Genomic DNA, 72,089 nt, shown 5'->3' on the forward strand with positions numbered 1-72,089 from the left:
GAGCTCCGATACCACTTGTAGGATCGTGTTCTGACCCGAACGAGTCGTTCAGAGGAGTTTTACTGCGTTTCAGGTGCAAAATAACAAGAAACGAAGGTAGATACAACTGATTCTTCACTAAAACTGCTAATTGTATTGATTAACACTCGATTACACGCAGTTCTTCACACCGGCAGCACTTCGGTATGGAATACAAGGCAACAATAATGATTTCGCTCATGCAACACCTATATATAGTTGCTGAGATTTCGCTTATACGTACATGCACACATGAGCGAAACCTCTACATGTCCAAATAAGCGAAACCTATGACTAAGACCATATGAGCGAAATCCCTATTGACCATATGAGCGAAATCATCTTTCTAATAACATACACTCTCCTATTTTCTCGTAAAACGCGCCTTAATCTATACAATACAATGTAAGACTCGATACAAGACGAAGTCGACAGATGTAGTGCACCAACAAATAGTAACGAGGGTCAAGTAATGTATAAAACCTCCCATACCGACAATTATTATAGAATATAAAATTTTAATCACTGTAAGTATAACTGGTAAACATTTAGGATTTTGGAAAGCATAATTGTATCACAAAAAGGTGATAAAACTGTGAGAAAAGAGAATTGACTCACTTTGTAACTTTAGGGTTCAACTAGAAAGCCTCCTGGTAGAATCTTTGGTATAACTTCTGAGCTATTTTAAATATATATATATATATATATATATATATATATATATATATATGCACTCGTGTTAAGTATAGTAACCCTAATTCAACCTTATCCCGACATCACGAGACAGAATCCCAACGAACTTAGTCGGGCAGAGCCTTGACATGCGTTATGGGGCTCCAGGTCAATCGGAAAGGGTGTCAGTGATCGGGGGTTAAAACACTTAAAACGGGGCAGAGCGTTTTTATTATTATTGATGATAATTAAAAAAATAGAAATAGAAGAACAGTGATGGAAAGTTGGCGAGAGACCAGAGGGTAGGAAGAAAGGAAAGAAAATAGCAATTGTGAATGACCCTTTGTGTCCCTATTTATAGTGTGCCAAAACCTTGGAAAACAAGCTCACTAAGATTCATTTTTGATACAATATATACACGTATACATTCACCTCCACCACATCCCCATAATTCTATTTTGTAGGACACGTCCCCATGTATCCATCCATTTAGTTTTTAATTTTAATATATTTTATTATTATAATTAATTCAACTGCTTTACTTATTTGGCGCTTATAACTTATAAAATATGACGTGTTATAAAACTATGAATATACCATTTAGAACGAGAATAATCTTGTCTACATTTTGAACCAAGTTTCATTAAAAAATGAAGTATGTCCAAATACAATGTATTTTATAATTTAATTATTAAACGGTTCCTAATCCCGTCTAGGTACTTTATATTTCTAACAGTCAACTTACCCGTAATCTACCTGTCTAATAATATAAGTTTTTATACACTTTTATTTTAATAGAAAGGTCACCCATATACAAGCCAATTAATTAGTATAACATTCCAACCAACTATATATAAAATAGTTTTAAAACTATTTGGGTCGAATAATTATATTAAAAATAAAACTAGTTACTAGTGGTTAAAAAATTAAACAATCTATAATTCTTATATGATAAAAAAATGGATATGTTACACGACGCCCTCAGCAGACGAAGCTATCTGCTCAGCATTCGAGATATCCAAGCCCAATACGATCTCGAAACCCTCATCCGCGAAGCCCAGCATGCTTGTTTTAATGAGCGCACTTTGAAGAAGGAAAGAATCTATCACGATGGAGCCCAACTTGTGAATAAGTCGAATGGGATATTCCACTTTCTGGACCAAATTTGGATCCCTAAGCGGACCAATTTGCGACAAATTTTGATGGACGAAGCCCACAAATCTCGGTACTCTATTCATCCCGGTGCTGATAAAATGTACCATGACCTTCGCTACAAGTACTGGTGGCCGGGCATGAAAAGGGATATCGCTCTCTATGTTGGAAAGTGCCTGACTTGCTCGAAGGTCAAGGCTGAACACCAAAGACCCTCTGGCTTACTCGAACAACCCCCGATCCCTATGTGGAAGTGGGAGAGTATAGCTATGGACTTCATAACGAAACTTCCGCGTACGCCATCAAGTCACGATAGCATCTGGGTTGTCGTCGACCGTTTGACCAAATCTGCTCATTTTCTGCCAATACGAGAAGACTACAAGGTAGAAAGATTAGCCCGAATCTACACCGATGAGATCATTTGTCGACATGGGACGCCTCGCGACATCATCTCTGACCGTGATGCTCGGTTTACCTCGCGATTGTGGGAAACGTTTCAAACGGCTCTCGGTACTACGCTTAATCTAAGTACCGCATTCCACCCTCAAACCGACGGTCAGACTGAAAGGACGATCCGTACCCTTGAAGACATGCTCCGTTCGTGTGTCATAGATTTCGGTGGTAATTGGGACACTTACCTGCCTCTAGTCGAATTCTCGTATAATAATAGTTATCATTCCAGCATTCAAATGGCACCGTTTGAGGCTCTATACGTAAGAAAATATCGATCGCCTATTGTATGGCACGAGATCGGGCACTCGCAATTAACCGGTCCTGAGCTATTGCAAGAAACGACTGACAAAGTCCTCCAAATTCGAGACAATCTGCTGAAAGCTCGGAGTCGTCAGAAAAGTTACGCCGATAGACGACGCAAGCCCCTTGAATTTGATGTTGGCGACTACGTACTCTTAAAGGTATCACCTTGGAAGGGTGTGGTCAGATTCGGCAAGAAAGGGAAACTAGCGCCTCGATATGTTGGACCTTTTTAAGATTCTGGAAAGGATCGGAAAAGTCGCCTACAGACTCGAACTACCAGAGGAACTTAGTAACGTCCACCCGACTTTCCATGTTTCGAACCTCCGAAAGTGTCTGGCTGAGCATGATTTAATTGTACCTCTAGAAGATCTTCAAGTAAACAAAACACTACACTTCGTGGAGAAACCTGTCGAAATCATGGACCGCCAAACCGAGCAGCTCAGACGCTCGCGCATTTCTATTGTGAAAGTCCGATGGGAAGGCAAACAAGGCGCAGAGTTCACTTGGGAACTCGAAAGCGACATGAAGGCGAAGTACCCGCAGTTGTTTGTTACGGCTTCGGCCTAATTTCAGGACTCAACTAGGGGAGGCTGTAACACCCCGTGTTTCGAAAGTCAAAGTCAAAGTCAAGATTGAAGTCAAAGAGAGATAAGATTGCTAATTGCGATCTGTCACTCCTTGCTCAATTCCTGTTTAGACTTCTTTGACTTGTAGTTAGTCTTTTATGCTTTTACGTTAGTTGTATTATGTGGAGTACTTATTAATAATCGAGGTTTATTCGATATTTATCGCTTGTTTTATCGCTCATCGCAATCGCACTCGCAACTCAAATTACGCGTACTGGATATTGTTCTATGTGTGTGTGCCTTACGTGTTACTTGTGCATGTTTAATTATGTTTATGTGTGGTGATTAATCGAAACGAAATCGAAACTCAATCACAATCGAATCGCAAACGCTAAACGTAAGTCAAATAAGGATGATTGTATGTTGATATAGTAGTTGGGATTAAAAGTAATTTGACTAGGAAACTCTATCGCATCGCAACGCTCGCAATCGCAATCAAACCAACAAAACTCGTCGCGTCGTGCACTCCAATCGAGTGGCCAGCCGATCGAGCTGCCACCTGATCGAGGTGCCACTCGATCGAGCAGCCACCCGATCGGGTTACCACCCGATCGACCAGCCTCTTTTCCCCCTTTCCTTTTATAGAAAGCCTATAAATACCCCATATGTCAACATCATTTGATGTTGACAGCTCTCTTCCTCTCCGCTCAAACCAGCCGCTATTTTTTCAGATTTCTCGCGATTCTTGTAAGATTTCCACCTAAATCTTGTACTTTCATAATCTACACGCACTCCTACACCTTTCTATCTTTTGAATCTTAACTTTTAACCGTGAAATCACTAGATTTGAGGTGTTCTAGGATGATGTCATCATGGTGTTCTTATGAACTTCATGTTTTGGCTTCAATCCTTCAAGAACAACTTAGATCTGAATGATTTCCACATAAACAAACAAAGATCTTTCATAGATCTAAACATGTTCGTGGTGAAAAGGATTGAAAGATGGTTTTCCAACTTTCTTTCAACTCTTTTACACTCAATGCACTCAAAACCGATAGAATCGAAGCCTGTTCTAACCTTCTACTCTTTCGTGTTGACGTGTTGGTTCAAGATCTGGATCCTATCCACGAGAATACCGATTTCGGGTTAAACATGAAACACCGTCTAAAACAGTTGAACTGGTCGGACTAGGGTGATTCCTGTCTGATCGGGTTACTAAGTATTGACGAGGTTTCAGTTGTTCAGCACGTTATCAGATCATCTTGATAAAATGACAAACTATTAAAACAACCAAGGAGGAAGACGACCGTGACATCTGGGACGAATTGCCGTCCGATCGGATTGCCACCCGACCGGACTGCTACCCGATCGACTTGCACTGTGGGACCCACACTCCACACTTAACTTTTATTTCAATACTTGAGGTCTTGAACATTGAACGAATTAACGTCCGATCGGATTGCCACCCGATCGGATTGCCATTCAACCATGAGATGTTCTAACTTCAAACACTTAAACAATTTTCAACATGTTCAGTACGTATGGATTGCCACCCGATCGGATAGCCATCCGATCGAGTGACCACCCTGCTGTGAATTTGTTCTCAACCTGAGAAGCCTCGCCAATCGGATTGATGTCCGATCGAACAGCCGTTCGATCGACCGACCTGAAAGGTAGAGATACTTCTCTGTTTTTAAAATGCTACAACAAAAACTTCAAAAGACAAGCCATCATACACAAACACATCCTTTCCAAACGAGATGACTATCCAATCGAGTGGCCACCCGATCGGGCGACCACCCGAACAGATTGTCATCCGATCGACCGGCCACCCGATCGGATTGCTGTTCGACCCACTGACACTTTGCTTCGTTTTACGTGCTGCTTATCGTTTATGCTATCGTTCTGATCAGGCTAACCTTACTCTCTAGCGCTCCCTTCAATCCATCATCGCTGTGAATATACTCGATCCCTTTTTGCTTTACGCACTTTTGGGTGTTACATATGTTACTTATTCTAAATCACATCAAATACACTACGCTATACTTTAAACGCTAACCGTTACCGCATGTTATACGTGACTTAATGAATGCTTGTTTGTTATGTTTACACACGGAATGCTGTCTACCTGCCTTAGCAACGATAGTACTATAGTTTGGACTCAGCACCTGTTCACTCAGGGGTTGTTAAGGACAATTTGTTACATGGTTCACAGTGGTGAGTGTGTATTACGAACTGCCTTGGGCAGTCAACCCGCAGTCATTGGTATCGATAAGTTCATGTCGATAACTAACATGCCTCATTTTACACTGTGTACGTGCTGGTTATGCGTAACGATTTCGGACTCTCTTATATCTATTAAACTTGTATGCTCACCTTTACACTATGTGTATTGACTTTTACTTTAACGTATGTGACAGGTGCTTAGGATGTTTATATGTTTGGCTTGCTGTGAATCGAGGCTAGGAAAGGTCTAGAAACAAATAAATGAATTGTCTGTATTTGAAAATCTGAGTTGTCGAAACAAAACAATTTGACTGGATCTTGTCTGTAATAATTATGTTATCTTTTATGACATGGTATGGGACATGTTGCTTTAAATAATTGGTAATTATAGTTGTTATGGAAACTTCTGGACAATCTGTTTCGCTCAGTGCCACGCCTCGATGTTTCCGCCGTCGGTTGGGGTGTGACAGTTACATACCTCTGTTGCTATCCAACAGAGGTTTCGTAACAACTGTCATCCATTATGTCCAGCAGAGGTTGCAACATGGACAGATCTTAAATATCAGATGTTAGTCAACTGAGGTTAAAAGACTTAGTCAACAGAAGTTAAAAAGGTTAGTCAACAGGCGTTAAGATTATAAGGAAACAGACGTTAAAATGGCAAACAAAACTTAGCAAGTTGTTGAGCTAGCAAAAAATGTTTACAATAAGTGACAAAATAATATATCGTTACTTACAGTCATTCCAAGTTCAGGTCTAATATTTGCTAAAATATGGCGTTTGGTGTGTTTGATGTTTTGAGTTTTTTGGCGTTTCTAAGATGAATGGTATATAGCAGTAAATATAACGTTTGCGGTTCGGGGTGTGTTTAATGAATGTCTGAGATGTTTTGTTTATATACGATGTGTTTTGGCTCGTAATGGTGTTTTATTCATGAGTTTGGCGTTTTTGGTAGAGAAGTCTAAAGACCCTTTTACCCTTAATGAAACGCGTCCACTTAATAGAATTGGTGTTATTTACGAAAATGCCATCGCGCCAATCTAATCCATAGATTGTTTTGATCAGACAATCCATAACCGTTTTCACTGTTATCACACTTTTCACCGTTTTCTCTAAATCCTGACCATATATATATCGTTATTGTGTTGCTTAAAAAAGTCTTTGTTTTCTTGCGCCTCTCTTGAAATCGTTTTTTTTTTTTTTTTTTTTTTTTTTTTTTTTGCGCCTTGCGATTAGGCTCAGGCCTTTGCACATTACAATATCTTTTTGTGGATAGGTAGGCTTTGGTTTTCCCCGAGCCATTTTGACCCAACTTGTTTTAACCCAATCAATATGTGCCCCCGTAAAAAAAGATCTGGATCCGCCCTGGACCCTCCTGAAACCCCCTGTGGTTCTGCCCCTGTTTGAGAGGAACACCGAAACACGAGCACATCAACTGAAACTATATGAGTACTAATCTCAATGATTAGACAAGAAAAGAAAATACTACGAGCACATACTATGAATTCGAAATTCACTTCAAGCGTACAACTTTGACAATGGTTTGTCCACAAATCTGAAAATACAAACATAGTTTCATTATGCATTTGTACCATTATGGATGGGCACACAACACAAACAAAAGCTATCTTTCACACGAGAAGGTTTGTCCACAAATCTAAAAGAAGTCAAAATGTGGATTTCGGAATCAATCAAAATAGTTCTCAGCACAACAAAGATACTTGCAGCAACATCCTTCAAACAAACTGGCATGTCAGTCACTGCGGAAAAGCATGTGAAAATGATTAAAACTGGACTTCTGTAATTTGAAGCTGGTGTATATTAAAAGAATAAACACAACTGGATTTGTTGGTGATTTTTTAAATTTGAAAGTAAAACTACGGAACTTGCCTGGGTGAAGCAATTTTAACCAAAGACTTTCATTTTTTATATAATTTTTAATAACTTGTAATATTTAAATGTTTTAAAATTTCACAATTTTGTTTATCTGTTTGTCTATAATATTCCAATTTAAATTTTGTTAATAACCATGTTATATTCAATATAAAGTAATTTTCAAGTTGGCAAGACTAAAATAAACATTATTTTGAATATAACTCGGTTTTTAGTAATATTTATGTCGGAATGTAGACAACATTTTTCTAAAATAAAGTCATGTATTTAGATTTTCTAAAGCGTAAATAAGTTAATGAAGAAAAATTAAATTATATGATAAATGGATTTAAAAAAAAATCAAAATTAACTTTTGCAAAGTCGCACGCCTCTAAAGCGACTTTCGTTAGATTATTTCCACCCTTCTGCGAGTAACCTACCTACTAATGCAAAAAAGTCACATTTCTAGTTCCAGTTGATTCTTTAGCCTACCTACTAATGCAAAAAAAATAACGTTTCGAGTTATAATACTTTGCTTATAGAGTGACAAGTGTCCAAGAACCTAAAACCTAAACCCACTACACCACCACCCAAATCCTAAACACCCACCCCACCCCACCACCACCCAAAAACCTAAACCCCCACCCTCACAACCCCCCCCCCCACACACACACACACACACAAAAAAAAAAAAAAAAAAACCCTAAACACCCACCACCACCCAAAAACCTAAACCCCCACCCCAATCCCTCCTCGGCAATTTTTTATTTTTTATTTTTTATTTTTTTTTTGGGGGGGGGGGGTGGTTATGGGGGTGTTTAGGTTTTTTGGTGGTGGTGGTGGGTTTATTTTTAGGAGTCTTTGTAGGGGGCTTTGTATTTGATCCTAATCCTAAGAGTAAAAGGGCCCGCTACAACCTGTTTCAGAAGAAATCTAAACATATGGATCATTTTACTCTAGTTCCCAGATGCTATTCATGTTAAAAAAAAATATTTAATCATATTATAAAGATATTACCAAAAAATTACGGATTCCCTGACGTTTAAGTTCCTGCTTTATCTGATCAGCCACTCTCAAGTTCTCCCACCACTGCCTCTCTACACTGATGTTACGCAACATTGTGAGATCTCTGTTGAGAGATAGTTCTTTCAGCTCATCACACTTACGTATTTCCAAGGTGCTCAATGAAGGCCAGTTCATATCTGAGCAGATCCTCTTCAGCCTTGGAAGATTGTCAAGTACAAGAGTTATCAGTGTTGGTAAAATATCACCACCACTAGTTGATAACATATTGATCTCTTCAATAGCTGAGCATTCTCTTATCTCAAGGTGCTTGATACGCATAGCTTTTTGAACCACATTTTTTGAGAATAGTACTTCTAATTGAGAACATTCACTAAGAACCAAAGTCTCAAGGTTCGAGAAGCCATGGTTGTTCAGAATAAGGGTTTTGATGTTGTTGCATCTTTGAACCAAACAATTGTGAATGTTGCGACTTAAGAGCCCGATTTGATCTAGATGCTTTACGGAATCATCTTTCATCATGATGATAGCTTTTACATGATCCAAAACCCGTTCAATTACAGAGTCGTGGACAATCTGATCACAAGATAGTACAAAGCTACTAAAAACTTTGATTGACATTTGAATTTCACTTTTTGACGTCATTCGAGAACCAATATAAACTTGTAGTGCATTATAGAGGTTCACTCTTTCATTTAAAATGTGTTGAAGGCTACCTTGTTTTGGAATGAAGATTTTTAATGTATATCCAGATAGTTGAATGACATCTATACTTTCATCTTTGAAGTGAACTTGAAGTGTGGTTAATTCTTTCAAAGAGTCAATATTCTTTATGATATCTTCTATCACCTCATTGCAGCATGTATTGTTTGAAGCCATATCATTTTGTTTCACATCTATTATCAACTCTTTCAATGATGATAATTCAGATATCATAAGACGACTCAAAGGACCTTCTCTGTTGATAGAGACTAACAATCGCCTTAAACGCTTCAAACTTTTGATATCATGTGGTATCTCATTGATTAAACAACCGCGTATATCAAGAACTTCAAGCATATTATTTGGGCCTTCTATTTTGAAAGGAAGCTTGTTTAAGATAGCACAACCATTCACATAAAGAACTTTAAGCTTTCGCAAGCTACTCATAGGGAGCTCGAGTTCAAGTTTTGTCTTGTAGAGGTCTAAAACAATTAACTCTTTCGTATGATCAAAAAAGGAGCTCCAAATGTTTTCCAACTTTGATTGTTTTCGTAGAAATAGTGTGGTGAGCTTTAGACAACGTACGTCAGTAGATAAAACATTAACTCCACTATCAACCAAAGAGATCCAGTGCATATCTTCCCAATTGTAACTTTGTATATTTTCTCGCTCTTCTTCTACTACTAAACATTTGATTTCATGATGTTCTTGCAAGAGATTTATTGTTGCCGCCCTACATATTTTGTTAATGGTAACATATTGCCCATTGGAACCTTTGGTAAGTAAAGCCAGTTCTAAAAGACGCCCTAATATATCTTCCCCAATCAAATCATTTCCAAGAAAACCATTAGCTGCCCAACAATCAAATAAGCAATCTACAGGAATTTTGTGTTCTTTAGGATATAAAAGGCTAAAAAGAAAGCATTTTTTTTGGTTTTCATCTAGGCCATCATGATAACTGAAGTGCAAGAATTTCTCCATTTGTTTCATATATATGTCCCGCTTCTCTGCAGGTCTCTTTAGTATTTCTAAACCATTTCTCCAACTGTTGGGAGTTTTATTTGATGCAAACTTCCGTGCAACTATTTCAATGAGGGCGAAATAACCACCGCATAGTTTAGCTACATCACGAGCAATGGTTGTAATCTCATCATTGTCAGTTATATCGTCCATATCTTTGAAAAAGTTTTCAAACAACTCCCATGAGTCAGCATCACTTAACATTCCCATTTCTACACCAACAGCTTTACCAAATGGAGAGACAGGTAAGTATGTTGTGTAGATTATTTTGCTACCATTTGTGTTATTTGGTATACCAATAGCACCAAGATCAATCTTCTCTTTCTTGACATCATCCAATAACAACAGATATTTTGCATCAGTCAACTCTCGACGTATCTTGGTACTTATCGTGCCAATATCATCTTCGATACCAATACACAATCCTAGTCTTTTAGAAATTATACGTTGGATGCCAGCTACAGTACTCTGATATTTGTTCCGATTTTCAAATTCCGAAGCAGGTAGCCAAATGACTATATGAAACTTTTTATGATTAGCAATTGCTTCATGATTGTTCAGATGTTGGAGTAGAACTGTTTTCCCTGTCCCTGAAATGCCATGCACTTTGATTGTGTCGTGAGCATCATCATTCACATACTGTATTAGCCGATCCAATTTTTCTTTGAGTGCTGGAACATTTTCAATGGTTATTGGTTTAGGCAACTGAGCAACAACACGATTTATGTTTTTCATCTTCAAGTCATGTTCCATTTTTTCTCCTTTTTGTATAACATCTTTTATGTTAGCACTCATTGTGTTAATCTCTTGAATCAAACCATGTCGACTAACATGTTTCCAAATAACCTTCTCTAAATTTGAAAACTTAGTTGACAGTTCGCGCACATTACCATCAGTTTGATCTACTTCACTTAACCACTGCTCAATGGCATTGCCTGGAAACCAATATATCGCGTGTGTTTTTTCTACACTTTCTCTTAGTGTACGTAGTCTACTCATATTTTCTTGCAAATGTGAATGACTGTTTGTCAATGTTATTTTAGTCTCACCACACTTGATACACAAACTTAACGCACCCGTACAAGTTTGGATTGCCCCAAACCCTACATCAGGGCACGCCATTTTGATGTTCCAAACCTGTACATATGGAACACAATAATCAATAAACCACTGATGATGACTGATTTGCTATAAACAATATATTCATAGAAAACTGCAACTACTCTGTGAAATTTGTTTCATAGTAAAAAAAAAGGGAAATTGGGCTGTAATAATCCCACCTAGACCTTATTGGCCATTAATAATCCCACCTCAGAATATTCCCCCACAACAGTCCCACCTTTCACCTATTTTTCCTACAATGGTCCCCCGTTAAAAAAACTTAACGGGGTTAAGCTTTTTTTCCAAATTACAAACAGATTTTTAGGGATTTTGATTAGAATGATGATACGAGTCCATTAATGTAAAATTTGCCTCGAAACGGTGCTCCAAACGATGAAAACGACGCTTCAATTCGGGTGTTTAAATTTCCAATTAACCAAAATCAAGTCACTTTGAGCACCATTTCGAGGCAAGTTTTACATCAATGGACTCGTATCGTCGTTCTGATCCAAAGCCCTAAAAAATCTGTTTGTAATTTGGAAAAAAGCTTAACTCCGTTAAGTTTTTTTAACGGGGGACCATTGTAAGAAAAATAGGTGAAAGGTGGGACTGGTGGGGGGAATATTCTGAGGTGGGATTATTAATGGCCAATAAGGTCTAGATGGGATTATTACAGGCCAATTCCCCAAAAAAAAAAAAAGGTTTTCACTTGAAGAGTAAAAGTGGAGAAAACAGCGTGGAAAGATCTCTGAAAGAACACAAATTATATTTTTCCATAACTCAGATCCAACAAAATAAGTGAATCCTTGTTTGTGTATGTAGTAAAGAAGAACAATGGGTTCTTTGTAAAGACGAAAAGCATAAACAAAAGAAAAACCGACGACTGCAACTACATATTGAAAACAGCAAAGAAATTAAACCACTACGACCAATAATTTGGCCCGTGCAAGGTGCCCAACCCGTATGGTTTATGGCCGGGCAGTGTAACTCTAATATCAAGTGGGTTTTAGGTAGGGATGTAAACGAGCCGTCCTACATGTGAGCTACTCAAGATTGGCTTGAAAAAAAACATGAATAAGTCGAGCTTAAACGAGTCAGCCCGAGCCTAAAAATAAACTTGTTTAGTAACGAACATGATTTTGACGTTCACTTATCGAGCTCGAGTCGGCTCACGTGCCTAAATGAACATGTGATTTATATAACTTTTATTTAATGTATTAAATATATATTTGTATAATAATAATTACTATTTATCAAATTTGATAAAAATAAATAATTAAATATGATGGATGAATATAATTTATGAGATAAATAAAATGGTAGATGGTATATATTATTTATTAGATGAATGATATATATGTTGGATCTGAGAGTGTGTGTTTGTGTGTGTTTTTAATAAAAGTTGTTTAATAATACAAAGAAAATCAATACATTTAAATAAGAAACAGATCATTCAATACACAACTGGATTTGGAAAATGATTGTCTAATGATTCATATATTGTTGGGTTATGTAAGATCTGCTAATGATGAAAGCCAAAACCCAAGGGCATAAGTTAGAATACTTTCAATGTTCAGAAGTTTCTCCCTTGAAAGCTTCTCAAACAACCACCTAAACTACTGGAACAGAACTGTTGTCTTAAAGAAATAAGAGAACAAGTACAAAGTGCTGGAATGAAAAGTGTTGGGTCAACTAGTCAAAGTCAACAAACTGAAGACTAGAAGACCAAGTCAACAAGTCAAAGAAAGACCAGAAGTACTGGATTTCAAAAGTGTTGGAATCCACCAGCAGTTTTGGAATCCTAGTTATTTTGTTTGTAATTTACAACAGTTTTCTTTTAGTGTTTATTTACTATTTGTCCATCAATTTTGCAAAACTGTTGGCCGTTACAACATTTAATAGTTTGTTTAGAGTCGTTTTCATGATGATGTCACCAACAGTTCTCTCCTCTATAAATAGTTCTCTCTGGAATTCGTAAATGTAACTCTAAGAGCTGAAAAGCAGAAGAACTTAGAGAGAGAGTTCGCCTGGTGAGGGGATTGATTGTATTAAGACATGAATAATATAAGAATATTTTGACAATCATTCCCAAATCAAGTAGTGTCTATGATTAAATAAAAGCCTCGAGCAATATTTACAGAACAACATCTAATTTTCAAATGCTAGAGTTGTTTAATATACTTAATGATTAAATAAAAAAATCTAGTTTGCACCTTCTTCGCACACAGTAAATATACAACCCATGCATGTTGCTCGCAGTATATACATGTAGACAAAAGATCAAATACAAATAAAATTAACGTACAAAACGTACGAACTGAAGGTTTTACTAAAAAAACGTGGTGGCATTTTTGTAATTATTAGTAATTATCAAAATTACTCTACAAATGATCCTGTAGAGTAATTTTTATCTTTGTAGAGTAATTTTGTAAAATGTTCTTGTAGAGTAATTTTGATATTGTAGGGTAATTATCAAAATTACTCTACAAGTGCATCAAAATTACTCTGCATCAAAATTACTTTACAAGTGAATCAAAATTACTCTGCAAGTTTATCAAACAACATATAATTCAAAATTACTCTACAAATGATCCTGTAGAGTAATTTTGATATTGTAGAGTAATTTTTTAAAATGACCCTGTAGAGTAATTTTGATCTTGTAGAGTAATTTTGTAAATTTTTTTTAGCATTTAGTTATAGGGTTTAGCTTTATGGTTTAGTTTTCAGCATTTAGTTTGGGTGGGGGAGGGGGGGGAGGTTTTTTGGGGTTTTTTTTTTTTTTTTTTTTTTTTGCTGATGTATAGTTTTTTTGATCAAAATTACTCTACAAGAACATTTTACAAAATTACTCTACAAGATCAAAATTACTCTACAGTATCATTTGTAGAGTAATTTTGATAATTACCCTACAAGCAGATAATTACAAAAATGCCACCGCTTGCTTTTGCCTTTTTCATGCTATTCATACGTTTAGTACGTTAAAGTTATTTGTACATGAACTTTATTCTATACATGTAAGAAGGTCGCATAACTAAAATTCCATGGTGTCTTAAAACCCTATTGAACGGGTACATCGTACACCAGTGGAAAAATTATTGATATGGAAAAGGACCACCGAAGTAATCTGGGTAACAATTCTACAACAAAGTCCGTCATTTTTGGACATGATTCCATAAACCCCATCGACCACGTCTTGTCGACGAACGATCGGCCTTGCCAACTCAAACCGCTTCATGACGAAATAATTATGGGAAAAGATGTTAGATTCATATGTTTAGGGGAATCATCAAATGAACTATTAAGTACAGAAGGCAGAGATAGGAATATTAATGGAGGTAGTTGGAGAAGGTGAAGGAGTCAGTCTAAGACTAGGAGAGATTTGACCTGCTAGAACTACAAAGAGGTGGGGCACTAAAGGAATAAGTGACAGATTGGAAAAAAAGAAGAATTGAACGTTTCAATAGACGACGTAGAAAGGAAACAATGAAAAATTTGAGGAGCAACTTGGATTCCTGGGTGATGGATTCTAGTGCATCGTTTCATGCCACCCATATAAGTGAAACAATGAAGAATCTGAAAGTTGGTGACTTTGGAAAGGTACAAATGGCGAATGATGATATTCAAGAGGTTACGCGTATGGGTGACTTTAACTTTAAGACTTTAGCCGTAACCACATGGACCTTCATGGGCATGATGCCGAGTTTAAAGATGGATTAAGGAAGGTAATCAAGGGGAACCTAGTTGTTGCTTCTGGCAAGAACAGGTGTTCGATGTATCTAGTCAAGATACCGTCAAAAGGAATGGTTATTCCAGTTCTGAATCAAAATAAATTCTAGTTTACAAAATCTTATTGGAAGAAAAATGGTTAGCTTTGCAAGTGATAAACCTAGAGTCAAGCGTTGTAGACGGCGTTGTCATGTGGGCTTGAGATTTCCCACCGGCATTGAGAGTAAATGAGTGTCGACTGGCGTGGTTTGATTGGGGGTCCCACCTCCCCAATAGCCGTTGGACCCCAACGGCATAATTTAAAAAAAAAAGATTTTTCATTTAAAAAAAATATTTCACCTCCTCTATATATAAAACTACCATTTTCACCATTTTCATTCTACCCAACTCCTTCTCAACTCTCTTTTTTTATAAAATATCTACCACTTTTATAAAAAATAATGCATTAACCACAACTTTGATCCGAACAACCCATATGGTTTGGGTAAAATGCCGAAAAAAGCTTCGCCGCCTCAAAGGTCTAAGCCGATGTAACCACTTTTTAATGATGTGCACTTATTAGCATACGTTCATCTTCTTGCCAACCTACCTTTTAGGTTTCCACAACAACCACTAACTCCTCTATCACAAACTCCACCTACATCCGAATCCGTACCAAAAACTCAACCTACACCACCCGAATCCTCTAGGCGAAGAAAACGAAACCATAAAAACAACTAAGTTCGAAAAGGAAAAAGCAAAAGAGGATCGTCGTGTACATCCGTGGACAAACGAAGAAGAGTTGGTGTTGACGATTTGCTTTCGATTTCAGAGAATTCGGTTATAGGTATATTTTTATTTTTTTTATTGTAAAAATGCATTTCATAACTATAACATATTTTTTTAAAATGTATATTTTTCTGATAGGTATCAACCAACATAGTGACGATTTTTGGAACCGAATTAATGACCTTTTTCACAATACTTTGGGATGAGATTTCTATCGGAAAAATGATAGTTTCTCGTCTAAGTGGCGTGAAATAAACTCCGCCATGACCGCCTTCAACGACAACTACAACAATCTAAAGTACAACCCAAAAAATGGCAAAACGGACACCAACTTGTTGACGCATGCGATGTCCTTCTATAATTTTTTTATGTTTCGGTTTTTTATGTTTTGTTTTTTAGTTTAAATTAAGTAATGGTTTATGTAATCGTTTTTTAGTTATGTAATCTCTTTTTATTTAAATTATATAATTTTTTTATTATTGTAAATTATTATATTATTAATAATGTTATTTTGTAACAAAATTAATAGAAAATATATATATTTTTAATAGAAAATAATAATATTAAATAGGTGCCACGTGCCGAATAACGCCCCTCTTCCACGCCCCTTCCCACATCCCCTTTTTTTCCACCACACCAGTACTCTGACATGCGCTGACGTGGCGTCCACATGTCGAATAGCACTCATTCTTCAAGCCCCTCCACACCGTGTGGTCTACTTATGTAATTATTCAAATTAACAAAAACCAAACCACAATCTTATTCTTTATTCTCTACAAAATAAGTTTTTTTATTCGTATATATTAAGAAAATATTTTTGTTTTTAGTTTTTAAACCTTTTGTTGTTATTTTGTTTTTATTATTTTTGTATTTTTTACGATTATTACTTAATAAAACTCATTTTAAATACATAAGTAAATATGTATTTTTTCAAAAGCGCTTTTTATTAACATCTTTTTATTATCGACCGTTTTTCAAACTTCTTTTTAAGCCATTCTATCTTTTTTAATATATCGTATATTTAATCGTTGATTTGTTTAAAACTATAAATCTGTTCAAAACTCGTTAATTTTTGTTTAGTAAAATCGATCGCTTTTTTTAAATTGATCATGTTTTACTTCTTTTTAAACCTTTCATTTTTTATAGATGTCTTTCTTAAAATGTTCATATTTCAAACAGTTTGTTTAAAATTGTTTATTTTTAAATTTCTTTGATTTTTAAAATCATACATTTTTTTGTTATAGTTTTTCTCATTAATTGTTTTTGGTTCCTGTTTCAATTTTTTAAAATGATAATAAGAAAAGCTATAATAAAAAATGAGTGATTTTAGAAATCAAATGAATTTAAAAATGAACATTTGTAAACAAATGAACGGTTTAAAAAAAAAAATCAACATTTTAAGAAAGACATTTATATGAAAAAAGGTTTATAAAGAAGTAAGAAAATTATGGATTTAAAAAGGCGATCAATTTACTAAACAAAATGTTTAAAAATTAAGGAGTTTTAAACAAATGAATGCTTTTAAACAGACTAGTCATAATAACCGTCGCCGCGTTGCGGCAAACTTATTTTGTTATTTAGTCTATGTTTATATGTGTTTGAAATCGCTATGGGCGCGTTGCACACGGAATCGCTGACAAGAAAAAAAATGTAGAAAAAAACACTAAAAAATAACCAAAAGAAAATCAACTAAAAAAGTTGTATGGTAATGATGTTGTTCGGTAGAAACCCGTAGTCAGAGATGAGCAAATAGTAACGGGTACCGGTACCAAATTTGCTAAACCGAAAGATCTTAAGTACCAGTACGGTATTGACGTTTGGCGTTCCTGGTACCGGTTCGCTACCGGCTTTTACCTTCATATACCGATACCGTAACCGGTATTTTCTGTACCAATATCGATTCGGTATCAGTTGGCACAAAGCTCATCACTACCCCTGAAACTAAAAAAAAAAAAGTTGTACGATACCGTTGTTGTTCGTACGGTACTCGTGATCAGGGATGAGCAAATGGTAGTAGATAGCAGTACCAAATTTCTCGAACTAAAAGATTATCAAACTCAATCCGGTACCGACTTTGGCGTTTTATGTACCAGGCTGGTGCTCTTTTTTTTTACCTTCATATACCGATAACGAACCGGTATTTTCGATACAAGTACCGGTTAACACCAAACTTATCAAACTTAAAAAGTAAAGAAGATAACAATTATTATAATATTAAAATAATAAACTATAAAAAATTGTATATAATATTTTATTATATTATAATTTACTGTTCATTTCATTCATTTATTAATATATAGGAGAATGATCGATTTCGTATTTACTCCTGTATATTTAAATGAGTTTAATTAAGTAACAATCGTAGAAAAAAATAATAATAAAAACAAAATAACTATAAAATGTAAAAAAACATTTTTAAATATATACAAATAAAAAACTTATTTTATAGAGAATAAAGAACTAGACTGTGGTTTGGTTTTTGTTAATTTGAGTAATTACATAAGTAGCCCCTCAAATATTAAAAGAAACTTTATAATTTACCTAAATATCCCCTGAGGCATAAAAGTACTCAAATACCCTTACATTTAACAGGAAAAAAAGTAATAAAATTAGTATGAGGGGACATAACCGTTACAAAATCCAACCTCATGGTCTCATATGTTAAACGATTCCTTTTTAAGTAGTAAGGGTTAAACTGACTAAATCTCAAAGACTAAAATAGTAATTTACTAAAAAAAACTATCAAACATTTTTAGTGGTTGAGTCAGCCATTTCTACTATGGGCCTAGCCAATATGTTTGTGTACATCACTTAAATCTGTTTTCTTTAATAAGTTTAAAGTAACTTTAATATCATGGTTGTAATTAAATTGTAACTTTGATATCATGGTTGTAACTTGTAAGTTCAGTTACTAAATAAATATAAGTGCCTTTTCTTTTCAGGACATTGTAAGAATTTAGATTTTAATTTTAATATTATGGTATTTGTTTTTATTAAATAATAAATAACTAGTAATAAGACCCGCGCACATTGCGGTGCGAGTACTTCGCAAATATCGAACGGATTAGTCCAAGCGTTATGTGATGTGTTAACCATATGAAAACGCACGTTTTGACGTATTCGATTGAACTCAATGTATCCTATAGTTGTATTGCGATTGGATCAAAACGTAACGTAAATCGAATTTATATCGTACAATCATAACGTATTATACGCGACCAACTAACTCGAATTTATATCGTCAAGCAAAAAACTCTCGAGGGGGGCAAAGTGGCATTTACAAAGTTCATAAAAAGTTAAGTGGTTAAAAATTGCATTCCTAAACTTAAGGGCTAAGAAAGGGTAAAGATAAAAATTGAAAAAGGTTTGGGGTAAGAAGGAAACTATAACAAAGTTGGGGCTGAAAAGGAAACTACCATAAAGTTGGGTGTCAAAAGCAAACTATTTGTAAAATGGAGTAGTAGTTTAGGGACTAAATTTGCCATTTTATAAAACTTTGAAGGTACCAAAGTCAAGGGGCTAAAGTTGTAACATCGTGAAAGTATGGGGGAGGGGGAGGCAAAGCCGATGGGGTTTCCACCGACTTTGTCTTTTAAGATAAGAAGGAAACTATAACAAAGTTGGGGCTGAAAAGAAAACTGCCACAAAGTTAGGGTGTCAAAAGCAAGTTATTTGTAAAATGGAGTAGTAGTTTAGGGACTAAATTTGCCATTTTATGAAACTTTGAAGATATCAAAGTCAAGGGGCTAAAGTTGTAACATCGTGAAAGTATGGGAAAGGGGGAGGTAAAGCCGGTGGGGTTTCCACCGAATTTGTGAGTCATAGGAATGTTTCTGATTTACTGTATATCCAAACTTGAGTTTCGCTAATAACGCCATTTGGTAAGAATTTTCACTGCCGTCTGTGATCATCCTTTATGGATATCCGAAATAATCAAACAGAGATGAAAGAAAAGTTATTTGATTACTTAAGTATCCCTGATTAATCAAAATCAGAAAAGGAATTTGCAGTCAAATGTGGGGATCAGTTCATCTAACAATCTGATGCACCACGAAAGCTGAAGCAATTCATCTTGAATCAATTAGATACAAAATCCCAAATGAACAACTAAGGGGCTGTTTGTTTACCTCTTAATGAGCCTCTTAATAGTTCAGACCTCTTACTGGTTCAGCACTTAATGGTTCAGACTGTTTGTTTCACGAGCAGATGTCTGAATGGTTCAGACATTTGCCTCTGAATGGTTAAGATTTATACAGAGTCTGAATGGTTAAGACATCTAATCTGAATTGGTCAGACATTTGCCTCTGAACGGTTAAGCATTATACAGGCTCTTAATGGTTCAGACCTCTTCTTACTGGTTCAGCACTTAATGATTCAGACCTCTTACTGTTTCAGCACTTAACCATTCAGATGTTGCCAAACAACCAACCTGCTACCATCTATTTAATGGAAATAAAAAAAAAGAGTAAATTGCCATTTTAGTCCCTGAGGTTTGGTCCAAATTGTCATTTTAGTCCAAATAGTTTTTTTTTTCTCTTCTGGGTCCTGACTTTTTCATTTTCTTGCCATTTTGATTACATTGCCTAACTCAGTCTAAAAATATGGTTATAACCAGGGGTATTTTTGGCATAATTGTTGTGTAGTTATAACCAGAGGTAGTTTACAACATAATTTATAAACCTCATAATAATTTAATGTCAAAAATACCCCTGATTATAACCTGGTTTTTAGACTAAGTTAGGCAATGCGATCAAAATGGCAAGAAAAAGGAAAAAGGAAAAGTCAGGGGACCCAGAGGAGAAAAAAAAAACTATTTGGACTAAAATGATAATTTGGACAAAAACTCAGGGACTAAAATGACAATTTACTCTATAAAAAACTGCCTAAACCAACTAAGTCAATGACTCCCACGTTCTGCTATAGTTCAGCTAACCATATTCCCACTCTTCGATTTCCATGTTAACTTTATCAAGCCACATTAACCAACACTGAGCTCTAAGCTAATTATCTGACACTCTAATGGTATGTCTGGTAAAACTAGCTGGTGGCTGGTAGCTGGAAGCTGGTGGCTAGTAGCTAGTAGCTGAAAGCTGATAGCTGGTAGTTAGAAGCTGGTAGCTGTAGCTTTTTAGATATTAACATGTTTGGCAGAGTAGCTGGAGCTTTTAATAAAATGTATAAAATGACCAAAATGGGCATAAATAAAAAAACATAATACTAAACATAATCACACACACCATTTCTTTTGGCCAAATTTCTCTTTTCCCTTTCTCTTTTTTTAGAATTCATCTAGCAACCATGCATACATACCAGAGCCGTCTCCGATAACTCTAAAAATAATTTAGGCCTCGGGCGAAATAAAAAATTGGGCCCAAAATTATGCTATGGGAAAATGAATTTACAAAAAAAAAATAAGACATTGGTGCTAGAGCCAAGTCTTGAACTTGAGACCTTAATGTTATCTTTAGATGGGTTTTCCACTTTACCACATTCACTTTTATGTATAATAAATGAATGCATATATTAAATATATAATTTACTATACATATAAAAGCTTATAAAAACTTTTCGGGCCCTTTAAAAATTTGGGCCTCGAGCGACGGCACGGATTGGCCGGCCCAAGAGCCGGCCCTGATACATACCAGTGTTAACCAACCTATGATTCTGATATCACTTACAACAATGCTACATCAAAACCAGACATAAATAAAATAAATGATTTAAAACAATGTTAACTAGTACTAATAGAACAAGTGAACAACTAGACCTGGCAAACGGGTCGGGTTGGGTCATGGGTCAAAACGGGTCAATTAAAAAACGGGTTGTTTTGGTTCGGGTCGGAACGGGTTTCGGGTCGGGTTGGTTAAAAATGTTTTTTTAAAGAGACTGTACATCAAGGGGCAATTTTGTTCGGTGCGAAACGGTACGGGTCGAAACGGTACGCGTCGAAACGGTTCGCGTCGAAACGGTACGAAACTCGTCTCTTTTCCGTCGCATGCACTCATATTTTCCTGTACTAATTTTCAATGTATCAACGGTTGTTGAATTGAAATCCATAAATCTGTAGTAGCGTATTTGCTTGGATTTATAAACTGAGCCGCATAATGTCTGAAATTGATTGGTTTCTGAGGAGATGATATTGATAAGGACTCTAAATTTGAATGAGTGGAGCTGTTCAGTGGTTGACAGTGATTGTTTTTGTGGATTGTTCATAACCCTGGTGGTATCGAGCTACGGCGGTTATCAGTTGAAACTAACGTTATTGTTTGGATTCTGGTGGAAGCTAAATAGATATTGTATGAGAAACAGCCATGTTATCAGTTCATGTCGAAACGGTTCGCGTCGAAAAGGTTCGATTCGAAACGGTATTGGTCGAAACGGTTCGCGTCTAAACGGTTCGATTCGAAACGGTTCGCGTCGAAACGGTCCGATTCGAAACGGTACGGGTCGAAATGGTTCGCGTCGAAATGGTTCGCGTCGAAACGGTACAGGTCGAAATTATTAGTATTTAGTTGTTATTAAGCAAGTGGGCTGTTGTAATCAGAAGAATGAAGAGGTACCGGAAAAGGTAGTTAAATTCTCTAAGTATGACAGCTGGTGGTTTTAGCCACAAAATGTGAACTACGGAGCTGCTGATATCACCTGGATATCCCATTTTTTTACAGAACATCTAAGGCGTCTGAGCCCAGACGCCTCAAATGTTCATTTTCGTGATTTTCCCTTATTTACGGCTATTAATCGCCATCATCTTTATTCTTTAGAAACAAGAACAAAATGATTTAGAATCCACTTTGAAAAAATTCACGCTCAGAAGCTAGAAGAAATGCCAGAGAAAGTTCTTTGCTGTTTGAGATAAAACAAGATTGACTTGTGAATCGCGGTCAAATACCGACGCTAGTAGCAGAGTAGCAGTTGATGAGTATTCAAGTGGGATGCTTCTGTAAAATCGGTTTTCATCTAGGATGACGGACCTGAGGAAGCTGAAGTTTCCAACAAAAGGAGATAAAGGACCTTCTAAACCCTTGCCTGTTAGATTCAAGCTTGTGACTATTTGGTGCCGGCGACCACATGTCACTCCACTACTATATATGTGGAGATAAAGCGTCATCATTATTCAAAGTATCTAAAAGTAAATTGTATTTAGTAGTTATATATATTTGCAAACGACTCATACGTCATAAGCACGGTGTTTTAGTCTTCCACTACTATATATGTGGTCTGTCCACACTTATTCTACTATATCTTACTGTAAGCTGTACAAACATTGGCATCTTCATTACACTGGTTTTGTAAATGCAGTATCATTTTTTTTCAAGACAGGACATGTTTTGCTGCAGTTACTTTTGGAGTTATCTTCTCAAGGGTTATCACCCCGCCACATCGACAACAATAGCGCCCCGGGGCCGTCGACCACCCCACCGCCGCTAAGAGGGGGCGCTATGGCCCTTTTGCCATCGTGCTAACGGGCGTTTTTTTGGCTTGATCGAGGCATTTGGTCAAGATAAGGGGGCGCTATGGCATTGAGGGGGCTTTATACCACACCCTGCAAGTTAAAGGAAGGGGCTTTAAAGCCCCCTGTGTGATGTGGCGTTGACGTGACGCTGAGGTGGTGTGATAAAGCCCCTAGGGGCTTTATACCACACCCTGTAGCCTAACCATAAAAAACAATTTGTTCTTGTTATCTGAGGTTGTTATTGTATGAGGTTCACCTAGAATCATTATGAAATAGTGTGTTTTTTCCAATCTGGGATGATGAAGATTGTAGGTTATTTAAGTAATTTACACCCTAAAAGCTTGTAAGTTTTTTAAACGCTACTTTCACCGGCGTTTCAAAAAGAGCTTTTCAACTAATCTAAAAGGCCTGAAGCTTTTTCTTTAAAGCCAAAGCTTGAAGCTCCTAAAAGCGTGTTCCCAAACATACCCTAAGAAAAAGCTCCTAATCAATAAAAAGTCTTGTTTGGTTGAAGGAGCTTTAAAGCTTTTAGGTTAGGAGCTTTAAGCTTTTGGTTGAACGCTACTACTAGTAGCGTTTAGAAGGAGCTACAAGCTTTTAGGAAAAAAATGACTATTTTAACCTCTAAAAATAAGAAACTTTTTAATGCACCAACTTTCTAAATTTTTAGTTATGTCCATTTTGGTCATTTTATACATTTTATTAAAAGCTCCAGCTACCCTACCAAACACCAAATATATCTAAAAAGCTACAGCTACTAGCTACCAGCTCCAGCTTCCAGCCACCAGCTTCTAGCTTTCAACTACCAGCTACTTTTGTCAAACATACTCTAAGTATCTGCTTAACAAACCTAACCACTCATACATGCATTATTTACAATGTCCACCTATCCTTTACAAATAGTTAGTAAGTTTCTGTTCCTAGTCAGTATCTATCTCACAGTAATAGATCAAAAGAGATAGATCGCTAAATAATTTTCCTATATTAATTTTTCAAAGTCAAAACGTTATGCATACTGTGGAAGTAATTAAGCAAGATATGAAAAATACCTTAGAGATCTAGCAGATAATATAAATTTCTTTCTTTCTGCAGAAACACTTCTTCTATCTATACATTGTATAGTACTTGTGAACAGCTAGATTAAATGAAAAGGTTAACAGTTAGAAATGTAATCCAGTCTTGAGCTCGTTCTATTGCATCAGTGCTATGAAACAGAGTGCTAAGAGATACGAACCTTGCTTTAGATCCATTGTATATCCCTGATAACAAATGAGTGGTTGACCTTTGAAAGACGACCTATGCTGTACTTTGTACAGCTAATATAATTCTGTTTTCTTTTTTCTTTTTTTTTTCCCAAATTAACATAAGGAGTTAATTACTGTTTTCGTCCCTGTGGTTTGTCAAAAATCACTATTTCAGTCCATTAGTTTAAAAATTGCGATTTCAGTCCATGTGGTTTCACTTTCGTAACTATTTCAGTCCATCTCGTAACCATTTCAGTCCCTGTACTAACAGAATAAATGGATTGAAATGGTTACGAAAGTAAAACCACATGGACTGAAATGGTTACGAAAGTGAAACCACAGGGACTGAAATCTCAATTTTTAAACTAATGGACTGAAATAGTGATTTTTGACAAACCACAGGGACGAAAACAGTAATTAACTCTAACATAAGGCCATAAGAAGTGGTTAGACACTTTGTAGTGGCAAACTAAAAAATAGTGCGTCCCGTCAATCAGTGAAAAATGTTTAACTTTGCTGAAATGTGTTGGCAATGGTTTAGACACTTTTTTTTTTGAAAAGAGAACTTCATTAGACAAGAAACAAGCGCACCCTCGAAACAAGGGCCGCCAACAAAACACTTACATCATATACAACGGATTAATAACCCAATCTTCCAAACAATATTAGCAAATTTAGACATACCTTTTAACCACAAAAAAGACCAAGACTTCACCATCGCGACGACCTCTACTACCTTCGGATTTGTCCCCTGAAAAACTTTTTCGTTCCGAGCTTTCCATAACGCCCAGCAAGTAACCATAACAATCCCTCTTATCACCTTTTTAGCCCATTTACACCCTGGAACTTGATCTTGAATAGACAACAAATCCTTAAAATGAAAAGCCATTATAGGCGCAATGTTGCACCATTTACCCATTGCTAACCAAACACCGAATGAAAAGGTGCACCCAGTGAACAGGTGCATCACGTCCTCGTCCCCCGAATCGCACAAGCTACACATACCATCTTGGACATTTATCCGTCTCCTCATCAGCGCCACCTTTGTCCGGATCCGTTCCATTTCAGCCCTCCAGACGAACAGATTAACTTTCATTGGAATCCAAGTTTCCCATTGCATAAGCTGCTCCCTGCGGTCTTCCATTCCCTCTCTAATTAGATTTTTCACCATCGCGACTGAGAAAGTATCTTTGCCATTCTCTCCCCACAACCAAATATCTTTGGAACCTGTGAACATAACATTATTAAAAAGAAACCACACGTCCTGCATTTCAGACAACTCTTCTACCGAGGACAAGGTTCTTTTCCAATCCGGAACGAACCGTAAACCTCCATTGTATTGCTGAAGCCTAGCCGCAACTGAACAATCTTTAACCCGCTCCAAATTATAAAGCCTCAGCCACCGGTGTTTTAAGACTGTCGCTCCTACCCAAAGATCCGTCCAGAAGTTAACCGTCAAACCATTCCCGACCTTCGCCCTAAAAACTAACTGATACTCTTCCCGTTAAACAACCGTCTCTCCATCTCTTTAACAATAGCATTCCAGCAACCTTTAAAACGATGATTGAGAGGGAGAAAATCCCACCGACCCCTCCCCCCGTGAACCATCTCAACCACTCTCCGCCAAATACTATCCTTATTAGTTTTGAATCTCCAAGCCCATTTTGCTAAAAGAGCAAAATTAACATCCTTTAACTTGGTTATACCCAATCCACCATTTTTCTTCGACTTTGTGACTGTCTCCCACGCAACCCAATTCATTTTCTTCATTTCACTTGAGCCTGCCCATAGGAAATTTCTCACCAATTTTTCTATATGATCCGTCACTTTACTTGGGGCTTTGTATATCGATAAGTAGTAGACGGGCAAACTAGCCAGCACCGATTTGATTAAGGTTAGCCTTCCTCCCATGGATAACATATTGGCCTTCCAATAAGCTAATCGCCGTTTAACCGTGTCAATAACCGAATCCCAATGGCAGCTCTTATTCATATTCGCTCCAACTTTAATCCCCAAATAGTCAAAGGGGAACTCCCCCACTCTACACCCCAAAATACTCGCCATATCACACGCCTCTTCACCTTCAATGCCAATGCCAAACAAACGAGATTTCTTTAAATTTATTTTTAACCCCAAGCAAATATAGAAAACTCTAAGTAACCTTGCCGTTTTCTCAATATTCTCCCTCGACCATTCCCCCATAATCAAAGCATCGTATGCATATAATAAATGCGAAATAGCAGGGCCCCCAAAGGAAGCTTTAAGATCCTTTATCTCCCCCAATTCACAAGTTTTACTAACTATAGACGAGAAGGCCTCCATAACGATTAGAAATAAAAACGGAGAAAGAGGATCCCCTTGCCTGATCCCCTTTTGACATTGAAAATCGAACGTGGGCGATCCATTGACCAAGACGGCCGATCTAGCAGACTCAAGAATCCCCTTAACCCAAAGGCACCATATGTTAGGAAAACCCATTTGGCCCATCATTACAATCAGGAACCCCCAATTAACATTGTCATACGCTTTTTCGAAATCGATCTTCAACAAAAACCCCTTCCGACCCGTCTTTTTGACCCAACCATACAACTCGTTAATCATTAGTGGACCATCCAAAATAAATATGTCTTTAAGAAATGTCGTTTGTGACTCTGAAATGATTTTCCCCATTATCTCCTTTACCCTCGAAGCCAACACTTTAGAAATAATTTTACTAACAACCCCAACTAAAGTGATTGGCCTATAATCTTTTAGCCCAACAGGAGAACTAGTCTTCGGGACTAGCGTAATAAATGAGGTACTACATCCTCTACTAATCACGCCGGTATCGTGGAAACTATTGAATAACTTGACAAAATCATCTTCCAAGGAACTCCAAAAAAAATTTATAAACTTGAAATTAAAGCAGTCTGGTCCCGGAGCCATGTCTGACCCACACTCGAACATCGCCTCGTTTATCTCCTACTTAGTAAAAGCCCGGACTAATCTCGCTGCATCCTCTCCTGGAACAAAATTAAGATTGTCACAAACCAGATTCGGCCTCCTAACGTACTTTTCAGCGAAGACACTTGCTGAAGTGGTAAACTTTTTTTTCTGTTTTTTTTTAATTTAAGATAAAATGGAAAAAACATCAAACTTTTATAAATAAAAATAAAGCATTACATTATAAATAAAATCTAAGTTTAAAATACTAAAAATCACAAGGTCATCCATATTTTTTTGCGATCTCACGTTTTCTAGCGAGTGTGATTTCCAACATCGCAGGGTGAACATTGTCGGTAGGCCGATTAAACGTCTCCAAGTCCTTGTCGTACATTGTTTGTCGCAACGCCTCTCGTTGCTCATCCGCCAAGGTCAAGTATTTTTCTTCTCGTATACGTTTAAGCCTTCCATTTTTTTAAAAGATTTGAAAGAATGAGTGTGAAATGTAGTGAAAATGGATGTTGAGTTTGTTTGATGAAAATGGAAATGAATTTGTGTAATTTATAAAGGTAAAAAATGAAATTTTTTTATTAATGCCAACGGCATTATAGCCGTTTGAAACCATCATTCCCGAGCGGCATTTGGTCACCGCCTGTTTAACGAAACCGAGCGGCAAAGGGTCGGCGGCGGTGTTGCCGCGCGGCTAAACCCTTTGCCACTCCCCTTTGCCGCACCACTCCGGACACCCTAAAGGCCTTAGAGTATTCACATCCTCTCACCAATTTTTTCACCTCATCTTCAAAATTTAAAAAAATTAAAAAAAAAACATCAGCACATACCATCAACTATATTTATCTTTTTTTTAACAAGCTAAAATCACACCTCAGTCTTTTGTAGGATTTGAACCCACAACATCTTGATTGAGAAACACACTACTTTACCACTAGGTTATCCACTATATTTATCTACGCTCCCTAAAATTTAAAAAAAAAAACTAACACACTCCCCCCAAATGAAAAAGCTAGCATTCACCTTTATATAATCCTTTTCACACACACACACATAGTTAGGGTAAACTGAAAACTCATACGAGTTGTGAAAATGATGTAGAGTGTGAAATATAAGTGTTTAAGGGTTTATTTTACATGTGTTGTGCGGTTTGATGTGATTATATGCTTTGAATAGATTTATTGCGAGTGATTGTATGTTTGCAGGCAAAACAAGTGAATTCGGTGAAGTTACGGGGTTTAGAGTTAAAGCGGAACGTGTAAGGTTGATGAGTGCAGCCAACGGAAGCATTCGGGTATTTTCGGGTCGAATGATATCTTGGAATTGAAAGCAATACGAAGAATGGAAGATCAGGGACCTTTCGGTCATTATCAGAAAGTGGAATGAAGTGTAGACGTCGAGCTTTATGAAAGATTAAAGTTGAAGGGCCTTTGTGTCATTAAACTGAAGTTGAATTGATTGAGAAATCGTATAGAAATATGAGGGAATGAAGTAGAGGGACCTATTGTGCTAATAGGTGAAAGTTGTAAAAAAGGGTGGACATGGAGGCTGGAAATCAAGATGGGGTTACGAGCTTGGAACCGTGACTTACAGTGTCAGGCGAATATCACAAAAATGAACAGAAGCTTGGAATTGGGGCTTACGTAATGCACATGGGGCTTACAGAATTTTTTTTGGAGCAAACATTAATAAAAATGAAGTGCACGTGATTTTTTGGGAGTGTATGGTTGGAAGGTTTTTAAAACCCTAGTAAAAACATCAACATCATCATCGAATGATGGAGGGCAGCCATATCTATCTTATCTATTATCTACCTATTATACTAAAAGAATACACTTAATACCACATGTCCTTTTCTTAAACAATCATTTTGTTTATGTGGACACCCTCTTAGGCCAGAGAATTCCTCATGGGCGCCAAACTCTTTTCCTTTATTTTCCTTCTCACATACGTCTCTTTCTCTATTGTCTTCATACGCTCTCTCTCTCATAAAAACCCTAATTCTCCATTTCTTTCGATCATCTCCCCTTTCTCTTCACAAACCCTAATATTCTCTGCTGATCAATGGCTATTTTCATGAAATCCTAAGTCTCAACGGATCGATCCATGAAACGCCATTCTTCCCATTTCCATCTATCTCTAACGAAACCCTAGCTGCGATGCGATGAGATGAAGATCATAATCAAATCCAACCGATCAGTTAGTTTTCTGATACAAGGTTTGCTTATCTTTGTGAATATTGCCTTTATTTTGGTTATTTGAAAATTTGATCCAAATCCCTTCCTTTATTCTTTTACATCTTAAGAAACTCTGTAGTCTAATCAACGATTTACTAATTTTAAAACCTTAGAATTTTACAGTAATATTGAAGCAATTGTATGGCTTATTTTCATATTTTTTTTCTAATTGATTTTGAAAGCCCTTTAAATGTTTATCTTGCCAAAGTTTAACTTTTTTCTCAGAGGATGGCAGTAGTGCAATTGAAATAGAAAACTTGGATCTTGATGTTGTTGAACTTCAAAGCATTTTGATATGTGGGTTGTTTTGGTTCATGAGGGTTAGGATATTTGAATCAATTGTAAGTTTATTTTCAATTGATTGATCATATTTTCGGATCTTATTAGAAACTAAAGGATGGCGAGATGGTGTGAAACAGATCTGGATGTTTTCGGGCCACTGGATGTTACTGCAGGTATTTTTTTTCCCCGTAAGTTTGTATATTTTACCCTAATAAACTTCTTACATATTGATGTAATTAATTCTTGGTTTGTGAAGCCATGATGTAATTAATTCTTGGTTTGTGAAGCCGTTGTTTGAGGCGATGAGTGAGCCGAATAAGTGGGTGCATTCACATTGACTTGTATTTGAAGGTAAATACCTATCGTACCAGACCGGTACCGAAACCACTAATTGTCGGCACCGAAAATCAAACCGGTTCAGGAAATTTGGTTTTGGATAATTTTGTGTTTTTAAGTCCTTGAATTCGTGTTTTCCTTTCCTTTTTCTTTGTTGATAATGGTTTTGATTTAGTCATAATTCATATACATATAATTTCATTTGTGAGTGGAATGTGATTGTCAGCAACACATAGCCACACAGACAAAATTGATATTCGCTATTTAAGAGATTTATGTCACTGGCCCTATACATGGTCTAAGAACACTAAGTTACATACTTAATGTGCAGCTGAACACTCACCAACCACTATGGTCGTCATTATGATGCTCATTTAGTATATCTGGTTGATTACCTCACTAACTCATTTCATTAAAAAAAGAAAAATGAAATGCTGGTGTTAATGCTGGAAGTGAAGAAAATTTATGTTTTTGATATCCGTGTCGATTTTTTTGGGATTCAAGCTTAATACGGAAAACTTATATTGTGAAATAACTTATAATAAACATTTATTCACCACCGGTGCACGTTGTTCTTTTTTACACAGGTATGTTGTTTCTTTTCTTTCTTTTTTTTTACATTTTTGGTGATTTAGTGTGTTGATATGTGGTTTGGAACAAACTGGTTTAGAATAAACTGATTAGGCGTGTAGGTTTTGGGTTTTGGTGGACAAAAATTTGGGAGTAGGGTTTATTTTTTTTCTATCTGGATCCAATAAAAAGATTACAACACGATTACAAACCCTACTTTTCATACACAGTCATTCCCCTACTCATCGATGCTCAGCTCTTCTTCTCTATCGGTTTTGTAACTTTATGTCATGAATTACTTTATCTTTGTTCTAATTACACTTTTGAGTTGTTTAATATTTTTGATTGATTCTATCTTGAAGTTGAAATTTTGTTTGTGTTCTAAGATTTGATTAAAACAGGCATGCATGGTTTTATATGTTTGGGAAACTTATTTTTCTTATAAATTTGAAGTTTTAAATAAGTCATTTGACCGTGTCTTGTGCAGTTTCAAAGGCATCACGTTAAATTGAAAGAGAGAAAAGCTTCACTTATGAGGAAATGAAACGTGCTACAAATAATTTTGATGTTGGTAGTGAAATTTGGCAGAGTGGGTATGGAAAAGTATACAAAGGCATCTTTTTGCATAGATTATGTGATGAAGAAGGCAAACTGGTAAATATTACTTGCATCATGAGGGTGGGTCAGGTGGGCTGGGCGATGGGTCAAATGCGTAGTTTTTAGTGCGGGTCAAAGCGAGGCTGGGTGATGGGTAGTTTTTAGTGCGGGTAAAAACAAGGCTGGGTGATGGGTCAAATGGGTAGTTTTTAGTACGGGTCAAAACGGGTTAGGTGGTAGTATCGTTCAAAAAGGCTTAGGTTCGGTTGTCCTTCAAACGTTTTTTGGTCATTCTTTAAAACTTTTTTATAAAAAGTTATTATGTTAATTTTAGTTTACAACAATAATCCAAATATTGAATCAATGATAAGGTTGATGCATTACAAATAAATATGATATTATAAACACATTTAAAGCTATTATAAGCAAATTTGATTTTAGGATTAATCTAATATTTTTCACTCTATTGTTCGTTGATATTAATTTTTTATCCATGTTTTGGGTTGTTATTTGTACATGTATAGTATTGTCGGTGCTCACAAAAGTGGGTGGTAGGCCATGGAACACAAGGTTATAGAAGCCTTGTGAAAGGCTGTCACACCCCGATTTCCACGTATATCATCGGTGGGCCCGGTGGGGGATTATCGTGACGTAGTTGGCAACAATATAGTCAAACCACACAATTATATGAATGCACAGCGGAAGCATAAAGATAAATATAATTCAACCTTTTGAATGTAATATCAAGTGTATTACAGAAGTCGAATTGTATCCACAGGGGATCAAAATAAAATAAAGTATTGTTCAGTCAGATACAGCATCAAGTTTGCGAGACTATTCGCGATGCTAGGAAGCTATTACCAGCCAATTTCGTGTAGTACCTGCACTTAATCTTTTGGGGAAAATACGTCAGTTTACACTGGTAAATACGTTCAACTGACACATTTAAAAATGTTTATTAAAATTGATTTGAATGCACAAGGCACAAACTCTTTTATAACTTGGGAAAATTATTTATAATCTTGTGAACGAATTACATGTTCTTTTATGCGTTCAGTAGCCCGGGATCCTGTCCGGGTTAAAGATTAATAGACACACCACATTGCGTAAAACCGTGGTGTAAAAACCAACGGCTACGTCTTTTAATAATAATATCGACATAATATACCGGGTGTACGCCTACACCGGGATGTCGAGGTCGTGGACATTTCGTAAAATTATGCCAAGGATATCCGGGACAACGGTCATTAACCCCCCCAAAGGCTTTTAAGAAACAAGACTGTTTAAATGAGCCGATCACATTATTCAATTAACCACCTAAGCGATGGAAGATATGATGCTCAATCAAGCGGTATTAATATACCGTATCCCAAGCCCGTATAAGGGAAAATAAGTTAAAAGTATTTACCTTTGCAAGTATATTCCTTAATGGATTACGTCACAGATAGCTTTTACTGGGGCTCCTATTCTGGAACGAAGGTTTTAATTAACCTATTAGAATCCTAACGGGTCTTTATATTGGCCGTAGCCTAGACCGGTTGGTTCCGAAATATAAATACGGTTTAATCGCGCGAAAAGGCAAAAACCGAGAATGGAGTGTGATTCTGACCCAACAAGTTCAGAGACTTGTTTTATATGAGTTTAAGGTTCACACTCTGGAATTTGGGGTCCAAATAATATAATTTGACCCGTATCGGCTAATTTATGAAAACTAGTTTCATAAGCCGAACCGTGTGTGCTTTAGGCGCAACAGGTAACCGTAGGAGTCCTACGCTTGTTTCCTAAGTTAATATGCCTTAAAGAGGTTGTGGTATCAGTAGGATACCTTCCGTGGTGCCCGTAACGAGTTTAAGTTAATATTACGCCCCGTAGGGGTTTTTCGGTCATATTAAAGATTTTTAAAGAGCTTTTCGAGTTCTACGGGAATTCTGAGTTTCCCGAACAGTTTATAAAGTCTAAAATACTTTATTTATTATTTAAAATCAGTAGCAACTGGAATCGGGTCAAAAGACCTTGTAGAACGCAAGTTTTGGCCGAAAAGGGCATATTCGGTATTTACCGAACCGTAGCCATAACCGCAGGTTATGAGCAAGGTAAAAATAATTAAAAATCTTTAAAGTTCCCAAAATATTATTTTATAACAGTGGGTAAAAGTTTTGGTGACGAAATCTTGGTTTAGATAGGCGTTATGCTAATTGCGCCGTTTATTACAAAAGTTTACTTTAACTGCGCTTTTTAGCATAACTCCCATTCTAGACCTCGGATTGACGTGAAACTTTAAGGACATGCTTATAATTTAGTAAGCAAGGTTATGGTCCGTTCACGTGTCCGAAATACTCGTTTTATTTTAAAAAGGGCGTTACGGTCAACTTTTAGGCGATTAACGGAAATGCGTAAAAGACTCGGACAAATAATGAACCGGTCACAGAGGGTTATACCATCATGTAACCTGGTCCTAAGAGAGTCCTAAGGCATATCTATACCTCACTAAAACGGGTCAGAACTGAAGTCAAAGCAAAAGTCAAACTTTTGCGACATTCGGCTCCGAACCGGGTCAATATAGCAAATGGTCGATTCAAACGAGCTTAGACAAGTTTATATACTTAATATCATGTTTTATAAGTGTCAAAACAGGTTTCATATCATCTGCATTACAATTTATACAAGAATCGCTAAAATAGCTTTCTGTTGACTTTTTAAGCATTCGTTTGACTCGACATTTGAACTAGTTAGAGTGGTGATCAGAGGGAACCCTTTTAGGGGTTTATTACCCACATAAATACCAACTCATAACTACTTTTGATCCGACAATTCACTGGACCATTTGTGATTTATCGCTATGACAACCGTTAGTTACGACGGTTTGGTTTATGAGCTAAATCTATTGAAAAACAAGACCACAATGGTTAGGTAACTTACAGAAGCTGAAGGCAAGACTTAAGAACAAAGAAGAAAGCTTGAGAGCTCTTAGAATGATCAGTAGTTGAGTGTTTGAGGTGTGTGTTGGTTATGAACCAAACATGCCTATTTATAGTGTTTAATTTGCCTTAAGATCATTACACATTGGTCTACCACTGATCATGGATGATAGGCAGGTGTCCCAAGGTGCTATGGGTCGAGTAGGGGGCGCCCATGCCTCATTTATTGGTTGTTTGATCGTTCACTAGCTCAAAAGGCATGAAAATCCAAAGTTTCTGCATCTGGGCGTCCCACGCGGCCCGCCTGGAGGTTTAAGTACATTTTAACGCGGGCCGCCTGATGTTTAAAAATCAGACGCGAATAAGAGGTGTCTCACGGCCCGCCTCCACTTAACCCAAAACATAACGCGGGTCGCGAGAGGTTTGATTTTCAGGTTTTTTAAATCTTTTGTAATCATGACGAAATCCTGGTAATTAATAACGAAATCTTTCGTAATTATTAACCTGACCTTTCGGGTTTGAAGGGGTAACTTTGCGATTTGGCCCTCGATTATTTACAACTAAGGGCCTCGTGTTATTCACTCGCACTGTTAAGTCCCCGGTTAATTTATTAATTATTCGGAAAGCCTTAACTTTCATTGTTGACGCTTTTAACCCTTCTTATACGAATTTGACCATAACTTTCTCGTTTTAAAACGGAACTTCGCGGAATTTATACAGTATATTCTAGTGAGCGTATAACACTGTTACAAAGCCTCGGGAGCGTTAAAGGGTCACTCAGAGGTATAATTAAACATGTTGACACAGTTAACCCCTGTAGCTTGTAATCTCTCACTTTCTTCCGCGTTTCGCTTCCGTACGATCCATGATTTATTCGTTTGAAGGTACGAGCATCATTTAGGGTTACTATACAGTATATCTACCCTTGTTTGACATTTATAACCCTCGAATTCACATACTTTCAAGGTTTGTCAATATTAGTCCTTTATTTAATATAAATGCCACGTGTAAACAAATGACACGTGTTAACACATTATTGGATACAAAATTTCGAGGTGTTACATCCTCACCCCCTTAAAATAAATCTCGACCCGAGATTTACTCAAATAAGTAAGGGTATTTTTCTTTCATCGTGGCTTCAACTTCCCACGTGTATTCGGGACCTCTACGGGCATCCCATTTGACCTTTACAATTGGTACGTGCTTTCTTCGAAGCTTTTTCACCTGTCGATCTTCAATCGACAAAGGCTTCTCTACAAACTTCAAGCTCTCATCTATATGCACATCTGTGTGTGGGATCACCAATGATTCATCGGCGAAGCACTTCTTGAGATTGCAGATGTGGAACACATTGTGAATTCCATTGAGCTCTTCAGGCAAGTTCAACTTATAGGCGACTGATCCGACACGTTCAATGACCTCAAAATGTCCTATGTACCTCGGACTCGGCTTACCCTTCTTGCCGAAACGCATCACCCCCTTCCAGGGTGACACTTTAAGCAACACCTTTTCACCTACTTCGAAGTGAAAATCCTTACGCTTCGGATCAGCGTAGCTCTTCTGCCTATCGCGGGCAGCCTTGAGACGTTCCCGAATCTGGACAATCTTGTCCGTTGTCTGGAAAACTATCTCTGGTCCTGATAATTGGACCTCTCCTACTTCCGCCCAACAAACAGGCGATCTACATTTCCTACCGTATAATGCCTCGAAAGGCGCAGCCTTTATGCTGGTATGGTAGCTATTATTGTAGGAGAATTCGATTAGGGGTAGGTTCTTATCCCAGTTACCACCTAAATCTATAGCACACGCGCGTAGCATGTCCTCTAACGTTTGAATGGTACGCTCACTCTGACCGTCCGTCTGTGGATGGTAAGCCGTACTGAAGTTCAAACGCGTGCCCAAAGATTGCTGGAAGCTTTTCCAGAAATGAGACGTGTACCTAGTATCCCTATCGGAGATAATAGACACAGGTATGCCGTGTAAGGCTACAATCTTATCAACATAAAGTTGGGCTAGCATATCGGAGCTATACGTCTCCTTGATGGGTAAGAAAGGAGCTGATTTAGTCAGCCTATCGACTATGACCCATATTGTGTCGTTTCCTTTCCTTGTTTTAGGTAACTTGGTAATGAAATCCATAGTTACACACTCCCATTTCCACTCGGGAAGTTCAGGCTGTTGTAGCAAGCCAGCCGGCTTTTGATGTTCGGCTTTTACTTGAGCACAAGTCAAGCACTTTGCTACATGGGCGGCTACAGACTTTTTCAAGCCTATCCACCAATAATTTGCCTTGAAGTCCTGATACATTTTATCTGCTCCAGGATGGACAGAATATTTGGAACTATGGGCTTCCTGGAGGATAACATCTCTTAATCCTCCATAAATCGGAACCCATATTCGTCCGTTCAGTCTAAGGATTCCATCCTTGCTAAGAGTCAACTGCTCTTCAGTTACTCCTAACTTTTCCTTAGGATAATTAGCTTCCAATACAGCCTCCCGCTGTGCAGCTAATATCCTTTCAATCAGGTTGTTCTTGACTTCAATGCTCTTGGCATTGATTCGAATAGGTTTCACCCTTTCTTTTCTGCTTAGGGCGTCAGCGACTACATTCGCTTTGCAGGGATGGTACCTGATCTCACAATCATAATCATTCAGGGTTTCCATCCAACGACGTTGCCTCATGTTCAACTCCTTCTGATTAAACAGATGTTGAAGGCTTTTGTGATCAGAATAGATCACGAATTTGATACCATAGAGGTAATGCCTCCACAATTTCAGTGCAAATACAACGGCACCCAACTCCAAGTCATGGGTGGTGTAATTCTTTTTGTGCACCTTTAATTGCCTTGAAGCATAGGCAATCACCTTGCCTTTCTGCATAAGCACACACCACATGCCTGTGTGTGATGCATCGCAGTAAACTACGAATTCATCTGTACCTTCCGGTAGTGTCAACACAGGTGCGTTGCTTAGCTTCTGCTTCAGAATTTTGAAAGATTCTTGCTGCTTTGGGCCCCAAATGAACTTTTCTTTCTTCTTGGTTAGGGAAGTCAAGGGCGCAACAATCCTCGAAAAATTCTCAATTAATCTCCTGTAGTATCCTGCTAACCCCAGGAAACTACGAATTTCGGTAGGCGTCTTTGGCTCTTGCCAATTCATGACTGCCGCTACCTTTGCGGGATCCACCTGGATACCACGCTCACTTACAACGTGACCCAAAAATTGAACCTCTCGTAGCCAGAATTCGCATTTAGAGAATTTGGCATAGAGTTTCTCACGTTGTAGCAACTCGAGAATACAACGGAGGTGATTCTCGTGGTCAGCTTGGCTTTTGGAATATATAAGGATGTTGTCGATGAAGACGATGACAAATTTGTCCAAGTACGGCTTGCAAACGCGATTCATGAGATCCATGAACGCAGCCGGTGCATTTGTGAGCCCAAAAGGCATCACTAGGAACTCATAGTGACCGTAGCGAGTCCTAAATGTTGTCTTATGTACGTCCTCATCTCTGAACTTTAGCTGATGATAGCCCGACCTCAAGTCGATCTTCGAGAAGTAGCTCGCTCCTTGCAGTTGATCGAACAGATCGTCGATCCTTGGCAAAGGATATCTATTCTTTATGGTAACTTTATTTAGCTCACGATAATCGATACACAACCTCATCGATCCGTCCTTCTTCTTTACAAACAGGACAGGTGCTCCCCAGGGAGACGAACTAGGTCTGATAAAACCTTTTGCCAACAGTTCATCCAACTGGGTCCTTAATTCCTTCATTTCAGTCGGAGCTAGCCTGTAAGGCGCTCTAGCTATAGGAGCTGCTCCAGGAATGATATCTATTCTGAATTCCACTTGTCTATCTGGTGGTAAACCAGGTAGTTCTTCGGGGAAAACCTCGGGATATTCAGAAATAACAGGAAGGTCCTCTATCTTTGGCTTGGGCTCTTCCATTATCACCTGAGCCATGTAAATGACACAGCCCCTTTTCAAACATCTAGAAGCCTTGAGCATAGATACATCCTCGGGCAATCCATACTGCGTGTCTCCTCGAATGGTAAGCGATTCACCACTCGGAGTCTTTAGCACTATAAGCCTTTTGTTGCAAACGATTTGGGCCTGATTGCGGGATAACCAGTCCATGCCCAGAACAATGTCAAAACCCGCCAGTTTGAAGGGAAGTAGAGATAGAGGAAAAGAGTGGTTCTTAATGGACATTTCACATCCCTCTAGAACAGTGGAGACGGTTTCTATCGTGCCGTCTGCTAACTCTACCTCGTATTTCACATCTAGGGTTCTGATAGGCATATTTAATAGTTTGCAAAATTTTTGGTCTACAAAGGATTTATCAGCGCCTGAATCGAAAAGTACTCTTGCAAATATATTATTTACGAGAAAAGTACCTGTAAGTACATTGTCGTTCAGCACTGCCTCCTTTGCATCCATACGGAAGACTCTCGCATTCGTCTTCTTGTTCTCTTCCGGTTTCCTGGCATTCTTAGGACAGTTACTCTTGATATGCCCCTTTTCGTTGCAACCATAGCATGTTGCATCCTTGATTTTCTTGCAGTCCACCGTCTTATGGTCCTTGGACTTGCATAGTCCACAGGCAAAAGACTTTGGCTGGGACTGTGAATTCGACCCAAACCTACATTTTCCAGAATGGGGTTTCTGGCAGATTTTGCATTTGGGCCTTTCTCCAGCTTGCCCATCTTTCTTTGCTTCAGCCCCTCGCTTGCCATCACCGTTTCCACGGTGTTTCTTTCCTGACCTACGTGAGGTGTCGTCCTCACGTTTCCTCTTTTCCGCCTCCTTGCTCCTTAGCGTCCTCAGACGGACAGCATCTAAAGTGAGAGACAAGGAGAGGTCAGTTACTGACCTGAAGGTCGTCGGCCGAGAGGCCTTCACACTAGCCTTTATCGCAGGCTCTAAGCCCCCAATGAAACGGGCGATTCTTCTGGACTCTGGTGTCACAAGGTACGGGACCAAGCGAGACATCGTATTGAAGCTCGTCAAATAGGCCTGGCAGTCCAGGTTTGTCATCACCAGTGACACAAAATCAGACTCGATCTTCTCTACCTCATGCTGAGGACAGTAGTTTTCCTTAATGAGAGCAATAAATTCCTCCCATGTCATCTTGTATAGAGCAGACTTACCGGATGCCTGTACCAACGCTCTCCACCACGCTAGGGCCTCGCCCTTAAACGACTGTGACACAAACTTCACCACATCCTTCTCCGCACACCCACTGATGTCCACAATAGTGTCCATCTCATCCAGCCAGGTGATACAATCAACCGCACCATTTTCCCCTGTGAACTCCCGGGGTTTACAAGACACGAAGTACTTGTAGGTGCATCCCTTGGCACCGGACGCATCAGTATATTCCCTATCACGACGAACACTGTTCTCAGCGGACGAGTGATTGTCGTCATCTTTCTTGGGTTTGGAGAGTGGTTTGGATTGTGACTTTGGTTTGGAGGGTGGTTTTGATACAGTTCTGCTATGAGACTCAGTGTATTGACGATCAAGAGCTGCCTGAACAGCGTTGTCAATCAGAGCCTTTAGCTGTGCGCCTGTCAGATGCACTTGCGCATTGTCGTAGTCATCTTCGTTTGTATGGCTGTTTACTCCGTTGGGATCCGCCATTGTAACTTGAATCTGTTACAGAAGATAACAAAATTTTATTCAGGAGTTTATTATGGAATTGTCTTTTATGGCAATTCGTTAACCATGGTAACAGAGACCATATTTGGTTAACTTATTACTCACTTAATTTTAGGATTTGAATATATCCTATTTTAGCTATAACAATAATATTGGCGGCGTAAAGCCTAATCACGAGGATGTTTTATAATGTTAGCCGAGATTTCAGAGAATCAAAGGCATAGAGATTTGAACCGTAGTTCTTTCATCTCTTTATGACAGGGAGTCATAGACCACCACCGTCTTTTGTCCTTATAAGACAATTATTACGGCCCATAGGCACTACACCACTAATGGTTGTATTATTAAGGTTGGCCCGTAGGCACTACATCACTAATGGATGTTTAATAAGGTTGGCCCGTAGGCACTACATCGCTAATGGATGTTTTAATAAGGTTGGCCCGTAGGCACTACATCACTAACGGATATTTTACAAAATTGGCCCGTAGGCACTACATCACTAATGGATGTTTTATAATGATCATCTCTATTGATGATTTGACCCATGATTCATAAATCATTTAGTTGGGTTTTTGAAATCCCTTAAAGGATTATTGTATAAGAATGACGTGCGTGATTTTAACGAATCACATCTGCCATGATTGTTAACATGCTTACAGCGGTTAACATGGAATCTGAATCTTTTAATTAGGTCGTACCATCTTGGCCGGATCTTAAAAGACACCTGGCTAGGTTTCACTCTAAGATTCTTTATTTAGGCAGATCAAATTAAAAGGAATGGTTTTGACTTATTTCATATATAGTGATAACAAAAATGAAATTCATAATATAACATTCCATAATTTTAATACGATTACACACCGCCCTAAACGGGACTTTTAAATAGTACTTACCTACATAGAGGTTTAAAATAAGTGACAAGTCCACGTAGGGACTAATATAAGATAAGTGTCCATGCAAGGACTAAAAGATAAGTCCACGTAGGGACTGAAATACTATAAATGTCCACGCAGGGACTTCTTTAAAAATAAACATTACATTAGAACATACATAAGGACTAATGGTCACGTTTCTTCTTCTTGCCCTTTAGTAGGTTCGCTAAGCCCTTGAGGAATCCTCGGTGGCTCTTACGTTCTTCCTCGAAGTCTCTTTCCACACGGCTCAAACGGTGGAGTATTTCTTCTTGTTCGGGAGGTGAGAAACGTGGTTGTGGCGCTTTTTGCGGGACTGGAGGTCTGGGAGGTGCTGGATACCCATGTGCTGAGTAGTCCGGTACTCCCATGTTCCCATGAGCTCCGTCAGGATAGCGTGCATTATACCTAGCCGACACCACATATGGGTCGTGCTCGTAATTGTAGTTGTAATGTGCTTGTGACGGTTCGAACGGGTTGTAAGCCGTTGGACCCGTGTAAGCAGGTATGGGTTGGTCATACCCAAATGGTGGCGAATTTGGTAGAGCTGGTGCGGAGTCCGCCTCCTGTACAGGACTTGAAGGTCCTTCTTCTTGTAGTGGCGGGTAATGGCTACTACTAGAGTGTCGAGGGGTGCTGAAGTGGAAATCCCCTCCTCCTCGTGTGGACATACGAGCATTTGTCCTCCTACGCCTTGGCGGATCAGGCATTACTGGCTGTACCGGTGGCGGAGGTGGTGGCGTAACTGCCACGAAGCGTGAATCCTCGGAAGGATCTTGTGGATGTCGCGGTTGTTGTGATGTCTGCTGAGGTGGTGTGTAGTACCACTCATGTCGGTCGAACAACGCTTGGAAACTATCTGGTCCCTGATAGGGTGTGCCATGGAAGGATGACCCATCAGAGACTTCTATTGGATGCGTGGGCGTACCACGAGCAAGTTCTGTCGGATTAGTATCCTCGTCCATATGATCTTCGGAGAAATGATCTTGTGGCCCTAGCGGAACAAAACCTGAAGGTTCCCGGATGTAGTCAGCTGGATTGAACTGACCTCTGAAGTATGGAGTAGGGTCGTCAAAATTTCGGTGTGATACCGAACGCTGTAGAGGTATGAAGGAGGGTTGCGGGTTGTTGGGGGTCATTCTCGGAATTTGGCCTGAATGAGTGCCGGTATGATGGTGTCGAGCTGTTCGAGGTGGAATGCCTCGCAGGTTCATAAAGGTCTCTACGCCTTTGCGGTTCTTCACTCCTTGTAGTCGAAGGAGCTCGCGTACCTGAAGGCCCGTCTTCGTGATCGTGATGAGTAACGATCTCTCCTCTGCCTCTTCTTCCCCTTCCTCTACCTCGGAAAATCACTGGCGGCATATTTCCTGCTTTATAAAACTTTTAAATACCAATAATAAAAGGAAAAGACAAAATTGGAATAACAATTCGAATTTGTCCTATGTTCTTGTCTAGACTCAAGTATGTGCAATTGTGTCACTGAGATTAAACACATTAGGATAGTGTTTAATTCACTCAATGTTGGCTCTGATACCAACCTGTCACACCCCGATTTCCACGTATATCACCGGTGGGCCCGGTGGGGGATTACCGTGACGTAGTTGGCAACAATATAGTCAAACCACACAATTATATGAATGCACAGCGGAAGCATAAAGATAAATATAATTCAACCTTTTGAATGTAATATCAAGTGTATTACAGAAGTCGAATTGTATCCACAGGGGATCAAAATAAAATAAAGTATTGTTCAGTCAGATACAGCATCAAGTTTGCGAGACTATTCGCGATGCTAGGAAGCTATTACCAGCCAATTTCGTGTAGTACCTGCACTTAATCTTTTGGGGAAAATACGTCAGTTTACACTGGTAAATACGTTCAACTGACACATTTAAAAATGTTTATTAAAATTGATTTGAATGCACAAGGCACAAACTCTTTTATAACTTGGGAAAATTATTTATAATCTTGTGAACGAATTACATGTTCTTTTATGCGTTCAGTAGCCCGGGATCCTGTCCGGGTTAAAGATTAATAGACACACCACATTGCGTAAAACCGTGGTGTAAAAACCAACGGCTACGTCTTTTAATAATAATATCGACATAATATACCGGGTGTACGCCTACACCGGGATGTCGAGGTCGTGGCCATTTCGTAAAATGATGCCAAGGATATCCGGGACAACGGTCATTAACCCCCCAAAGGCTTTTAAGAAACAAGACTGTTTAAATGAGCCGATCACATTATTCAATTAACCACCTAAGCGATGGAAGATATGATGCTCAATCAAGCGATATTAATATACCGTATCCCAAGCCCGTATAAGGGAAAATAAGTTAAAAGTATTTACCTTTGCAAGTATATTCCTTAATGGATTACGTCACAGATATCTTTTACTGGGGCTCCTATTCTGGAACGAAGGTTTTAATTAACCTATTAGAATCCTAACGGGTCTTTATATTGGTCGTAGCCTAGACCGGTTGGTTCCGAAATATAAATACGGTTTAATCGCGCGAAAAGGCGAAAACCGAGAATGGAGTGTGATTCTAACCCAACAAGTTCAGAGACTTGTTTTATATGAGTTTAAGGTTCACACTCTGGAATTTGGGGTCCAAATAATATAATTTGACCCGTATCGGCTAATTTATGAAAACTAGTTTCATAAGCCGAACCGTGTGTGCTTTAGGCGCAACAGGTAACCGTAGGAGTCCTACGCTTGTTTCCTAAGTTAATATGCCTTAAAGAGGTTGTGGTATCAGTAGGATACCTTCCGTGGTGCCCGTAACGAGTTTAAGTTAATATTACGCCCCGTAGGGGTTTTTCGGTCATATTAAAGATTTTTAAAGAGCTTTTCGAGTTCTACGGGAATTCTGAGTTTCCCGAACAGTTTATAAAGTCTAAAATACTTTATTTATTATTTAAAATCAGTAGCAACTGGAATCGGGTCAAAAGACCTTGTAGAACGCAAGTTTTGGCCGAAAAGGGCATATTCGGTATTTACCGAACCGTAGCCATAACCGCAGGTTATGAGCAAGGTAAAAATAATTAAAAATCTTTAAAGTTCCCAAAATATTATTTTATAACAGTGGGTAAAAGTTTTGGTGACGAAATCTTGGTTTAGATAGGCGTTATGCTAATTGCGCCGTTTATTACAAAAGTTTACTTTAACTGCGCTTTTTAGCATAACTCCCATTCTAGACCTCGGATTGACGTGAAACTTTAAGGACATGCTTATAATTTAGTAAGCAAGGTTATGGTCCGTTCACGTGTCCGAAATACTCGTTTTATTTTAAAAAGGGCGTTACGGTCAACTTTTAGGCGATTAACGGAAATGCGTAAAAGACTCGGACAAATAATGAACCGGTCACAGAGGGTTATACCATCATGTAACCTGGTCCTAAGAGAGTCCTAAGGCATATCTATACCTCACTAAAACGGGTCAGAACTGAAGTCAAAGCAAAAGTCAAACTTTTGCGACATTCGGCTCCGAACCGGGTCAATATAGCAAATGGTCGATTCAAACGAGCTTAGACAAGTTTATATACTTAATATCATGTTTTATAAGTGTCAAAACAGGTTTCATATCATCTGCATTACAATTTATACAAGAATCGCTAAAATAGCTTTCTGTTGACTTTTTAAGCATTCGTTTGACTCGACATTTGAACTAGTTAGAGTGGTGATCAGAGGGAACCCTTTTAGGGGTTTATTACCCACATAAATACCAACTCATAACTACTTTTGATCCGACAATTCACTGGACCATTTGTGATTTATCGCTATGACAACCGTTAGTTACGACGGTTTGGTTTATGAGCTAAATCTATTGAAAAACAAGACCACAATGGTTAGGTAACTTACAGAAGCTGAAGGCAAGACTTAAGAACAAAGAAGAAAGCTTGAGAGCTCTTAGAATGATCAGTAGTTGAGTGTTTGAGGTGTGTGTTGGTTATGAACCAAACATGCCTATTTATAGTGTTCAATTTGCCTTAAGATCATTACACATTGGTCTACCACTGATCATGGATGATGGGCAGGTGTCCCAAGGTGCTATGGGTCGAGTAGGGGGCGCCCATGCCTCATTTATTGGTTGTTTGATCGTTCACTAGCTCAAAAGGCATGAAAATCCAAAGTTTCTGCATCTGGGCGTCCCACGCGGCCCGCCTGGAGGTTTAAGTACATTTTAACGCGGGCCGCCTGATGTTTAAAAATCAGACGCGAATAAGAGGTGGCTCGCGGCCCGCCTCCACTTAACCCAAAACATAACGCGGGTCGCGAGAGGTTTGATTTTCAGGTTTTTTAAATCTTTTGTAATCATGACGAAATCCTGGTAATTAATAACGAAATCTTTCGTAATTATTAACCTGACCTTTCGGGTTTGAAGGGGTAACTTTGCGATTTGGCCCTTGATTATTTACAACTAAGGGCCTCGTGTTATTCACTCGCACTGTTAAGTCCCCGGTTAATTTATTAATTATTCGGAAAGCCTTAACTTTCATTGTTGACGCTTTTAACCCTTCTTATATGAATTTGACCACAACTTTCTCGTTTTAAAACGGAACTTCGCGGAACTTATACAGTATATTCTAGTGAGCGTATAACACTGTTACAAAGCCTCGGGAGCGTTAAAGGGTCACTCAGAGGTATAATTAAACATGTTGACACAGTTAACCCCTGTAGCTTGTAATCTCTCACTTTCTTCCGCGTTTCGCTTCCGTACGATCCATGATTTATTCGTTTGAAGGTACGAGCATCATTTAGGGTTACTATACAGTATATCTACCCTTGTTTGACATTTATAACCCTCGAATTCACATACTTTCAAGGTTTGTCAGTATTAGTCCTTTATTTAATATAAATGCCACGTGTAGACAAATGACACGTGTTAACACATTATTGGACACAAAATTTCGAGGTGTTACAAAGGCCTTTTTTTAAGAATGTTGATAAGTTTCATCGTAGTTTCCATTTACTATAGTGTAGATGGTGAATTGTTATATGAATTTCCTGTCCACCTAATATTTTTTTGTTGTTGCTATTATACTAGGAGGAATGCTCATCTTAGCAAGTCATGCATCATGGCGGTTAGCAGGCAATTATTCATCATTTTTTCATTGTGTTGGATCAAGTGAAAAGTGTTTTAAGCTAATTTTAATGTCTTGCATAGCCGTCAAATTTTAACAAAAGGGCATGGAAACTATTATATTATATCATTCATGTTTCCCTTCTTTTAGGACCGGATCATCATAAATAGAAATATATATTTTGGTGTCATCTTGATAATGCATTCAAGGGAGCCAATTTTGATGCAAAGAACTCCTCTCTATAACTGGTACATTCTTGTGCAAGGAGTTCACTATTTCATTTTATTTGTTTGTTCAGGACCATCTAAGTTGAGTATGTATCTAAATTGGGTGGTCAAAGAGGTTGGTTAACGGGTCAAAGTGGGTTGGCGTAAAACATGTAAATTTATAGGGCGGGTCAAGATCAGTAGCGTTTAACTGCCATCACTTTATTTGCAATCTTTATCAAAATTTTATTGAGAATATGCACGCTTCTTTATACACTCGAAGTTAAGATATGTTCATTTGACTTCGGTTATTTGTCTCCATTTTAGGCATGCTTTATAACAATAATCTTGAAGGAAACATGCCCGAAAAGTTGAGAACCTCAATTTTTGTGTTTACCAACTCTGTGCAAGACTCACCTGTTTGACGTAGGTCCTTTTCAAGTTTTGTGTTATCATTAATTATATGTCTTTCAAGAGGTACTAAACGCTCAGACAAGTGATGATGGTTCACACATCATGATTGGCAAGGGACCCGGTGCTGGATATAATATAAATGTTCCATGGGAGAGTGGTCAGTGTGTGGATGTAGATTATAATGTTATTTGGAACAATATATTTGTTTGATCGATTAGTTTTTTAAAGTTAAAATTATGTGAGTCTTGCAGCTGCTAAAGGACAGCGATTACTAGGGCAAGGATTGAGAAGGCTGATGGTGAATGTTTAACATTTGACCCGCTGGCTCTTAGAGCTCCACTTGGACAGAACATGGTATGATACTTTTTTTGCAGATGTGCTGTGATTTTAAGTGCAACACATGCAGATATTGGATGGTTCTTGAACACATGGTTGTTGCAGGTTCTACTTAGAGCTCCAAAGAGTGCTTGTGAGGCATCCAAGCACTTTTGAAAAGCGCCTGGTGTCCGACACAGTCACACCGCAAGGTAATGTTTCTGTCTGATTTGAGTCAATTCAACCGATCATTAATTCATCATTGAATCTGAAAAACCCTTTTTATTCATCTCAAGTAGGACCATAAATTAAGATTTGAGATGATCAAGCACATGTAATCAAAATAAAATCAATCAAATCGTAAGAAGTTAAGAACTTTAACGAAACTGAGCAACGGATTACGTTTAAGTTGTATGAACTTTATTGATTCAATAGAAGTCATTGATGAAATTGGAGAGATCTGACGAGCTTCCCCATGTAGCCAATAAACATGTGGTCGATGATGTTTGATTTGAGATATACTTCAGTAAATAAGAATAAAACAAAATATGTGAGGAGCAAGTTTTTGTGTGATCATTATAATAAATAATAATGTCGTGGTGTGTAGGTTGAAACATGCCAGGTCATATTTTTTTCAGTTTTTGTGGTTTGTGTAAAGTATTATAAAACAAAAGGTATATGGGCAATCTTATATGTGTGCAGGGATTAGCTCGGTATTGAATCGGTACCGGAACCAAAAATACTGGTAATGAAAATCCCAAAAAATGGGTACCAGTATTGGAACCGAAAATACACGGTACGGTACGGTACGGTATGGTATCACAGTGGCTGGTATTTGAAGGTAAATACCTATCGTACCAGACCGGTACCGAAACCACTAATTGTCGGCACCGAAAATCGAACCGGTTCAGGAAATTCGGTATCAGTACTACCCGGTACTATTTGCTCATTTCTTAATATTTTTTATTATTAAGAATTGAAATACTTATCGTCGTGGTCCTGCACTTTGTAGTTTTGGTGTTTGGCAATGGAATTCGACACTCAGGAAAAATTTCTACAATCTGAACGTTGCTACCTCACGATACACAGTCCAGGTAACCGGGACTTTCTTGATGCTTAAACAACAAAAAATTGTAGTTTTTTCGACTTCATTATATTAGAAAAAAATATATTTGTCACAGGTTGCTTTCCTTTGTTATTATCGTTACTACACACCTATAACTGCTATAATCTTTTGGATTGCAAGAGTCAACCCCATCAATTTAGGTTTCTGGCGATACATTCAGGGAGGGAGATACGGTAAAGATGCCTCCAAAGTTAGAGTATTATTGGTCAAAACGAATCTAATCGGTTCCAACCGAACAGCGGTGTAAATCAGATGTTGCATTCTTTTGATTATATCACAAATTTATTACAAATTTGACTTTTTCCGTTATTTTTAACTTTTTCTTTTTATTCATTTATTGTATACCTTACAACAAAAGTTTTGTATAAGGAAATATTTTGATCCAATCTTTTTCGTTTGTCTCCTTTAGAGATATCCTCGAAATGCATATTGTGGTGAGGTTATTGGAAGGGGCTAGCATTGCTTTCTGTGGTACTGTAATAGTGGGGTGTTGGAGCTTGTGGAGGGTGAGAAATAACTTGGAAGTTCTCGAATAAACCGGTTCAGATTGAAGACATTATTAGCGAAGTAACGTCGGTTGGCTTCTTATGGTTTAGAAGTAGATTGAAGTTTAAAGAATTATCTTGGGAGAATTCGTGTAAATTTCTAATTATGTAGTCATGTTTTGTGGTCGGCCCGGTTTGGGTAGGTGTGTTTTTCTAATCAAGTTCACAGTTAAAAAAAGGAAATATTTTGAGGTTTATAAACATAAGTAATGGAATGTTTTTTTTTATTTCAAATTTTATGTCAACATTGTTAAATATTATATAATTAACTTTAAGTAACCAATGCAAGAAGTGATTACATATAAGACGTAGTTGATAGGAGTGTTGAGTGCATCAGTCATATTGAAGCCAATCATACCATGATCTCTTCTTTTGAACGTGTTCATGATGTATGAAGTTACCGTATAAAACAACCAATGTGGTTTATAAAGAGATCTTCAACGAATTGTGATCGTTGCATATTCATGTATTTTAATTTGTCGTTTAACTCTAATATATTCGTTTGTGTTGTATCAAGGATAAAAACAAAAGATGGGATCAAACTACTAATACTTTACAACGACGGGAAACCTACAGATAAAAGAACTAATGTGGTATATAAAGAGATTTTCAACGAATTGTGATCGTTGCATATTCATGTATGTCAATTTGTCGTCATAATCTAATATATCATGTTGTCTTTTTACCGTGTATAAAATAATAATATTTAATGTCAGCGGTATTAATGAAGAAAATTTCTTTTAACAAACCGCGAACCTCGCGGGTTCTTAAACTAGTACTAGGTTATATACCCGTGAGCTTCACGGGTTATGGGTTGTGTTAAAAAAAATATATTTACAAAAGAAATTTTAAGCGTCATTTTTTTCCACTTGACTCATTATATTTTAAATGACTTTCGACCCGTTTCATTTTAAGCGTCGTTTTTTTCCACTTGACTCGTTAAGAAAGAATACAGCACAAAATGATTAATTCTTAAGATATGTAAAGATTGCCACTCTGAATTCTAAAATGACCCAAATCAATTTTGTTAATATGTACAGATTACTTGTATCTTATGCATGAGCTACTTATACATGAGTAATACTTGAGACTTAGGTTTCTTTTGATTTTACATAAACCTTTTTTGGTTTTACATAAAGTTTTTTTTTAGTTTAATATTTTAATCTCGTCAGTGTGTAAAAATTTAAAAAGTTAAAATACGATAAGTAGAGAAACCATTAGTTTTATAAATACAAACGTCTCACATACGTGAAATACTCTATCCTCACATATAAGCTTTCTGAAACCGCTCACACCTTTTAAAGCATAGGACAGTCAATAAGTTAGGCCATCAAGTTTAAAAAAAAATAACATATGGTGTGTATATGTACTCTTTTTTAAGGTAGAATATAAACACAAGAATATAGATGCATTATCCCATATGAGAACTCTCTTGTGCCTCCACCTCCATCCCATACAACCTATCTTCTTTGTCCTTTATTTACTGTTGGATTAACATATTTGTAAGCCGATGAGTCATTTTCCAATGTGGCCATGCGCTTCCATTGCCATTCCCAAACCGCTTTACCATTTAAACACATAGTTAACCCATTTGACCACATCCTACAAACACACATACACGTGGCAACAATGTAAAAGTAAATATTCATAATTAAAAGATTAAAAAAACATCATTTACTTAAGGAAAATTAAAGTATAAAAAGGCGGGTATAGGTGAGCCGGACAACACACTTGCTTCAGCAGCATCAATCAGCTTGACCCATTGCAACAGTTGCACATGACCATTGAACAAAGACCTATTAGAAGGAAAAAAAACCAATTAACCAACATTCACCAAGAAAAAAAGAATTGTAACGTCACCCTATGGTTCTTACTTGCTGTTGAAGGTCTCTTCTACTCTTGCGGTTATCATTTCTGCAAGTTATTCTTCTCAATAAACTCAAAGATATCTGGTTTCATAAGCTGAAAAAAAGGAGTTAATGAGTAATCATAAAGAAAGACCTTCACAAAACCATATTCTGTATGATGCAACTGTTTCGAGGCAAACGTTTCGACGCAAACCATTTCGACGCGAACCATTTCGACCAGTACCGTTTCGAATCAAACCGTTTCGACCCGTACCGTTTCGAATCGAACCGTTTCGACCCGTACCGTTTCGAATCGAATCGTTTCGTTTCGATGTGAACCGTTTCGGCGTGAACCTCCATCACCATTAAACTCCGAACACTGACACTGGTGTACCATTATCATCACCTTCTTGGTTGTCATTTGAGTGATAAACGAAGAAGAAGAAGAGAATTTGATGGTTATTTGAAAACCCACAACTTGCATTCTCCATGTATCCATGTGTTTGACACACAACTTTGTGGAAGTGATTTGACCATTTTTTTATCATTGCATTTTCTTAACAATAAGTTGTGATGCTGAGTTGAAGAGGTTGATATTTTAGGTTAAAATATTGTTTGAAAAGGTAATTGAAATCATTTTTTTTTTTGAAATGACCCCAAATCGATATTGCTGTAGTTTTAATGTTGCATTTAGTATTGTGGAATCAAGTACAGCTAGTGGTGATTTCTTTCTACTTAATGATTCATTATCGAGCAAGTTTTGAATGTTCTAGGCTATGTGATTGTTCAAAAAAAAAATCTGACCCGACCTAACCCGAACCCGTTTTGACCCGAACCGTTCCGACCCGAACCAAAACAACCTTTTTCTAATTGACCTGTTTTGACCCGAACCCGTTTTGACCCATGACCCAACCCGACCTGTTTGCCAAGTCTAGAAAAAAGTGTTCGTTGGAAATACAACCCGTCGTGGTTTTGACAAAAATAAGAAAATGAGTCGTCTCAACCAGAACCGGTATATAAGTGAGGTCTTACATCAGCATAAAAAGAAATTACCTTCCTTGGAGCTTCCCCCCAAACCAATGACTTCCCATTTGTTCTACGGAATTCTTGCCGTTGTCGGTCACAGTCATAATTGATGTATATGCACAGAATGCCTGCTATTAGGATGGATATTGCTAGCTATACCCAATAATCCCAGTTTCTAGTTTCTACACCTTTATTTGTATAAAAAAATACTTTTTTTTAATTTCATTTATAAAAAAAATCACCTGCGGTCCGAGACTAACAGGATGGTTGACAAGGTACATGCCAGGGGAAGTATATATAGAAGGAACCCAAACCAAACATCCCCAACAGATATAAAATCCAGCTGCCAATGTAATCAATATATATTGTAAGAATATGATGAAAAAACATGACAGCAAAATACATACGTACTAACATACATACCTCGATCATGTGCAATATCCATTGTGTTCCAGCACCCAGCTTCCCACCAAAAGAATTTTGTAACGTAAACCAACATCAACACGGTATTTACAAGCATGGAGTCTGCTACTTTGCCGTTTGTTTCATACTGGATTACACATTGCTACCTTATCAACCCGTTTCAGAAATTTACGCATGTAATATCCAAGAAACCGATGTTAATGTTTTTGGGCTGCTTACCTGCTTTATGCAATAGGTGACAGCAAGAACAGCCCATGACATCATCCCAAATCTGCAGACTTGATTCACTATAAACTACACGATGCCCGATTTGGTGAGTTATGAAACCCTAGATCTCAAAATCGTAATTATTGTTCCAAAACTCATGGATATTGAAACCGTAGACCTCAAAAATCGTAATTATTGTTCCAAAACTCATGGATACTCAGATTCAAAAACACATACCTGATGGTTGTTGGATCGGAAGAACGAAGGAAGACATAGTGATTCCAGCCGTGCTACGGCGGATTCCAGCCGCTGTATCAACTTCTCGTTCATCGGTTTCTCTCTCTAGAAGTTGAGCACATAAAGCAGATCTTGAATGACTGGTTTTGAGAATTTGAGTCGTGGTGTGTAGTGGTCTTTTTGTGAGTTGAAATTTAAAATGAGATTTGGGGTTTGGTTTTGCCGCCCATGAAAAGCTGAATCTTCCTATAAAACAAACAGTTATGTAGGATCAACTTATAAGTGCCTTTAGTTCACAACCTTACCCGACCACCCGAAATAAGTAGCATACTGAAGGCAAGAGGTAAACCTGATTCAACGAACCAACCACCACTCAAAGAAAAATGCAGAGATCCATGTGTAACACTACAAAACACAAACAATTGAAATACAATAAAAGCCCCAAAGCTGACACATATATGACGGAAAACCTTTATCTAAATAAACTTAAACAGGTACCTTTCAAACTAATAGTTGGCAATGTAAGTCCAAGATTAAGGTAGCGTACAACAATAAGATCATGTGTTGTACCAACTTTTTGGGTTTGTAGATATCACAAAAATCATATTTTCGGATTTACATGGATAACACGTTGTTATCGTATATCGACAGTTATGATAGTGTAGTTAAGGTTATACTTGTTCTTGTAATATGGGTATAGCTTTCTGTTCTTTTTTCTTTTAATTCAATCATTGGAGATGGACCAAAAACCAGTTTGGGACCCGACCAACTACCACAAAAAATAAAACCGAACCCGACTACAGAGAACATATTGATGATTAGCATATGGATCACATTAGGCTTTTAAATGCCCTTTAGTTTTAACTTCACCGGAAATGTACAAAACCTCAACCTACACTATGACTAAATTGCCCTTTGTAATCATAAATTGTCTACTGACATATATTATCTAGAATCAATTATGGGATTTTTGAGCTTTCAATTAAAAAATAAAGAACCATCGGTTAAACAATAAAAAACACATATGATGTTTAGGTCTTAGAAATGAGGGTTGGTGTGAGAATGGCCAAGAACAGAGCATAAACAACAATGATGATGCAAAATAAAGTATGACACCAGCAAAATTCATGAAATACAGTTTGGAAAATAAAAAACCTTAAGCATGCTAATTTTTAATGATTTAAATTTGTATATGAGAGGTATAAGAAATTACTGTTAAATGATGACTTGCCAGTTACAACATGAACCAGCAGAATCGCCATGGCTCCACGGAAAAAAAAAGCTGCAAATACCAAGATTATTTAATTAAAACATAACATGATGTCACTTATGCCGTAAGATTCACGGCCAAAACAACAATCTTGTACTACAAATACAATACAAATTGGGAACACAAATAAGTAAGGTAAAAATTATATCGAAAAAACAACCTTAAATGTAGCAACATTAAGAAGAGGGAAACAAAAACCTTAATCGTTGAAGAGATGAATGGGTGGATTAAGAGATGGCAAATTAAAGAGAAAATAACAAACGAATGGAGAACATTAACTTACCTTCTGGCGGTAACAGATTGAAGAGGGATAGCAAAACCCTGATAAAAAACTAATCCATCAAGATTGCAGATTAAAATACGAAAAAATAGTTAGTTAACAGAAAGTAAAACCCTAAACACAAATAACATAATACAAACCTTAAATAACTGAATGATGAATCGAATAAAAAGCAAATGAATCGAAGAAGACACAAATGCTTGGTGTAGGTATTTAGGGTTTGTGAAAAGTGTCTCAGAATGTTTGACTTGGTGAAGGATTGAGGATATTTATTGAACAAAAGCAACAGGATGAACAACGTTGGATTCTAGGGTTTGTAGAGAATGTTGAAGAGTAAGAAAGAAAATGGGAATCAGAAGCGATAATGTAATCTCCGAGGAACAGAAAACCAACCGATCTGGGTCCCCAAAATTCAGATAGGGTTTCAGGTATGAAGGGGTGAAGGAGAAGGTGAAGGAGAAGAACATCGTATGTAACTTCCATGACGGTGTTGGTGAGTTCGACCAGAATATGCGTCAGATACTTCACTTGCCAATTACTTTGGCAATCATCTTCCAATTGATCTTCGACACTTCCATGGAGGAGGTGTGTGAATTGGGAAGAGAGTAGATCCAGAAACCTACTTTGATAGAGAATGAAGAAAGACAAAACTGAATTTGAAATTTGAAATTTGAAATGAGTTTTGGTTTCATCTGCACACTCACGTGATGAGTTAAGAGCTGGGTCCCCCCAAAATTCAGGCTTTAGGTTTAATTAAAAAAAAAGAAAAATCTTAGAAATTGACACATAGGATTAAAAAAAGAAAGAAAATTTCTAGAAAATGACACATAGGAGAGAGATAAGGGAGGGATCTTGTGGTGTTGACACATGGGATTTTCATACTTTGATTTATTATAGTAGAGAGATATAATAAACGAAAGGATTTGGGCTGACGTGGCGCGTTATTAGGGCATCTTGGATTGCTTTTTGGCGGGAAAATAAATGGTAAATGTTATTCTTTAACGGGTTAACACGGGATCCGGATTATGACCCGGTTATATAAAACATCTAAAAAACCCTAATTCCTTAATCGCCTACCCTAATTCACTCCGCAATCAAGAAATCGCCGCCCTTCTTCCCACATTCGATGGCACCACATCCATCTTCTGATGATTATGTTCAAGGTAAGTTAAAGCCTTTCGATTCTATCTCTGATTTGTTATACAAAAGTATTATATGCGTGGGAAACCCTAACACAATTCTCTTTCGTTTTCGCTGCTAGAGATTATTCCATTTCCTAAAGAAGGAGATTAATCCATTTTCTATTTCTTCCTCCTTCGATTAGGTATGTTATTCATTTGTTTTTCTGATTTGAGTTTTCTTTCAATAGGAGTTCAATTGTTGTTTACGGTTCATCAATTTGTTTTTCTTTTTTAGGATTTCCTTGATTGTTGAAATCGATAAAGATTCACTCTGTTCTTGGTTCGATCTAAACAGTTATGCTATACGGTTCCTTTGTTAGTGTTATTTCTTTGAATCGGCGTCTCAATCTCCTTTTAGGGTTGTATTTATTTCTATTACTTTGGTTTTAGGGTTTCAATGATTGACATGAGGATCTTGATTTGCATATTTGTTATTATTTGTTTTACCTATTATTTTTCTCGATGATGTAGGTGGAAGAAAATGATGAAATCAATGGTCGTTTCAAGATGGGATTGTTTTCAAGATTTAAGGTGATTCTATGGTTTATTCTTGCTTTTATTTATTGTTTCTGCATAAAAAGATTACACCTTTATTTGGGGATTTGATCTTTATTCTTGATATTTTCTTGAAAACCTTTGTTTGTTTAAAATCTGGACTAAGGTGAAGAAAAAAAAGAGAGTGAGGGTGAGGAGGGGGTGTAGACGAGGCACTGGCAATGAAAAAATGGTATTAATTTGTTTTTTACAAAATATATATCCATAGAAACAATTTATTGTTCTTGAATGAAATTTTCATGGTGGATCAACAAATATCTTTACTAACTTCTTTCAGTGCAGATTCCATAAAACTTGCATCAATGATCTTGTATCAAAAATCTTGAAGAGCTGCTGGTGCATATAGCCACAGTCAGGTAATTAACTCCGTTGTAGCTCTGCAATTTGAACAAGTAGACACACATGCGTATCAGTTGAAACATGCCAGAAAAAGCCATGGCTATTTAAGTAAGTTCACAGACACGTTATGTTTTGGTTTGGTTTTGGCATCAGGGTATTAAAGGATTGCGCGACACCATTGTTGCTGGTATTGAAGCTCGGGATGGTTTTCCTGCTGATCCAAATTATATCTTTTTGACAGAAGGTGCAAGTCCAGGGGTTAAATAATACTGTTTGATTTAGAAAGTCATTTGAAACTGCACAGACATGTAAAAGTGACCATCTTTAGTATATTCCCTTTCCAGGTCCATATGATGATGCAGTTATTAATAAGATCAGAGAATGCTGGTCAGTGATACACATTTGACGAGGTAAGACCTTCACTTAGTTTTTTTTTTTTTTGGTAGTTACATTTAGCTGGTGTTCTTACTGTGATATGATGCATATAAAGGTGTTGTCTCTGATATTAATGGATCTTTGACAAGCTGACTTTGTTTAAATTGATATAACAGAGGACTAAAACAATGCCGCCTTGAGGATATTGATAAGAAAAAAAGGTAGGGCTCTATTCATTTCTCTCACGGGTCAAGGAAAAGAAGGCAAACACTTGACATAATAAAGTTGACTTTTGTATAAAATCCTATGAGTTTTTTGGGAAACATTTGTGTTAAAGTTGACTGTTGATGCTAGAAACTGACCCGTTGTAGTTATGTTTCTTCCTCGATCTCATTTGGTTCTCTAATCGTTTGCGTTCGAAAGTGAAATATGTTGAAGGCGAACACCTTTTATTTTGAAAAAACATGGACATTTCTTTTCTGGAGAAAACATAGCAGGGTGGTAACTGGGATTCAATAGGATTCGCACTGAAATCAAGCCAAATCCCGTCTTGATCATCGTCGTTATTCAACGTTTTCATGTAAGCCCCATTGGTGCTTTTATAATTGTTACTTGCAGTTAAAGATTCTTCACTTTCCTTTTCCATTGCTTTTAAGTCTGATGAAACTTATGACTTCTTTTCTGACAGATCGTGATTTTTAACGTTACTCGGTGAGCTGAATCTAGACATATACTGTCTCCATCTAGAAACCATTGCAAACGTTCTCCAAACGGCTTCTTTACTATGAAGATAAATCGGTTTTCTCATCGAGTCAGTAACTAAAGTTGAAAAAGTCTCGACCTGCTCTGACGATGGTGCGGTCCCCACTTCAACCGGAAGCTTGATCAGCTCAAGTTTACCAAACGAAAGTGCATCTTGAAATGCGGTTTCGTAGAATACATCGTTAACACTTTCTGCTCGAAGTTCAATGATCGTTTTAAACCCATTTTCAAGCAACCAGTTCAAACTTTCCACTGTCAGTTGACTACCTCTCCAGAACCCAACTTCATAATCATTAGGTTCGATATCTTCTTTAGACGTAGATAAATAAACAGGATTCCAGTTAGCAAACAACGATTGAGGCAGATAATCGTCGCCACGGGAAAGACCCGAATCATAACAAACGCTTTTCAGCCGTTGAAGTTTCCTCCAAACGACGCGGCTTCAGATGAATCAGTTAGGGCACATTTTCATCATCATTTTTTGTAAGTTTTACTAAAAGTTTATATTAATTAATCTGAAACTGTCTTGACGAGTCGAGTTAAAACTGTAAACACGTTTGGCTAACAGTAAGTCATGTCAGTTTCTGTATGCACTTGCTTGCTGTGTAGGTTGTATATGTATATTTGGGTGAGATTTGATCTTTTGAAATTAAATGTTCCGATGTATATTGAATATTGAGACACAACATGTAAGAATGGGATATAATCTAATATGCTATGGGAATTTGTAGGAAGCATTCTCCAGTTGACATATAGGGTATTAGGGTTCTCAGAATCGTGTGGTTTATAACATATGACCGTTTCCTAGATGTGTGGCCTAACCTGTTTATTGTAGAAACAATATACATGTTGAGGTGTGTTTGAAGTTTGAACCAGTCATCTAAGAGTTAAATTTAGTGGTAGCCCATATATGTGGAATCTTGTATTTGTATTGGTATTGGTATTGTGGAAGGTGTTTTGTGAGTTTGTACGCATATGTAAACCCTTATATGAAAACAAGTTTTTTTTGGAAGTCATAAGCTTAGACCTATTTGAAATGCTTAATAGATCTGCTACCAAATATATAAAGCCAACATCGTGAACTTTACTATTTGCCTGCTATGGAAGTCTTCCACAATTCATCCTCTATATTTGGTTAGACATCAATAATATTAACTTTTAATTGCTTTTATTACCAAAGTGAGCCAGTTGGGTAATGGGTCAAAATGAGTTGGGGTCAAAACAGGTAGTTCTAAATGATGAAATTTCAGTTACCGACTTACCGGGCATATTTTTGCAAGCCAAGCTAGAGACCGTGAAAAAGGTGGGCTCTAAATGATGAAATTTCAGTTACCGACTTACCGGGCAATCAAAGTTTGTTTCACTAGAAGCTGATTCACTCGACACACCAACTCCAAATTAATAAATGAATAAACTTTATGTTATAGTTTCACTATTATCTGGTTTGTGTATCTGTTTTTTGTGAATCTTATTCGCAGGATGAGATTGTGAGTGCTTCAGGATGAGTTTGGTATCGCTGTGGAATATGAGAGTGCCCAGAGCATATAAAATCGATCAAGATGCAGCCAATCTTTTTGAGACAATCTTATAAAATTATGATTATAACCATGTTGCCGAATAAGAGGATACAAAAAAGTAAGATCTAAGCTCTATTGGCAAATATTCTTGCTGTAACATAATATTGTCAAGGTTGTTCTTTTTACCTCCATTTTTTCTTATTTTTTTGGTTAAATTATGAAGTCAATGCAAATGTGGTTGTAAGAATGATCGACTTATTAACTCCTTTTATTCTACTATTTGAATTTTGTATGTACAATTGGTATATTAAATTGGCATATTAGTTGTATTATCAACGTTATTAACAGCCTTGAACCTTGTTTCATGTCAATAATGAAAGAAATGGAAATGATATGTGTTGAGAGTAATACTTTTGGGACAAATTGTGTAGGATATATGCATGTAATTGTTTGGTATGAGTTGAATCGTAATACTTGGATTTTTACAGTTTATAGTCGCATCTAGGAAATTTTGTTGCCGAGTGGTAAAATCAATTGTCAATAACACAACTCGAACATAGGCGCCTAAATTGTAAACCCCTTTCCCGAAACGCGACAGGGTAACAATAATATTCGTTTTATTAACGGACCGTTCGGTACTATATAAACTCTATATTGATTCAATTATCTTGTGATCTAAGGGAGTGTCTTAGGTGGTGGAGGTAGTGTTCCATCCATACAAGCAACCCTTGAGGCATGGGTCAACATGGTTAACGATTTCGAAAAGGGTTCTTTACCAACACGTTTAGGGATATTTTTAATCTACGGGATTCATGTTGTTCATGGTCATAATAATGCTTAAAAGGCTACAGTCTTTCCTCAAAATGTTGGTCTAATAAAAACATGTTTATTAACTAATAAAATAAACAACCCGGGAAGCATTCCCGGGTGATAACCTAGTATTATATAACTAGGTTAGAGCCCCGTGTATTACACGGGTTTAATAAATGTAATTTTATATACTAAATAAAAAATAATTTATTTTTAAAAACCTCATTCATTTACACGTGTTGAGTAAATATAATTTTATATATTAAATAATAAAAAATATATCTTTAAGAACCTCGTGTATTGTACGGAAAAATAAAAAACAACAAAAAAGTTATATTTAAAAAAAAACCTGTATATTCACGGGTGGAAGAAATGTAATTTTATATACTAAATAATAAAAAAAGTTATGTTTAAAACTCGTTTGATCTACCAAGAAGAAGAAAAGTTTTTAGTTTAGATAAGACTTTACGATTATCTACTGTCAAATATATCGTAATAACATTTTGTATTAATAGGTCTTGTTCATATTGCATGCAGATGACATATATTTCAATTTTATATTAATTTTAGAGTAAATTACGATTTTGACTCATGTGGTTATATCACTTTTACCCTTTTAGCCTAAAAAAGAATCTTTCAACATCTGATCCTCCAACATCTTTTTTTTAACCCTTTTGGCCCCTAACACTAACCTCATCCATTTACTTATAGCGTCCAAAAGGGTTTAAAAAAGACGTTAGGGGCCAAAAAGGTTAGAAAAAAAAGACGCTGGGTTCCTTTTTGAGCTAAAAAGGGGTAAAAGTGATATAATCACAGAGGCCAAAATCATAATTTACTCTTAGTTTTAATATAACTTTGGATAAATTAATATGATGTTAATATTTAGATTGTTTATATGTTTTAGATAATATTTTGATTGTTTATACGTTTTAGATGTAGTTTTAATATAATAATAATAATAATAATAATAATAATAATAATAATAATAATAATAATAATTGCTTATATTTAATGCGGTTAGATTTCATATGATAATAACTAATTAGATTTAAAAAAAAAAGTAAATGATAACCAAAGAATAAATAATATGTGATTATGAAATATTTTTGGATAATGTAATTTTTAGATAAGAAAGAAAATACTAATATTAAGTATTTATTTATGTCAATGATTTAGAGTTGATAAGATTTATATTAATTTAATTAATATTTAATAATTTAAATTAAATAATAATTATCTATAATTAAAGATGGTCTAGAATAATGACAAGTGTCCCTTTATTGGTTTCTTTTATTATATAGTATAGATAAAATAAACCAGGACACGTGTCATCATATCAGGACATCTTTTATAGATAATTATTATTTTAATTTATTTTTTTAATTAATTATAGATAACACTCCTATTAAATATTATTTAGTTTAATATCTTATGGATAATTATTATTTAGTTTAATCTTCTTCTCATTTATAATATTATTTAGAATAAATTACGATTTTGGCCCCTGTGGTTATATCACTTTTACCTTTTTAGCTCAATTTTTTTTTAACATCTGAGCCCCCAACGTCTTCTTTTCTAACCCTTTTGCCCCCTAACATTAACCCCATCCATTAAATGTTAGGGGCCAAAAAGGTTAAAAAAGAAGTTAGGGGCCAAAAAGGTTAGAAAAAAAGACGTTGGGGGCTTATATGTTAAAAAATTCTTTTTTTGGGCTAAAGGGGTAAAAGTGATATAACCACGGGGGCCAAAATCGTAATTTTATTATTTGATGTATAAAATTAGATTTATTCAATTCGTACAATACACGAGGTTTTTAAGGATATATATATATTTTTTATTTTTTATTATTTAGTACAGAAAATTACATTTATTCAAACCGTGTAATACGCATATTTTTAAAGATGTAATTTTTTTATTATTTGGTATATAAATTAAATTTATTCAACCCGTGTAATAAATGAGGTTTTTTAAAGTTGTATTATTTTATTATTTGGTAAACAAATATTACATTTATTCAAATCGTGTAATACACGTGGTTTTAAAGATATAATTATTTTATTTGGTATATAAAATTACATTTATTCAACCCGTACAATATTGTTCTTATAAATATAACTTTTTATTATTGAATATATAAAATTATATTTATTCAACTTGTGTAATAAAGAAGGTTTTTAAAGATATATTGTTTTATTATTAGTATATAAAATTTATTTATTCAACCCGTGTAATACACGGGGTTACAACCTAGTTATATCTTTTAATCTAAAACTCATCACACATCATCATCATCATCATCATCGATGAGTAGGAGCAACCCTCACGAAATATTGGCAACAAAAGCATTATTTTTGGAATGCTGAATTTCATCATCAATATCGTACATCTTACATCACTCAATCGAATATATCATGAACTCAATCTCGTATCAAGCTTTTGAAAGTGTACGAGCATTATGAGCGGCTAGATTTCCTGTGACCGTCTCCGGGAATAGGGTTTGTGTTTAAACATTGGTTTGCGTATGGTTATGACTTTTTGGATTAGAAAATGATTAATCATTCGGTTAGTCGTTTTTATCGTTCTTGTTTAGATTAAACAATATTTGATTATCGTAATCATTCTTGTTCATCAATTATTTGGTTTGTTCATCAACGATCGGGATTAAATTCTAGGTTGTCATTGTTTTAAACCTTTAATAATTGAATCGGTTAATGTTTATGAAATCTGAAATTAGTAATTAATTGGATTACTATTCATTTGCATCAATCCTCCGGTTTCGATCGTGGATCATTGCAATCAAATATATTGTCTGTTAATTATTTATCAATACAAGTTTTCAAATCATGTTTATGTGATTTCCAATTAGTCGTAATTAAGTAACCTGATTTTCTGCATAACCTAAAAACCCGGATATTGGTCCCTTTTGTCATCATTGTTTACAACCATAATTTAAATTTATTTTTACAATCATTCTCAAACTGCAAAAAGCAATTAGTTTAGACATAGATGATAATTAAAACAATGAGCTTTCATACTTTCCACTGATTCCCCGTGGATTCGACACTCTACTTGCCCTTTACTAGTAAAGGTGAATAGGACACTTTACTTTATTGTTTGACCGACCTTACGACATCGATTAAAATGGCGCCGTTGTCGATGAATCGGTGCGCTTAGTTTAGTTAGTTGTTTTCTTAAAAATTCAAAAAACCTAAAAACTAGAAAAACCCAAAAATCCAAAAATAATTCCTTTTGTTTGTCATTTATTTGTTTTGTTCAGTATTACGCTCAGTTTCTTGTTTGTCTGTGTGCAGGTGATTCTCGTGCTGCATGCATACCAGGTTTTCAAATAAATCATCACCGTTATTGTTTGATCCAGAAATAGAAAAGACTGCTCGATAGAATCTCGTTCTTATACGTTCAGCAGTGAAAGCTAAAGCTCAGTCATCAACAAGTGCTCAAGACCTTGAACAAGCAGCTCACGAGATGGCTGATCAAGAGCCACAAAACCAAGCACAAAACGAACCAATCCCTCCCATTCCAAATCCACCAATCCCTCAAAACCAAAACCAAAACCAAAACCAAAACAAAAATCAAAACCAGCCTAATAACCAAAACTAGAATCAGCAACCACCACAACCATTTCTACAATTCAACCCAGGCTCACAAACCCAACCGGGAAATCTTAATCTCCGACATGGGGAAATTATTCGGCACAACCAACCACAACATCAACACGGGTATGATGAGGGTTCCCAACATAGAGAAGGCAATGTTCATACTTGGGGATCCGGTTGGGAAGAAGATGATTACCAAAATCAGTATGACGGGATATATGCTGATTACAGATACAACGAAGGGTATAATGTAAATCAAGGCTATCCGGTACAACAACAGGTCAATCGAAGAAATAATTTCCTGTCACACCCCGATATTTCCACATATTACCGGTGGGGAGTATCGTGATGTAGTTGATATCATCATAGACAATTAACACAATTATAGCACGACGGAAAGCTTGGTAGATAATTACTATTACAATCCATAATGTCCGAGAGTTCGAAATGAAAGAATATACAGACTGATTGTAATAGACATCCACAGGCGGATCATGAAAACAAATACATAAAACAAAGTATAACAGACTTCAGGCATCTAAGAATTTGCAAGATCCTCTTATTTGACACCAAGTAGCTCCAGCCTAGTTTCAAGAGGTACCTATCACTTAGTCTTTGGAAAATACGTCATTTTTCACTAGTAAATACAATTAACCGACTCATTTGAAAAGAGTTTATGAAAATTGATTTAGGCACACAGGGCACAAAACCTTTTATAACTTGGGACAATTTTTATTAAAATCTTGTATACTGATTTACATTTTTGTCATACAAATGGGGACGGTATAGAAGCCGGTCATGTTTAACTGACTCACCACTTATAAAACCCACAAAGGAGTTATCCCCAACTTGTGGGTAATTTACATATTAGCATTTGTCAGGTGTATGCCTACACCCCGAGCTTTAAGTCGTGGCCATTTACAAATGAAATGAGCCAACGATATCCAGGACACGGTCGTTAACCCCCAATGTTTATGTTATCAAATAAAACAGATTAAAACGGGTTATGCGGATTTATTAAATCACAATCCGACTAAATAATCCCATACCCGACCAAGCGGTAATAATTTACAGTATCCCAAGCCCGTATAGGGAAAATAAGTTAAAAGTATTTACCTGAGTTAACTGTGCAAAGATGCTACTCAGCCGTATAATTCCTAAGACCTTATGCAAATATCTTCTACCGAAGCTACTTAATCTGTATGGAAAGGTTTATTAACCTATTAGGATACTAACGAGTCTTATTTAAGTCAAAGACTTAGACCGGTTAGTTTTAAAGATACTTTACGGTTCGAAACGCTAGATTAAGCGAAGCCCGGAATAGAATGTGATTTAGACCTGACAAGTTTGAATACTTGTATGATATGGGTAAACTAAACACATTCTGGATTTTGAAGTTTGAATGATAAGGTTAAACCCATTTCGGCTAATTCATGTAACTAGTTACATAAACCGAACCGAACGCATAAATTGCTTAACGGGTAACCGAATGAACCATATACAAGTCCCATATATTATTATGCTTAAAATATGTTAATACATCAGTAGGATGTCAACATATATGCCCAAAATGTATTTAAAACCGAATTAAGTCCTGTAAGGGCAATTTGGTCATTTTGAGATTTATAAAAGAGGTTTAAAAGTAAACTGATGTTCTGGTCTCAAATATTCTGTAAAAATATTTACTTTATGATGTTATAACATTAGGATATCATACATATGTGTGGTTTACCATTTATGGCCAAACTATGCCCCGAAAGGGCATTTTGGTCATTTCACATATGCTTTTAAGGACATAATTGGAAGTCTGAGTTCATGACTTATACCTACTATAAAAATATTAAAAATTATTTATAAATTCAGTAGGTAACAAGTCTTGGGTGCTAAATATGGTTTTAAACCATACTATGCACCTAATTAGCGTAAAATCGATAATTGACGATATTTGCGAAGTTTATGTGATTCTGAGATTTTGACCAGTCTTGGATGGTTAAAATATTTTATTTTACATATTAATTCAGTAGGAAAAGGTTTGGCATGTTAGTCATATGTAAATCACATTTTATTAACAAAAAGGGCATTATCGTCAATTATGGAATTTATGCAAGAACTCAAAGTTATGGTCAGTATCTAATTTGACCCAACATTCCAAAAGTTCCTAAAAATGATGCAATAACAGTAGGTAATGAGTTTAAGGTCAAAATTTATGTTTAATCATGGTTTATGCATAAAATGGTAATTTAGACTTTATAAAAGCTAAATTTACGATATTTAGCATAACATCAATTTGAGACCAGAAAATAATGTCAAATTAATTTAGACATGTTTATATATCAGTACTTAACTTATTTGCATGCTCACATATTCAAAATTCTCATATTTAGACCATAAGGGCATAATGGTCAACTATAAGCATAATAATAGAAACTTGCATATAATTCAGAATATTAAGTGACCAGGTAATATAACCTCAGAGGTTTATACTACAACATTAAATGGTCACATTAGAAGCCAAAAACCTAAAGGAATTAAACTTAATCGGGTCAGAACTAAAAGTCAAAACAAAAGTCAAGCTTTTGCGACTTTCGGTTGCGAACCGAACCTATACTCAGAATTGTCGGGTTGAACATGATTAGACATGTTCAAATGATATTTACCAAGTTATTTAAGTGACAAAACATGATTCATAACCTCTACATTATCAGTTTTAATTATGATTTGAAAATCTGACTAGTTTGACTTTTTGACTAGTTACTTTGACCCGACAATTAACTAAGTAAACGTGATAATTAAGAGGTGCCCTTTTGAGGGATTAACACCTACCTAATTACGATCACGTAGCCATATTCGCCTCAAACAATGGCTGGACCGTTTAGGTCTTAACCGAAAGTCAAAGCGTTATTACGACAACTTTGACTTTTGGTCTTTAAATATATAAAAACCAAACTAGAGTGGCTAAGGACACTTACAACAGGTCCTTGCACGAAATTTGAACTATGGTGGGCTTCCCTCTTGATCAGGAATCCCAGAGAATGCTCAAGAAAGCTCAAGCGAGGAGAAGAGATGATTTTTTTTGAATGAGCAAGGAATGTGGTTGCTTCAAAGGCCTATTTATAGTTGAATGGAGCAACCTTGGATCATGCCATGTGTTAGGGAGGCTCAGGGAAGATCACAGGTGTCCAAAGTGGTATTAAAAACCATCAAACAACCATAGAATTTGATCAAGTTTTGTTTGGAGCTCAAGAAAGAAGATAACCTGCAGATGGCATGCTCATTTTGTCGAAGTAAGGTCGTCGCGTCGCGCGACGGCATGAGAGCGGGGTGGTCGCGCAGTGCGACACCATAAGGGACCAGCAAAACAAGTTTCATTCTTGGCAACTTTGGTCCCTGTACCTTTATATGCAATGTAACTTTCATTTTAGGCACAATTGGCCCTTGTAGTTAGTTTGTAGATGATCTAGGGAGTATAACCAAACACCGTTAGGTCCGGTTTCGTTGAACGATTATCGAAAACACTAGTTTCATCTTGTTGACGCTTTTAACCCTCATTCTTGAAAGTTTGCGTAATTTAACACGTAACGATAACAAAACCTTGTGAATTTATTATCACATATTCTTGAGAGTGTAATCAAACATTACGAAGCCCCGGGTTCGTTAAAAGGTCACTCAGAGGTAAGAATTTACATGTTGACACGTTTAACCCCTTTGTCTTGTAAACTTTCGATTACTTTCATAAACGGCTTCTTACGTCCGAATATTTACTCCTTTAAGAATACATTCATCGTGTGTGATCAATCAGAGGCACAAGTTTGGCATGTTGACACTTTTAGTCCCTTCGCATACATATTTTCATCGTTTAACAACTTTAGTCCTTCTAACTCAAACTTTTACATGTTTAGAGTTTAGGACACGTGTCTTTACATAATTGGACACGTTTTTATGAGGTGTTGATGGGTTGGTAAATTTTCAAAGCTTAATGTGTTTAGTTATATCAACTTGTGTGAAATTGAGGTTTTGAATACCCTACTTTGAGATGGTTTGTATTTTGTAAGCCTTTATAGGTTTAAGGTGTATTTTGGAAGCTTTACGAGCTTTGGAATGAAGGTGACAAGGAAATCATGAATTTAGGAGCTTACCGGAGCTTAAATAAGTGCATTTCGGTAGCTAACTGAGAAATGGGAAGCACATGGAAGCATATGGAAATGATCATGAGTGGTTTTGAGAAGAAAGGAGAAAACATGGGATGAGAACGCAAGTTACTTGATTCAGGACGCAATAGAGGGCACATGAAAGTGTGGATTTCAGAGCAGGGACACATAATGTGTCCCTGAGGACACATAATGCGTCCCTCATCAGTTACAAAATCGTAAAAATGCCCTTTTTGACTAAGGAAAAGTATCATTCATGTGAGGCTTGACACATACGAATTGGGGGGTTTTGCTAGGCGATTTTGGGAGCTTTTTGGGAGATTCTTGAAGATTCAATCCATCCATTATCAAATTCCATCACGTCTTGAAGATCAGTCATAAACCATGAGTGGCTAACTTCCCCAAGATCATCCCCGGGTGAAAGATTGTGAGTTTCTAGGGTTTGTTTTTTCATGTTTTGGTTTGATATAAACATTTTGTAATCTTTTGATTGAAATTGTGCGGATTGATTGTTAGTATTGTTTTGAACTCGAAATTGTTAAGATTTTCTTGCATCATTGACATTGAGAGATGATTACTACTATTAGTTTTGATTCGTGCTAGGGTTTGTTCATTGTTCTTGATTTATGAAACATACAATTGTCTTTAATTCATATTGTGAAGGTTTTCTTGCACCATTTGCGTATGTTAGAAGATTGTTGATGTCTACGATTAGGTTTTCAATTTACAAACTCAAGAAATCATTAGTGTTCATAGAATAGTCAAACCGTTCATGTTAAATAACTCTAGATACTTATTAATCCGAATTTCGTTTTCTCATATAGTATTTTTTTAACTAATCAATTAAGTTTTGCAATTTTAGTTAATAAGTAGTAATATCAACTTGTCGGTTCACTCCGATTTCTTTTCAATATCAAACACACTTATAAAAATTAACAAACTTCATAATCACATTGTACATTTTTTTTAAATAGTCTAACTAATCGAACAAGACGTGCGATATTGACCACATGCTCTTCATGGATACGACACCCGACTTACCCTAGCTAACTAGGTTAATTGGGTTTTTGATTGATCGGGAAGACACGACCACGTCAAAATGGCGCCATTGCCAGGGAGCTAGTGCGCTTAGTATTTCATTGCTTGTTCGATTTTAGTGTTAGTTTTTTTTTTTTGTATTTTTGTGATTTTACTTTGGGTGGTCGAGCTTGTTTGTGCAAGTACATGTTTTGCAGGCACCATCTTTCGATATGAATTGGGTAGATGATGATCCGTGTGAGTGTTGCGGAAGCGGAGAGCATCTTATAGAGGATTGCTCAGTTTTCTACGAGAAGGTTCAAGCATACAAGGATCGGGAAGACTATCTCAGCGGATTGTATGAATATAGGAGGGCGGATTATGAAGATTTCAATGGTCCATCTTCACATTATCCATACGCTAGACCACCACCACCACCAACTTATCAAGACTACTACTATCCGGAGATTGATTACCATTATGAGCAAGAGCGGGGTTACAACAACTATGAACCCGACTTGCCACATTTCCCAAGTTATCAGGAGGAGTATGATGATTATTATCATGACTCCCCTCAACCGACATACGAAGAGCCTCAAGATTCATTACATTCTAAGCTCGATGCAATCATGGACATGATGATAGAAATGAAAAAGAAAGACGAGCTGAGGGATAATTGAGGCTTTGGTTATTCAGGCTGGTCAACTAACCGAGGAAATAACCCAAATTAAACGCGAGCGGGAGGTTTTGGCTAATGGTACAATGGTGGATGGTGATGTGGTGGAAGAGGTTATAGATCTTCTGGAGCAAGAAAATGAATGTTTGAACCGAGCGGAAGACATGACACCGCGATACGACTCGGATCCGAAAGAATCCACGTTCACATCGATCCTTCTCCCGTAATCATCACTCCAACCAACAAAGTTGGGGATGAAGGTTCGGGTATAAGGATTCGAAGGGTGGCGTTGCAAGACATTGGTCAGTTCAGTAAGAAGCGACCCCAAGGTTGTAAAGTACTCGTGCTGGATAGAATAAAAAGAGAGTGGATTCGGCATGCCAACTACCGAGCGTATGTTGGAAACTCGGTAACCAAATGTGCACTTCGACCACCATGAGAGGCAAATCAGGTATGATTGTTGTAGAGTTTATATTATTATTCGTTTTATTTTATTTTAGTAGTTAAATGAACGTTGTGGGTGTGTTCCCTATATAACCCTCACGAGACCTACTCGTCCTCCCGAGCTATCGAGAGGTTTAAAAGGGCTTGTTGCATAAGCTAAATGCAACTGTGATTCCTACGAAAGTGAGTTAGGTTTGTTGTTATTGTACATTATTTTTCCACATAAATCAAAGTGAAATAATGTATGGCTTGGCTTGGTAATGCTTTCAGAAAAGTGGTAGAACTAGGTAACTAACAAACTTTGATGGTTGTGAGAAGCATGCTTCTACACAAGGGTTGAGATTTGTAGGTATACCATGTTCGTGAGACGACCACTTTGTTGAAAGATGAAGAGCACACGAGGAATGAGCTCAAAAATCAGGTGCATACGTTTCCTTTTACCTTTGATTTTTAGTTAGCAAATAAGTGGAGTGTAATTTGTATTTTATTTTCCAGGGTGAAATTTTGGGGAAGGTTAGTCGTGTCACATCCCTTGTGCGATTTAAAAAAAACTCTAGTTCTTACACATTGAGGACAATGTTTACCTCAAGTGTGGGGATGGGGGAGTAAAAGTTTTTCGATTTTTGACCCGTTCATTTAAACACTACACATTGAGGACAATGTTAACCTGGTGTGGGGATGGGAAAAATTTTCAAAGTGTCTTTGTTTGAAGCAATCTTAAAAGCACAAGTAACTAAGTCAACAAGGGATGGCACAACCCATTTGGTCTTTTGTCATGGTCAAATTCAAAGCAATAACATGACGGGTATTTAGCGGGTGGTTATTTGGGAATAATTTGCCTGAGAAACTAACATATAATGCATGTCACAAACCATACCCTTTATATGTGAGGTTTTGAGCCATTCTTGCATCATAGAATTACATATTTATGTTTCTTTGTTTGAGTGGACCATTAGTCACGTATTGTAGAACTTGCGACTTTTGATACGTTTGAGACCATAGACCAAATACAAGCACGAGAATGATTAAGGCATTAGGTGAACCTTTTCCTTTAAAACCATTTATCTATTTTTACCCAAATAAATCCCCTAGTCGCCCACTTTGAGCCTAAACCTTTCGTTTGACCAACCCAATTAGCCCATAACCGTAAACCTTTTCTTTTTAAGCCCGTTGATGAAAATTCGATTGTAGGAGTATTTGTTTGTATAGTTATGATTTATTTATTTATTTGTGAAAAAAAAATCAGAAAGAAAAAAAGAAGAGAAAAGTTGTTGAGAAAAAATACAAAAATATGTGTTTTAGTTTGTTGAATAAAAGGCGAAAAGTGTTGCCTTCTAGCTCGATGTCGTAGACAGTTGTGTTTAGCATAGTGATTTTGTAATAAAAATCGAGTTTCATCACCTTAGCCACTTTTGAAAATCCTATTCCATACCCTTCGCCTAGCCCCATTACAACCCTTCAAAGACCTTTTGACTTGTGCTTAGTATTCGTGTTCGGTGGTGGAGAATGATTGAGTTGCAAGCCTATGCGGGTACGTGTTCTATTCGATTTTGAGTGATTACTTTAAAAAGGTGCTAATACATCATTAAAATTAGCCAATTTGTAAACCAAGTGAAGTGAACATTGTGAGGGATATGTATGATTTGTGAGTTTCAAGGGCGGGTTAATCTTGGATAACCATTTTTATATGACTAATCATTTATTGCTAAATATGTTGAAAATTGTAAAAAGTTTGAACCGGGTATGACATCAGACCTTAACCTTAGTCTCGGGAATGGGGCGTGTGTTTCTTGTTCGACTCACGTGAAAGTGAAAAACAGATTTGCTTGAGGGCAAGCAAATGATAAGTGTGGGGATGTGATGGATTGGTAAATTTTCAAAGCTTAATGTGTTTAATTATATCAACTTGTGTGAAATTGAGGTTTTGAATACCCTACTTTGAGATGGTTTGTATTTTGCAGACCTTGATAGGTTTAAGGTGTATTTTGGAAGCTTTACGAGCTTTGGAATGAAGGTGACAAGGAAATCATGCAACCGGAGCTTAAATAAGTGCATTTCGGTAGCTAACTGAGAAATGGGAAGCACATGGAAGAATATGGAAGTGATCAAGAGTGGTTTTGAGAAGAAAGGAGAAAACATGGGATGAGAACGCAAGTTACTTGATTCGGGACGCAATAGAGGGCACATGAAAGTGTGGATTTCAGAGCAGGAACGCATTAGGGCACATGAAAGTGTGGATTTCAGAGCAGGGACACATAATGTGTCCCTGAGGACACATAATGCATCCCTCATCAGTTACATAATCGTAAAAATGCCCTTTTTGACTAAGGAAAAGTATCATTCATGTGAGGCTTGAAACATACGGATTGGGGGGTTTTGCTAAGCGATTTTGGGAGCTTTTTGGGAGATTTTTGAAGATTCAATCCATCCATTATCACATTCCATCACGTCTTGAAGATCAATCATAAACCATGAGTGGCTAACTTTCCCAAGATCATCCACGGGTGAAAGATTGTGAGTTTCTAGGGTTTGCTTTTTCATGTTTTGGTTTGATATAAACATTTTGTAATCTTTTGATTGAAATTGTGCAGATTGATTGTTAGTATTGTTTTTAACTCGAAATTGTTAAGATTTTCTTGCATCATTGACATTGAGAGATGATTACTACTATTAGTTTTGATTCGTGCTAGGGTTTGTTCATTGTTCTTGATTTATAAAACATACAATTGTCTTTAATTCATATTGTGAAGGTTTTCTTGCACCATTTGCGTATGTTAGATGATTGTTGATGACTACGATTAGGTTTTCAATTTACAAACTCAAGAAATCATTAGTGTTCATAAAATAGTCAAACCGTTCATGTTAAATAACTCTAGATACTTATTAATCCGAAACCCCGACGTGATTCGTTTTCTCATATAGT

The 72,089-nt window shown here is 36.9% G+C and overlaps 3 protein-coding genes and 2 long non-coding RNA genes across 22 annotated transcripts; 2 read left to right on the plus strand and 3 right to left on the minus strand.

Moving 5' to 3' along the window:
- Positions 1-6,855: 6,855 nt before the first annotated feature.
- LOC110942050 (probable disease resistance protein At1g61300) lies at positions 6,856-24,363 on the minus strand. 2 transcript variants are annotated; one of them, XM_022183751.2, is made up of 4 exons: positions 24,290-24,363; positions 24,105-24,190; positions 8,280-11,144; positions 6,856-7,150 (listed from the first exon to the last, which is right to left on the minus strand). In XM_022183751.2, the coding sequence occupies exons 3-4, from the start codon at positions 11,127-11,129 to the stop codon at positions 7,148-7,150; spliced, it is 2,853 nt and encodes a 950-aa protein (XP_022039443.1). In that variant the 5' UTR covers positions 11,130-11,144; positions 24,105-24,190; positions 24,290-24,363; the 3' UTR covers positions 6,856-7,147. The 2 variants fall into 2 exon arrangements, with proteins under 2 accessions (XP_022039443.1, XP_022039442.1); XM_022183750.2 differs by lacking the exon at positions 24,290-24,363 and having other exon boundaries at positions 24,105-24,283.
- Positions 24,364-24,924: 561 nt separating this feature from the next.
- On the minus strand, positions 24,925-25,634 carry LOC110944058. The gene is made up of 2 exons (XM_022185779.1): positions 25,622-25,634; positions 24,925-25,526 (listed from the first exon to the last, which is right to left on the minus strand). The coding sequence occupies exons 1-2, from the start codon at positions 25,632-25,634 to the stop codon at positions 24,925-24,927; spliced, it is 615 nt and encodes a 204-aa protein (XP_022041471.1).
- Positions 25,635-29,113: 3,479 nt separating this feature from the next.
- LOC118492408 lies at positions 29,114-48,569 on the plus strand. 3 transcript variants are annotated; one of them, XR_004893599.1, is made up of 8 exons: positions 29,114-29,448; positions 29,693-29,808; positions 29,887-30,672; positions 31,143-31,309; positions 45,796-46,609; positions 46,704-46,806; positions 46,894-46,979; positions 47,780-48,569. It is a non-coding gene; the product is annotated as an uncharacterized LOC118492408 (long non-coding RNA). The 3 variants fall into 3 exon arrangements; XR_004893598.1 differs by lacking the exons at positions 29,114-29,448; positions 29,693-29,808 and having other exon boundaries at positions 29,818-30,672; positions 45,796-46,080; positions 46,366-46,609; XR_004893597.1 differs by lacking the exons at positions 29,114-29,448; positions 29,693-29,808 and having other exon boundaries at positions 29,818-30,672.
- Positions 48,570-49,644: 1,075 nt separating this feature from the next.
- LOC110942049 (7-dehydrocholesterol reductase-like) lies at positions 49,645-54,350 on the minus strand. Of its 2 annotated transcripts, XR_002594616.2 has the most exons (12): positions 53,869-54,350; positions 53,732-53,769; positions 53,392-53,460; positions 52,528-52,583; positions 52,179-52,424; positions 51,954-52,028; positions 51,735-51,861; positions 51,554-51,654; positions 51,339-51,464; positions 50,313-50,400; positions 50,170-50,234; positions 49,645-50,040 (listed from the first exon to the last, which is right to left on the minus strand). XR_002594616.2 is itself a non-coding variant. In XM_022183749.2 (11 exons), exons 5-10 carry the CDS (start codon positions 52,269-52,271, stop codon positions 50,347-50,349), a joined length of 576 nt encoding a protein of 191 aa, XP_022039441.2. In that variant the 5' UTR covers positions 52,272-52,424; positions 52,528-52,583; positions 53,392-53,460; positions 53,732-53,769; positions 53,869-54,343; the 3' UTR covers positions 49,645-50,234; positions 50,313-50,346. The 2 variants fall into 2 exon arrangements, 1 of the variants encoding a protein (XP_022039441.2); XM_022183749.2 differs by having other exon boundaries at positions 49,645-50,234; positions 53,869-54,343.
- Positions 54,351-54,760: 410 nt separating this feature from the next.
- On the plus strand, positions 54,761-58,789 carry LOC110942048. 14 transcript variants are annotated; one of them, XR_002594604.2, is made up of 11 exons: positions 54,763-54,891; positions 54,990-55,052; positions 55,145-55,268; positions 55,381-55,440; positions 55,571-55,636; positions 55,747-55,820; positions 55,957-56,047; positions 56,148-56,213; positions 56,355-56,758; positions 56,867-57,423; positions 58,419-58,789. It is a non-coding gene; the product is annotated as an uncharacterized LOC110942048 (long non-coding RNA). The 14 variants fall into 14 exon arrangements; XR_002594606.2 differs by having other exon boundaries at positions 54,761-54,891; positions 55,742-55,820; positions 56,867-58,648; XR_002594600.2 differs by having other exon boundaries at positions 54,761-54,891; positions 56,867-58,648.
- The last annotated feature ends 13,300 nt before the right edge of the window (positions 58,790-72,089 follow it).

This window comes from Helianthus annuus, chromosome 5 (genome assembly GCF_002127325.2).
Source record: "Helianthus annuus cultivar XRQ/B chromosome 5, HanXRQr2.0-SUNRISE, whole genome shotgun sequence".
NCBI classification, from domain to species: domain Eukaryota; kingdom Viridiplantae; phylum Streptophyta; class Magnoliopsida; order Asterales; family Asteraceae; genus Helianthus; species Helianthus annuus.

Excerpts from the sequence above, each read along its gene's own strand:
- LOC110942050 (XM_022183751.2), bottom strand. The coding sequence starts at position 11,129 with ATGGCGTGCCCTGATGTAGGGTTTGGGGCAATCCAAACTTGTACGGGT.
- LOC110942049 (XM_022183749.2), bottom strand. The coding sequence starts at position 52,271 with ATGAACGAGAAGTTGATACAGCGGCTGGAATCCGCCGTAGCACGGCTG. Across the intron at positions 51,862-51,953 it reads TCACCTATTGCATAAAGCAG|TATGAAACAAACGGCAAAGT; the intron begins GTAAGCAGCCCA and ends TGTGTAATCCAG. Across the intron at positions 50,401-51,338 it reads GGGGGGAAGCTCCAAGGAAG|CTTATGAAACCAGATATCTT; the intron begins GTAATTTCTTTT and ends CCTTTTTTTCAG.